The sequence below is a fragment of the Megalobrama amblycephala genome, linkage group LG8 (assembly GCF_018812025.1).
Source record: "Megalobrama amblycephala isolate DHTTF-2021 linkage group LG8, ASM1881202v1, whole genome shotgun sequence".
Classification (NCBI taxonomy): Eukaryota; Metazoa; Chordata; class Actinopteri; order Cypriniformes; family Xenocyprididae; genus Megalobrama; species Megalobrama amblycephala.
This window is the reverse complement of record NC_063051.1, coordinates 32,840,335-32,912,423: the sequence shown is the minus strand read 5'-3', so window position 1 is coordinate 32,912,423 and position 72,089 is coordinate 32,840,335. Positions and strand designations below refer to the sequence as shown.

General features: G+C 39.0%; 3 protein-coding genes across 7 annotated transcripts; 1 reads left to right on the top strand and 2 right to left on the bottom strand.

The window, feature by feature from the left end:
* The first annotated feature begins 16,315 nt into the window (after positions 1–16,315).
* On the top strand, positions 16,316–32,181 carry zswim2 (zinc finger, SWIM-type containing 2). Its single transcript, XM_048200678.1, has 10 exons — positions 16,316–16,644; positions 16,714–16,790; positions 19,426–19,466; positions 19,604–19,832; positions 20,154–20,292; positions 28,396–28,508; positions 29,097–29,181; positions 29,393–29,475; positions 29,617–29,782; positions 31,060–32,181. The coding sequence occupies exons 1-10, from the start codon at positions 16,495–16,497 to the stop codon at positions 31,708–31,710; spliced, it is 1,734 nt and encodes a 577-aa protein (XP_048056635.1). The 5' UTR covers positions 16,316–16,494; the 3' UTR covers positions 31,711–32,181.
* Positions 32,182–32,333: 152 nt separating this feature from the next.
* Positions 32,334–40,882, bottom strand: LOC125274352 (protein FAM171B). The gene is given in 9 exon segments (XM_048200677.1): positions 32,334–34,825; positions 35,463–35,586; positions 35,764–35,877; positions 35,991–36,161; positions 36,934–37,089; positions 38,410–38,502; positions 38,829–38,874; positions 38,876–39,063; positions 40,519–40,882. Coding segments are annotated over 9 exon segments (2,313 nt in total). The 5' UTR covers positions 40,706–40,882; the 3' UTR covers positions 32,334–33,591.
* A 1,475-nt stretch (positions 40,883–42,357) lies between these two features.
* Positions 42,358–70,304, bottom strand: marchf7 (membrane-associated ring finger (C3HC4) 7). 5 transcript variants are annotated; one of them, XM_048200674.1, is made up of 11 exons: positions 69,849–70,304; positions 56,007–56,203; positions 54,223–54,393; positions 52,766–52,922; positions 52,475–52,645; positions 49,694–50,783; positions 46,857–47,026; positions 46,152–46,255; positions 43,773–43,874; positions 43,542–43,590; positions 42,358–43,168 (listed from the first exon to the last, which is right to left on the bottom strand). In XM_048200674.1, the coding sequence occupies exons 2-11, from the start codon at positions 56,187–56,189 to the stop codon at positions 43,071–43,073; spliced, it is 2,295 nt and encodes a 764-aa protein (XP_048056631.1). In that variant the 5' UTR covers positions 56,190–56,203; positions 69,849–70,304; the 3' UTR covers positions 42,358–43,070. The 5 variants fall into 5 exon arrangements, with proteins under 5 accessions (XP_048056631.1, XP_048056630.1, XP_048056629.1 ...); XM_048200673.1 differs by lacking the exon at positions 69,849–70,304 and adding an exon at positions 61,902–62,056; XM_048200672.1 differs by lacking the exon at positions 69,849–70,304 and adding an exon at positions 61,824–61,946.
* Between the last annotated feature and the right edge of the window lie 1,785 nt (positions 70,305–72,089).

Here is a 72,089-nt window from a genome sequence, read left to right as displayed (position 1 = left end):
AGCTTGCTTATTTTGCTCAAGATAACGATTTATTAAGTTCACATGTCATAAAAACAACTATGCTTCTAACCACAGCTCGAGAGCTGTCGTTCCAACCACACAAGTTTGCGATGCAGTTTGCGAATGTTCGTTTGAACGATGGTTTCGGGAAACACCAAATCGTTGAACTATATAAGTAACGACGGAACTTGCGATGGCTAACGATGCTTTTGGGAAACGCACCCCAGAGCACGTACGCACATGCGCACTCTTCAAAAAATCTCTTCACAAACCAAAATATGTAAATTACATTTGTATTCAATATAAAATATACATTGTTAATGTCAGCCTTCTTATTTTGCTCAAGATAACGGTTTAGTAAATCCACGTGTCATAAAAACAAGAATGCTTCACAGCTGAGAGCTGTCGTTCCAATAACACAAGTCTGCGATGCAGTTTGCGAATGTTCGTTTGAACTACGGTTTCGGGAAACACCAAATCGTTTAACTAGGCCTATGTTAGACTGTCTGAAGCAAGGAGGTTTCTTCTTACTTCTAACAAAGAACGGTCTCTGCTTCTAATAAACCAGATGACTATATACTACTTTGTGCGTATTCAACGTAGTGGCAATGAGCTGCCTTTAAAAACCTGAACGATTTAGAAGAAGAACAACATAGTGATGAAACACGCTCTGTAGAGGAGTTTGTCCTTTTAGGGCTGCTGTAGAAACATGCCGGTGCATAATGGCGACTTGACAGAGATAGGTGTATGAGATAGAAATGGCTCATTCTAAGGTAATAAAAACATAACAGTCATTATACACCACTGAAAAAATAGTTATGTATGTATTGCATTTCTGTCAATAGAACCTCCCAAATTTTACACATTGCACCTTTAAATACTTGTAGCACATTTTTTAGATTGTAAAAATAAAAAAACTTTTTAAAAACTTTTTAAGTATACTCTCAGTAAACAACTAGTTTAGTACTTTTATACTGTAAGTAGTATACTTGTATACGTTTTTTTTTTTAAGTGAACTTAAAGGGTTAGTTCACCCAAAAATGAAAATTATGTCATAAATGACTCACCCTCATGTCGTTCCAAACCCGTAAGACCTCCGTTCGTCTTCGGAACACAGTTTAAGATATTTTAGATTTAGTCCGAGAGCTTTCTGTCCCTCCATTGAAAATGTATGTATGGTATACTGTCCATGTCCAGAAAGGTAATAAAAACATCATCAAAGTAGCCCATGTGACATCAGTGGGTCAGATAGAGTTTGTTGAAGCATCGAAAATATATTTTGGTCCAAAAATAACAAAAACTACGACTTTATTCAGCATTGTATTCTCTTCCGGAATCCTTTCCATTGAATTGATTCCATTGAATTGATCCATTGAATCCTTTCATCTGTCGGTGTTGGTAATGCACTTTTACTTCGCCGTGGTTGTTTTTGGCGATTAGGACATCCGCAACATGCACACTTATGCACCATTTTAAAAAATATAGTAATACCAAAATACAAACAATGTAGAATAGCTTGAATACAGCGTGCGTCTCCCTCAGACTGTAAACGAAACTCGGGTGCACCAGATAACACGTCAGCAGCGTCTTACGTCAGCAGTGTCACTGCGGAGTCGTGAACCACACTCCGGAGCAGAAGGGGGCGGTAATGCACCAATAAGCTGGATGCCAACCGCTGTAAAAGAAGAAGAAGAAGAAGAAGAAGCGGAGTCGTGAACGCAGATTGACAACAGCCCCGGAAGAGAATACATTGCTGAATAAAGTCGTAGTTTTTATTATTTTTGGACCAAAATGTATTTTCGATGCTTCAACAACTTCTAACTGACCCTCTGATGTCACATGGACTACTTTGATGATGTTTTTATTACCTTTCTGGACATGGACAGTATACCGTACATACATTTTCAATGGAGGGACAGAAAGCTCTCAGACTAAATCTAAAATATCTTAAACTGTGTTCTGAAGATGAACGGAGGTCTTACGGGTTTGGAACGACATGAGGGTGAGTCATTAATGACATAATTTTCATTTTTGGGTGAACTAACCCTTTAACATCAGAGTCTACTATTTATATTCTTGCACCTTAAATATACTACTATGTTCCTATTTAGGTATTAATTGTATAATTGAAATATACCTTTAACTGTATTTTAACGCTTCCCCCACCAGTGTTTTTATTGATTTATTTTTAAAGTTGCCAGCCAGCACCAGCATTTTTTATAATTTTCACAAAAATGTCATGCCCCAAGAACATTTTGTTGTATGAATGTCTGATCATGCAATAGGCCTATATCAAAAGAAACAAAACAACATTTTATTCTTCAAGCATTCTTTTTATCAACACTTGGATGTGGGTAGTTTCATTTTATTTTTATTTTTATTTTTTTTTAAAGCAACATTTTGAACAAAAAGCTGAGTAATAGATTGGATTGGTCAAAACAGAATAAAAAGATGAGCTGATAATCCACTCGCTTGTTCAAGGTTCAAGATGATTTCAGCTACAGTGTGAGCGGTGGGAATTTCCACCTTGATTTATTCTATAACCTATGGATACATTTCTGTCAAACCTCAAGTGTGGCAGGTATATTGATACAGCTGTTTTCTGTGATTCTATGGGCATGTCTACATTAGATCTTTGCTTCATTTGAAAGAGGCCAAAGAAAACCAAAACAGGCAATGAAAACTCCGAGCAGCACTGTAGGGCCGAGCTGCTTCCTTTGATTCAATGATACTATCCTCTTGTGTTTGCTCTGGGCGACATGGCACCTTGCAGCGGTCGTTTGTTCAAAAGGTTGTTCACACACTCCCCTGCTCTTAAGGGAGCATTCAGGAAGTAAGCATTCCAGATGGAAACCCACGACTCACGAGCACTTTAACGATCCATCAACGTGCGTCAAACATTAACACGAACAGCCATTTCTTTAAATCCCAGATAAAGATCTTGTGCCACTGGGATTTTGCCTATTTCTTTATAGTCATGAAACTGCAAGTGACATGCGCAGTGAAACAGTCAAGAACCTCTTTTCATAATCACTTTTTCTTACATTTACATTTTTTTTGCCTTTTCACATTATTTGACTAATTTATTTTGGAATGTTTTATTTCTCAATATTTATTTATTTTTTCTGCAACTGGCTAAAACTTTTTTTCAAAGCAACGAATATTTCAACCAAATAAATTAAAATGTTTAATACAACAACTACAACAAAGTAAAAATATATTTAAAACTGATTTTCACTAAATGAAAACAAAGAAGAATATAATTTTTGTTTATAGCACCAACATAACAACCATGTATAAGTATACTAAACATTTTAAGAAATGAAAAGGGTGGGGACTTCAGTGAATATTTTTGAGTGATGAATGAATCATTGAATCAGAGTTCATATGATTCAAGACACTTTGAACAGATTCACAGAAATTAATCAAACTTACCAACTCTAAAGGCAGCAAAATCATTGTTAAATATTAGGTGTTTTCAAACATTTTGATGCCAAGACCCTTGGAAAATGATAATATGATATTATATAATATATTATACAGCTATATATTTTAATATAAATAATATCTACATATTTTATTTAGTCTTTTAAAAAATAGCAGATTTAGTATGATATTATGATTATTTAAAAATGTTAACTAAATGTTTCTAAAATATTATCAATCATTCTAATTTATCTGTATGCATAATAATAAACATTTTGTTTGTATAGCACCAGTCATAATCCAGTTTCTTCTTCTTTCATTTTTTCTTTCTGAAATTTTCTATTGACCCCTAGTACCTTTTTGTGGACTCCTGACAGTCTTGGGACCCTATTTTTAAAACCTCGTAATATATCATCAATACAAAAAAACAAAACCAAGCATTATTGTCCTTAGCAATGCTATAATGTACAATTATTGGAGAGGCTCCCAGCATAGATGCATATGTATACATAGATGCCACATTAGATCAGCGTGTCATCACTCACAGTAATGGCTTGTTTCTACCGAGCGGTACAGTTCAGTACAGTATAGTACAGTACAGTACAGTACGGTACTCAATTTTTGCAGTTTCCAATGTCAGAAGTTGTGAATAGTCAGTCAACTTGCTCTCGAGTGTTCATGGAACGGCTATGAACATTCCAATATGGAGGAGGGCTTACGTATAATGGCCCATAGAAACAGCTGCTAATAAGGCATCTATGTATATACATTACATATATATATATATATATATATATATATATATATATATATATATATATATATGGTTACAACAATCTAGAAAATAATGTGTTGGCTCAAAAAAATACATTAAAGGTGCTACAGAGGATGTTTTGTTTTATACATTTTTGCAATATTACTTGAAACTGTCTTTACTAACTGATAAAAGACTATTTATTAGGTGCACTGAAAGGAATAATGTTAATATATCATCTGTGCACAAGGTAGGGCCTTAAAAACATCAGCCAATCGTTTACGCGATCATCGCGTAAACGATTGGCCCTCTGGCTTGTCAATCACTGCCACGACGTTCCTTGTGCGAGACGTGCGCGGCTGCGCGCTCCAGTAACTTTCCACACTCCACAGGCGCTGCATGCAATGTTTTTGTCAGGAGACAGGAGTAACAACTGCAGATTATGAGTTACCTGCGGTGAGTCCGACATAATGAATCCACTAACACGACACAGCGAATGCCGGTGGTAAACACTCATGTTCCAATACTCGTGCACGAGTTTTGGGAGGCGTTCCCTCGAAAGGAGGGGGGTTGTTCTTACGCATGCGCTCATTTAAAAAACTCAGTAACAGTCTTTGGTTTCTCAGTCGACGAAAAGATCCTCTGTAGCACCTTTAACACAACAGTTTGCAACTTTGTGTTTATGACAACTTTGAGTGACTCAACAAGCTACATTGACTTAGAGGAACTTAATAATTTGTAGCATAAACACAAATTTTAAAGTTGATTACTCAAAAAAATTAAGTCGCTCCAACTACCAGAGTTGTAGCACTGGAACCAATTTATCTTATCACTTCAAATCAACAGCTCTCATAGCACATGCTAACAATTTAACGTATATTTAATGAACAAGTAAGATATTACTTGTCACTCTCATTAGTGCAGTCATTGTTTATAGAGTCAATGTAGTGTTTACCTTCATGCATCTACACTTCATCACAATTGTAACCACAAAAACTTAACAGCATTTAAAAAAAGCCAGTTAATGCAGAAGTTTGAGTTTGAATTACAGACGATATTAAGTTGATATAATGATCAACATTATTATGTCAACAGAACTCTACAAAATAATGTTTGCACCTTAAAAGGTTTAATTAAATCAATAAATTAGAATTTTTAACTTGCAACTTTATTTAAGTTGTGGTAACAGGTCCCCTGAAATACTTTTTAGAGTGAAGGACAATGATCTGCTCTCATGTCTCCTCATGACAATAGTGCACTGACTCTCTGTGCACTTTTGCCAACATTTTAAATAGACCATGATTCTAAAAATGTGTGTGTGTGTGTTTCTATGTGTGTGTGTGTGTGTGTGTGTGTGCGCTACAGGAGAAAGCAAGCAGAAACTGACATTTTTGTTGGTGCTGAATGGGGTGGTGACCCTGCAACATGTGCTGAATGAACCCTTACCCCTTTCTCTTCCTGTGCTGGTCCTTCCTCTAAAAAAACAGAGATCACATCATATAAGAAATGAAAGGTGAGGAGAAGAAAAAGAAATAAACATAAAGCCCTCGAAAGGTCACTCTTCTGGGTGTAACCACCGGCTAGTCTAAACGGCGCTGTTTTATAGGATGAGCTATATCCCCTTTCGTGTTGGTTTCGCCAGACTGAATTTTTCAGAAGTATATCAATATTACGTTTGGATATATCAAAAAGTGAAGGATTTATTTGTGACAATTACTGGCGGTTGGGGGCTTCTTTCTCTGTCGCACATATTTTCCATTTCAGTCACTATTTTAAACACTTCTGTATACAAATCACTGCAAGCTCAGTGAGTGTGTGATGGGAGGGGGTGAAATGGCTGTGTTGGGAGGAAAGCTCCATTATGATCCGCATGATTTAGAGGCATTGATTTAGTGTTCACTTACAGCATGGCTGACACAAACAGGAATCAGGGATCACAGCTCTCTTCCTGACCCTCCTCCCTTAACTCTTTCAGTACTTTCTCTCTCTCTCTCTCTCTCTGCCACTTTTCTTTTCTCTTTCCTGCTAATACCCTCCCACCATTTTAATTTCAAAATTTATTGCATAAAAATATCTACATCAGTATTTTAAAGAAAATGTCATTCCGTTGTAGCATAATTTCTATCATAACTTAGAGTTGCCTCTAATAAAGTTTTCACAAAATTAGTGTATATTTTTTACAGTGTGAAGCTCATACTTCAAATGGAATATGAGCCATGTGATGTGTGAAGAAAACAAAAATCAAGGTAAAAATAGAGAATGTTAGCATAATATTTTTTAATCATTTCCAATCAAAGTGTAATTTTGTCAAATTCAGCAAAAAAAAAAAAAAAAAATGTGTTAAGGATACTTAAAATCCTAGTTGTGTTTAACAAGTTTGTTTGCCCATATAATCTTTAGGGTATTAGGTTAGCTAATTTGGCTTGCTGTTCACTGAGGAGGGGCGTGATGAAGCAGCTTCAACTCGAGCTCTGATACAACCCCTCCAGTGAATAAATATAGGATATGATTACATAGGGCAAGGTACCTGAGATGAAGGTGGAGTTTGGGGAGGTGGAGCTGCTTATATACTCTGGCTGTTGATTGGAAGATTAGATGGGCTCGCTCCTCCCTAAATTACGTTTAGGAACTTCACTAAATTAGCCTTATTAAAGCCAATAGGGTCATCCATTTTAAAGGGATAGTTCACCCAAAAATGAAAATAATCTCATGATTTACTCACCCTCAAGCTATCCTAGGAGTATATGACTTTCTTCTTTTAGACGAACACAATCAGAAATATATTTAAAAATATTAGTCCTCCAAGGTTTATAATGGTAGTGAATGGGGGGCCGCGTTTTGAAGCCAAAAGTAATGCATCCGTCCATAAAAAAAGTAATCCTTACGACTCCAGGGGGTTAACAAAGGCCTTCTGAAGCAAAGTAAGAAAAATATTCATATTTAAAACTTTATAAATTCAAATAACTAGCTTCTGTTGGACGACTGTCTGCAGAACGCGCAAGTCGATTTGTGGCGGAAGAGTATCCTTTGACCCAACGTAATGATGAAGAGGCTAGAGCAAAACAAATCACCAGTAATGCATTATAAGTCTAAAATGATCATTTTCAAAGAAAAATGTCAGAGGATTTCGACATTAGAGAAGAGGAGCTTAAATTTGTTGCACAGCCCTATTTGGTTGAACCGCGAGAGGAGTCTAGGCTTACGATACTCCTACATTGCGTCAGAGGATTACTCTTCCACCACAATCGACTTGCGCATTCTGCGTTTGGTCATCTGCTGGAAGCTAGTTATTTGAATTTATAAAGTTTTAAATATGGATTTTTTTCTTGCAAAAATGCATAGCTTCGCTTCAGAAGGCCTTTATTAACCCTCTGGAGTCGTATGGATTACTTTTTTTTTTTATGGATGGATGCATTCCTTTTGGCTTCTAAACGCGACTCCCCATTCACTACCATTATAAATCTTGGAAGAGCCAGGATATTTTTTAAATATATCTCTGATTGTATTCATCTGAAAGAAGCATAGATGCAAACTCCTCACCTTTCAGTGACAACTCACCTTTTTGAGATCAAAATAGGTCACTTATGGGATTTGCATAGATCCAATGAGAAAGTGTTTTTATGGGGTGAGGTCTGAGATGTGGGAACGGTGAAGAGAGAGAGGGCAAATAGTTGCAGTTTAGCTCAGTATTGCCATCTAATCAGCCAATATTGTCTTAAATAGCTATAGCACTTCATCTTTTTATAACATGAGGTTTTGACCAAATGTAGCCTATTCAATCTTGATTTTGGTGAAATGTTGCAACAATTTTTGTGTGTGTGTGTGTGTGATGTTTTTGTGAGAAAATAAAGGTGTGCACAGTTTCCTGTGATGGTTAGGTTTAGGGTTAGGGGTAGGGTAGGGGGATAGAAAGTACGGTTTGTACGGTATAAAATGCATTGCGGCCTATGGAAAGTCCCCACAATTCACAAAAACCTGTGTGAAAAATTACAGTTTTGGACATTCAAGGTAATAACAAATAAATTAAAAAATCCCTTAAAGTAACTACAAATGAGCATGTAAAGCAAATATCTTTAAAAAAATTCTGTTCGGAGCATGCCCCCGCCCCACGCAATGTTCTCACCTTTTTCCCCCCTTACCCGTTTGCATCCCTGAAGAAGATAGTCATATACACCTAGGATGGCTTGAGGGTGAGTAAATCATGGGATAATTCTTAAAACTATCCCTTTAAAATCCAAAATTTCATTTCCACCACAGAATGCTATTAACAATACTTAATGCTATTAACAATACTTAATGCAAGATGTGGTGAAAATGACAATGGAAAGTTTATGACTTTCAGAAAAAAATTCTTATCCACTGTTATAAACCAAACGTGATGCAGGGTCATAGAAAGCGATAGAGCTTAAAAAAAAGTGGAAGGCATCACTCTCACTATAAGCAGGTCGAACGTCAAGACATATGTTGTGTGTTATGAATCTTGGAGGGCTGTTAGTCAGATGACAATAGATAGGAGTGAGATTTTAACTCTATAAAGCCTATTGTTTCATATTTGATGTGCAAATTCTAAGGCCTCTGAATTATCAACATGATCAAAACCTTGCTGAAAAACCTGTTAGCTTCTGCTGCATGCCTTCTGTTGACTCATTGATAGTGTTTACTTTTTTTGCCAAGTAAAAGGCCTTTTAGTTTAATTCTAAAAATGTCTATCTTCAAGTTGTGACACATGTGTCTTTTTGCTGTGAAATCTTGATGATTTTGAGTAAATGCGAGAATAACTTATTATATTGTTAGTAATATTTCAAAATGAATATTTACTGGACTGAAGCAACTTAGCTTTACCTGATTAAACATTCATCAATATGTGTCAACCTAATTAACAAAAATATGTTCTAAAGAACCTTTTGCTAACATTTCCATTAAAGGGGACCTATAATGCCCCTTTTACAAGATGAAATATAAGTCTCTGGTGTCCCCAAAATGTGTGAAGTTTCAGCTCAAAATACCCCACAGATCATTTATTTTAGCTTGTCAGATTTCCCCCTATTTGGGTGTAAGCAAAAACACACAGTTTTTGTGTGTGTCCCTTTAAATGCAAATGAGCTGCCAGCCCCTTTCCAGCTCACGCTTCAGTTGCTCAACAACAACAAAGCTGGAGAATCTCACGCAGCCAAAATGAGGATTGTCAGTAACGGTGTTCAGCCTTACATTGTTCAAACCGGAGTCGACACTGATGGAGAGACTCAGGAAGAAGTTACAACTTTTAGAATGAAACTGGACGTTTCTGAATGGTTAGTGGATAAATTTATGTAGTTGCTGTGGAGATGATTCAACTCATCAACTAGCATGTGCCGTCATGTTAATCTTTTGTGCAAATCCAGCGTTGAATTGACCCTCGTTTGTGAAGCAGTCCGGCGTAAAATGACGGCATGACAACAACACTCTACTACAACAACTCTTCCTCTTCTCTAAAGCAGCCCAAAATGGCCTCACCCCCTTTGTTGTGTGTTCTCGGGGGCGGGGTTTATGTAAATTTTAGGGTTAGCAATGTCACTAACCCAGGAAGAAGCTTGTTGTAGTCCCTACCAGCCATTTGTTGTAGTCCTTAAACAGAGATTAGCAACACCACCCCCACTAATCAAGTCAACCATTATTGTCATACTAATGTCTGCAAGTAGAAAGTAGAAGTAGAAAGTTCTCAGATATATACCATTTCAATATATTTCAAATTTCTCAAGCGTGTCAGCAAAATAGACATTTCAACTCATATTTAAACAAGTCATCCAACCACAAAGTGTCAATGTGCTTGTGGGAACCAATGATGGGAAAGTTTATTAAAATCATCCCATGTCTGGCTCCTCAGAGGGAATAGTGTGATGTCAACACTTTATATGAAGGCAAGCTACGTCAGAGGTGATGAAAAGACTGTACTACAGTTTGGGAACAGGCAACTGATTGAAGGTTTAGCTAGTTAGCATGGCCAGACTGCTGACATGCAGCATCTTTCTCCAGTCACAGGCGTGCAGTAGGTTTTCATTATATTTTAGTAGATGTTTTGAAAGTGCAAAAATGACCTGTTTTTCCCTTTCTGCTGCTCTTCATGTCAAAGCTCAAGATACTAAAGGGTTTAGGACTGTGAGCATTCTTGATGTGCCATCAGCCAATCAACATTGTCATGATTTCAGAGTAATCACATGGCATTTGGTTGATTGGTTCAAAAACAAACATTGTCCATGAGCAAAGATGGCAGATTTCAAATTGCATAGGGGTCTTGTAAATGTGAGGTATCTAAAGGGCTGCTCATTGTCCCTAAAGACTATGTTCATATACTGTAATAAGATCGATTGACATACATGACCAACTCGTTTGAGCCGATAGTTCTAGGCTTAGTGGGGTCTGTTTTTTTCTGACAGACTCAGCGAGAACAGTCGGCTTTACCGTGCAGAAAGACCAAAGGAGATCCATTAACACATGCCAAAAACACTGTCCTGTAGCTGTTGGTTATTGACTGTACAGCACAAATACCAACTGTTGCCGTCTTTGTTTTCTGTCACACACAAATTCAAGCATCCCACGTCACATTTCATTTACAATATAATAAATCCCACGTCATATAAATGCAAACATATGAAATCAGTGGAGAGATGAAAGGACAAAAGGGTACATTGATTAAAATGGATGAGAATCTCACGGGCAATAAAAACAGGCGTTGTCACACTGAAATGCCTGAAGTGATATGTGAATTATGAAGCATGCATGGGTCAACAGATGTTTTGATGATGTAATCCATTACAAACTACTTCACGTAGGGGTGGAATCAGCAGAGTGATCAGACAGCAGTTTGTCATTCTCCAGCGCAATGATGCATCAGCACTGCACAGTTTGTTTTGCAGGATTTACTTTATTACAGTATACAGACACTGCAAAATATATCAGCTTGTGTGTAGTTTGAGTCCTGGAGGCACAATGTGTTCAAACATAATCACAATCCTTACAAAATCATATGCAATATCTGTTCTTGTATATGATTACTGGTAAATGGCATGGGAGGATAAAGTAGATCTCATTAGTGTGGCTTGCTATCTATGGCAGCTTGTTTCCACCACTGAATGAAAAAATAAAAAAGGTAATTGTAACTTTTTTAATTGTAACTTCTGGCTTTTTTCGCACAATTGCAAGTTTACATCTTGCAATTCTGACTTCTTTTCTCAAAATTGGAACATATAACTTGCATAATGTCAGAATTGTGAGATATAAACTCACAATTGCGGGAGATAAACTCACAATTGCGAGAAATAAACTTTTTGACTTTGTCTAAAGTAAAAAATTCTGAGAAAAAAATGTCAGAATTGTGAGACAAACTTTCAATTGCGAGTTTAAAGTCAAATTCTGAGGGAAAAAGTCAGAATTGAGAGCTTATATCACGCAATTCTGACTATAACTCACAATACTGACTTTATAATTCGCAATTCGGACTTTATAACTCACAATTGTGAGTTTATATCTTGCATTTCTGAGAAAAAAGTCAGCTTTTTTATTTACTATAAGTACCTGTGTGATGCAATTTCCCAGCTAACAAAAATATATTTTAAAAACATTTTGCTAATTCTCATTAGGTTATGAAAATGTTATTTCTGAATGTTCCCTGAACCCTTAAAACGTCCATTTTTTAAATGTTTTAAAAAATATTTGATGTTGTTGTTACAAACATTATGTTAACATTCCATTTAGCAAACATTATGGGAATGTTACTTATCAATTTTCTCGAAACATTCTGAAACAAGCAGTAACATTTAAAAGACATTAGACTAACGTCCAAATAAAATGTTACAGAAACAAAATGGTATGAACGATATATAAATAGCGTTTTTGTGCTATTTCCAGAACGTTAGCCAAAGTTCTGAGAACGTTCCCTGTTAACTGGTTTGTCTTATAATGGTTCATGATTGTGCAACAGAGCAACTACTTTTATGCAATATCAGAACTTTTGTACCATATCAACACATATTGCACACGCAGAAGCGCACATGACAGACAGAATGTTCTGCACACAAATCATGACCTCCCACTGCAAGAGTCTAATATAAACCAGTAGTGATGTAGGTTGCTGGGCCAAAAAAGTAATATGTCTTCAAAAATGTGGAAGGCATCACGCTCACTATAAGCAAGCCAAACCCCAAGGCACATGTTGTGTGTTATGTATCTCAGAGGGCCGTTAGATGACAGTAGATATGAGTGAGGTTTTAAAGTCCATCAAGAGCTTCATGTTCAGACTGTCACGTTTTGATAATTATTATCTGTGTGTCACACTGAAACTGAAATAATCTGTTTGCTGTTTAAGAAGGGAGTTCACTGTTTGATACAATTGATAACATGAGGCCAGTTCCCACAGATCAAATCTAGACCAATACAGAGAGAGATAATTACCATTATTACACAGATGTCTGGAATACTTGATTCTGATTGTTCAATCACAACATTCTGCTGTCTTGTATTGTACAGTCAACTGGTCATTATCACAAAATAATCAAGAGGTTTTTTTTTTTCTTAACTTTGTATAAATGAAAGTTGCAATTGTCTTTTCTTGCCTATTGTGAAGTATACAGAGGATCCAAAACATTATGACCACCTGCCTAATATGCTGTTAGTCCACTGCGTGCTGTCAAAACATTACCAACCCGCCAAAGCATGGGCTCTACAAGACCCCTGAAGGAGTCCTGTGGTATCTGGAACCAAAACGTTAGCAGAAAATCCTTTAAGTCCTGTAGGCTATGAGGTAGAGCTGCCATGGATAGAACTTGTTGGTCCAGGACATCCCACAGACGCTCAATTGAATTTGGAGGCCAGGGCAACACTTTCTTCCACTGCTCCAAGGTCCAGTTCTTACACTCGTGTGCCCATTGTAGGCACTTTTGACGGTGGGCAGGGGACATCATAGGCACTCTGACTGGTCTGCAGCTATGCAGCCCCATACGCAGCAGAGTGTGATGCATTCCTTCCATAACCATCATTAAAAGTTTGTATGACTTGTGCAACAGTACACCTTCTGTTGGCTCAGACAAGACGGGATGGCCTTCGTTGCCCTTGTGCATCAATGAGCTTTGGCCGCCCAACACCCTGTCTGCGGTTTGTCCCTCCTTGGACTATTTTTGGTAAATTCTCACCACTGCTGACCGGGAGAAACCCACAAGCCTTGTCATTCGAGAGATATTCTGACCTTGTCGCCTTGCCATAACAACTGAGAACTGATTGTTTGCATACCATCCAATCTACCAAGACCTTAAAGGATTAGTTCACTTTGGGGGGACAGCAGTTTACACTTTCTTCGTAACATGTATACGGAAGGTGGTCTGGTGGAAGCTAGATATTTGACTTCATAACTTGTTTAAATATGAATTTTTTTTTACACAATTTACACAAACGTTTATTAAAGCTTGGGCTAATTTTCATTTGAAAGTGAACTAAGCCTTTAACACATGGCCTTGGTAGGAGATTAATGATATTCACTTCACCTTTGATTGATCATAATGTTTTGGCTCATCAGTGTAAATACGATTGAAACAGCTTCTCAAACAAGAAAAAAATATTGGGCAGGACTTAATTTTGTCCAGTGGGAATTGATTGCAGGCACAAATAACTATGCATAAAATTGACTGAGTTATATATATATATATATATATATATATATATATATATATATAACTCAGTAAATTTTATGCATAGTTATTTGTATATATATATATCATGTGTTATCATTTGTTTCACTTTATAACACTGATCCAAGTAATTAATAATTCCTTATGAAGGATTTGGTAATACTCGAGTCATTACAAGTGGGTTACCATGACCTTCACTTTAGAATTAATTATACATTATTCACATTAATTATGAGCCTGTAGTAGTTCTTAGTAGTCCTCTGGGAGGCATGAAAAAAATAGTTATTGATTAGCTAATAGAGAACTACCACATTCAAATAAGAGCAATTAGCGTAGGATGGGGGAAGATGCCCCCCTTAAGAACAATGTGGATTTACTTTTAAATTGTAACATATTTAGATATAAAGGATTAGTTCACTTTGAAATGAAAATTAGCCCAAGCTTTACTCGCCCTCAAGCCATCCTAGGTGAATATGTTTTTCTTCTTTCTGATAAACATAATTAATATTAATAAATATCCTGATAAATCCGAGCTTTATAATGGCAGTGAATAGTGTTCAAGTATGAGCTGAAGAAAGTGTCTCCATCCACATCCATCCATCATAAACATACTCCACATGGCCTTCTGAAGCGAAGCGATGTGTTTGTGTAAAAAACAAAAAAATCCATATTTAACAAGTTATTAAGTAAAATATCTCTCTTCTGCTCGAGCCGCCTTCCGTATTCAACGTATGCAGAAAGTGTAAAACTCTTGCAGTTCACAAAGCTTATGCTACATTCTACGCCTTCCCTATTCAGCTTGCGGAAAAAGTGTAACTGATGCGACGCCAGTTTACACTTGCTTCGTAACTTGAATATGGAAGGTGGTCCAGCGGAAGCTACATATTTGACTTCATAACTTGTTTAAATATGGATATTTTTTTACACAAACGCTTCGCTTCAGAAGGCCTTTATTAACACTCCAGAGCTGTGTGGAACACATGTTTATGATGGATGGAAGCACTTTCTTCAGCTCATACTCATTGATCCCTACCACTTCCATTATAAAGCTCGGATGCGTCAGGATATTTATTAATATTTCTCCGATTATGTTAATCAGAAAATAGAAAGTCATGTAGGATGGCTTGAGGGTGAGTAAAGCTTGGGCTAATTTTCATTTCAAAGTGAACTAATCCTTTAAGTTTAGCATGTGCAGGATGATGATGCATCAGCCAGTGTGTTATTATAGGAAATATATAGAAACATTTGCTAATAGCACAAAATGTCAAATATTAAAAGAGGGGTAAGATGGCCCCTACTGGGGTAAGAAGCCCCCACCGGATAAACTTTTGCAGAATGTATAAATTACTTTTGATATAATTCTTATTAATATGTATATATTAATTATTATTTAAAGTGTCATTAATGTACAATTTAGTTGATAATAATTGATTAACCAAAGACAAACAAAGCAGAATCTCAGTAAAAGAGATTAATCTGAAAGGTAAAATTATTCTATTACTTTGTACAGGCATATGAATATTTACTTATTTAATTGCCCATATTTTAAATGAAGATATGTCATAAAAGAAACACTATTAATGCAAATTTAATGATTTCATTAGCTAACCTATAGGTTTTAATGAAAGCAAAGATGTCTGAAATGTACATGTAATTCATGAAAATATTAAACAGACACAAAATACTTTGAAATTCAATATAGTATAATGTCATAGATCACTATTTTCTAGAGACACAAAATTTGATCAGTTAACCTCAAAACTGTTTCAGCTGACTAAATCTTACAAATGTTGATATTCAGATGAATTGCTGAAATTAAAAATAGTGTAGGCATTCATTTTATTTTCATTATTTTTCATTAAAATTTTGTGTCATCTATGGTTAGGAGAAAAAATAAAGGTGGGAGGGTGCCCCAGGGGTCATCTTACCCCAACGGGTTACTAATTGGTTAATCAGAGTTTCTAGTTAGTTAGTAGTAGTTACTAGAATGTTAATATTGTGTTACTCATTTGTTCCTGTGTAATTATTTATTAATGATTGAACTATTCTAAAGTTTTACCGCAAAAGACACAAGCTAGCAGTTTTTCACTTGTCATGGGAGTAGCTTATATGACTAATCATTTGATGTGTTGTGTGTAGAGTTACTATACAAAAACAATTTTTAAAAGAGTTCAAATAGTTTTGAATAAAGTGTTTGCTTTTGCAAGAGATGTGTGATGTTTTGCATGTTGTGTGCATGTTTCTGTCGTGTTGTGTTCTATAGACTAGATATCTAAGGAAAAAGCCAGCCTTTTAACATTATGCTTTACAATAAGCTCCTAACTGTGTGCTTTTAACAGTGTCTCTGTCAACTAAAGAGGATTAAACAGCATATTGTTCTTTGTTTACTAAAGAGGAACTGATATGACCACAGAGACTTGTAGCGCCATCCAGCGGTGATACATAGTAGCAGCTACTGTTTATTCAGCGTAGCTTGTTGCTATAGAAACATCAGATACAAAGTGTAGCAACACCTGATTCAAGATCGCGCTAACAGAAAGTTTTAGAGTGTTTATGTTACGGATTATATATTTTTTATGAAACGTCTAGAGACGTAATCATTAATGGAGAAAGTTTATTAATAATATAAGTTCATTTTAGAACGAAATCTATTTAATAATGTTCAGGAAAACAATGTGGAGGAAAGCAGTGAGTGAAGCGGTCAGCTCACATCAACATCGAGCGCTGAATACCACCATTTTCATCCTCAAAGAGTTTGGACCGATTGGATTTCTCCTGAAAGAGGATGGGGATAGCAAAAATTATAAAGTAAGTTTGCACTGATTTTTGTTGTTTGATACATTTTGTGCAGTTTAATAATGCTATTTCATATTTAAGGTGTGTTTGGGAGATCCACACACGTGTACCTGCCCTACCTTCCAGAAAGAGAAGGATCTTTGCACACACATCTGCTGGTAATGCTTTAGGTTGGACTTTAGATGAGTGTTTCTTCAACAATGGGCACTTTTACCCTGTGGACATTTAGAAAACTCTGTAAAACACACTTTTCATTTTCTGTCAGATGCTAGTTTAATTTGTTATATAACAAGAAGAATTGACATTTTTTATCATTTTTCTTAGAGGATTAGTTCACATTCAAATGAAAATGACCCCAAGCTTTACTCACCCTCAAGCCATCATCCTAGGTGTATATGACTTTCTTCTTTCTGATGAACACAATCGATATTAATAAATATCCTGATGCATCTGAGCTGAAGAAAGTGTCTCCATCCACATCCATCCATCATAAACGTACTCCACACGGCTCCGGGGGGTTAATAAAGTCCTTCTGAAGTGAAGTGATGCGTTTGTGTAAACTGGCGTCACATCAGTTAAAGCCTTTGCACACTGAAGCCGCCTTTCCACTGCACACGACAAACGACAGCCGTTGGACCGGAAGTCATTCATTTCCAATGGAGAGTAGTAGGGGGCTGCGTGGAGTTCCGATCATATGCGAATGCGGAAATTTCGGATCCGATTTGAGCTTCGGATGCGTTGAAATATTTGAACTTCTGCGGCTAGACCGTATGCGACCGGCCGACCGGATATGATGTATTCTAGTCAAAACGATGAGCACGAAGTTAGAATTACCAATATGTTAACACTTTAACGTTATTATATAAACACTATTTCTTTAAAATGGTGGTTATCAATAATTATGTAAAACAAAAAAGATATTTTATGATTATTAAATATTTTTTTACGTTGAAACTCTATAAAATCTACTAGTTTGTTTTTATTTCAGATGTATTGAGGGTCGCTTTGTATGGATATATTCATACATGCATTAACGTTACATTCATTAAAATAGTTCAGTTTACCATGGTGGTTGCTGGGTTGGAATAAGCCGAGGGTAACGGTTGCTTCACTACCAATTTCAAAGTTCCGTGCGACTGCCGCTAGGGGGCGAAATGCGACAATCGGATGCGAATGTCGTGTGCAGTGGAAAGGCGGCTTGAGTCCGAAATTTTCGCATGCGTTTTTTCGTATTCGTAATCCCAAAAATTCGTCACGCACAGAGACCTTGCACACTGAGTCCGATGTGTATTAATGAGTGCGTTAATTGCGAAAAAAATCGCAAAACAGTACAAAATTAAGTCTTCAAGCAGTGAGCACGATTTTAGAGGAAAGATGAAATGAAAAGAAAGAGGAAATATTGGGTCCATCCAATTTTTTGGATGCATAGAGAGAAAGGAGAATTCACCTCATCAAGGAGCTGCGTGATTATCCCATAACATAACGTACGTAACATAACGTAAGGTCGATTTTTTTAACGTGCGAAAATTTCGCATGCGAATTTCGGACTCACAGTGTGCAAAGGCCTTCACACTTTTTCCGTAAGTTGAATAGGGAAGGTACAGGACGTAGTGTAACACCGTGTCCTAACCAGATGCAATGCGATAAGATTCCAGCAACAAGCAATTCGACTGTCCACAATAGACACAACGCAGTAATGAGAAGAAATTCATAAATATTACACAATTTAAACATTGTTTAAAGTACATACGGATTGACTGAACCAATCTTTGTCATAGAATACACTTGTTTGTTTGCATTGAGTTGACCGTTTGAACATTCTTGTGCACATGTATTTATTTTCAAGATTTCAAGAGGTGAATTAGCCAGTGTTGTTTTCATTACAGCTAAAAAGCTGGGAACACAGAATGATATTCAAACGGACATTAGACGCTTTTAACATTTAATAAAGCACATAAACAGTACCTGATATTATCATTGCCATACTTTGTGTTGTTGTTCCAGCCGCGACGTCGCGGAGAAATAGAAACCGTTTCTAAAATAGAATATTTGTGTGTCGCCGTCGCGGCTGGTTAGGACAAAAACTCTGATTATCATGGAAAAGATACCTTTTATCGCGTGTTGCTTTGCGTCTGGTTAGGACGTCTCATAAGCGCTTGAACTGCGATAGTTTTTCACTTTCTTTGTACGTTGAATACGGAAGGCAGTCTGGCGGAAGCTAGATATTTTACTTCATAACTTGTTAAATATGGATATTTAATGCATCGCTTTACTTCAGAAGGCCTTTATTAACCCCCCGGAGCCGTGTGGACTATGTTTATGATGGATGGATGTAGTTTCTTCAGCTCATACAAGTGACCCCTGTTCACTGCCATTATAAAGCTCGGATGCGCGAAGATATTTATTAATATTTCTCTGATTGTGTTCATCAGAAAGAATAAAGTCATATACACCTAGGATGGCTTGAGGGTGAGTAAAGCTTGGACTAATTTTCATTTGAAAGTGAACTAATCCTTTGAAGTCATGAACATTTCCACTACAGTGACAATGTAATTTCCACCACAACTGAAATGATAGTTTGCATTGTGCTGGAATCAGCAACTCCGTAGCAGAAATCTCTATAGGCATGGTATAACATTTCCAAGTTTTAATGTGACCCTCATATAAAATAAAATTTGTTAGTTTTTAATAAAAATCAGCCCCATGGACAGAAAAGTGCTCATAGTTGAAGAAACATGTACACAGTTTGCATGTTGAGACATAATCTTACCTTACATCAACATTTCATTTTAGGATTTTAATGCGTAAATTCCGACTGCCAAGAGATCACGAATGTAAGTAGACAATTTATTCCCCATAAAATGTCATCAGTCAATGCAATTCTTTCCACTAAGATCCTGCAAACAGTTGCACATAAAGGCACTTACTACCTGTACATTAATGTTTGAGCTGTCTGTCTGGTCTGTTTCAGACTGTTTTCAGTACGGTCTTGCGGAGAGACAGATCCTAGAGTTGTTGCAAGGGCTTCATGTGACCAAAACTACATCCCCTAATGACAGGGGGAGCTCAGAAATCCCTTCATGTCCTGAGCCTAGTGAGGAAGACGGAGGAATCAGACAGAAAGATATAGAGAAAGATGATATATGTCCAATCTGTCAAGAAGAACTTTTGCTGAAAAAATTGCCTATAACTTATTGCAAGTAAGAGAACTTGAGAGCTTTTTTCCCCCCAAGCTTATTCAGGAAATTAAATGGATACTTTCTAAATATATGTCTTAATTTCATGATAAATACTGTATTATTAACCATGAAGTGAATATATGTTTCATTGATGAAACTTTTGAAATTAATGAATTTTTTTAAAAATAGAAATGTATTAAAAATGTATTTTCTCCATCTTTAAAGCAAATGCATCACAATTTTCTATTTAAACTCAAAAAGCTAGTTGTGATTCTCATTGATATGCAATTTCTATGTTGCGGTTTGTGACTGGCTGCACTGTAATTATGCGTCATTGTTAAGGTTCAGCTGTGGAAACAACATCCACATTTCCTGTATGAAGGTATGGGCTGATCACCAAACAAAGAGAGACCCAAGTGCCCCGCTTAAGTGTCCACTCTGTAGGGAGGAGTTCGGCACTTTTAAGCAGCTGTTTGAACAGGTACATCATTACAAAACCCAGTCACTTAAATAACTAATTACTATCTATTGTTTAAAGCGATAGTTCACCCAAAAATTTATTACCCTTTAAGTCCCTTTAAGACAAGTCATTTCACTCGGCGGCCATCTTTGAAATGCCTCTCGGGCATCCAAGTGCAGCTCCTATCTCTTTGAATAGGGAAACATCAAATTCTCCAAAGCTGTTTACCAAGCTTTCGATTAAATTCAATATTTTAAATCACCAATGAAATATGACAACAACTGCCTCATAATTTTTTTTTCCAAACGCTCGAATCATGACAAAAAACCTGTACTTTTTAGGCTGGATCAAGCTAATGCGCATGCGCAGACCTAAATGCGCGTCTCTTGTGCCTCATTTCGGAGGCGCGCGTCTGACTGTTTCTATAGAAACCGGAGCTTCTAACGGCCGCTGCAGTGACGCGATGACTTTATCAGTCAGCGATTGGCTCTTATTTAGAAGGCAGGACTTATTCCGCCATATTGCGCGTTTTACTTTCTCCCATTCAAAACAATACGAGTGACACGTCTTGTGTTATTCTATAGACTTTGTTATTACTCACCCTCATGTCGTTCCACACCTGTAAGACTTTTGTTCATCTTTGAAACACAAATGAAGTTATTTTAAAGGTCCCGTTCTTCGTGATCCCATGTTTCAAACTTTAGTGTGTAATGTTGTTGTTAGAGTATAAATAAAATCTGTAAAATTTTAAAGCTCAAAGTTCAATGCCAAGCGAGATATTTTATTTAACAGAAGTCGCCTACATCGAACGGATAGTTTGGACTACATCCCTCTACTTCCTTCTTTAATGACGTCACTAAAACAGTTTTTTGACTAACCTCCGCCCACAGGAATACACAAGAATTGCGTTTGTAGAGTGTGTTTGTCGCCATGTCGTCGAAACGCTGTTATTTTTATCCCGCAGTCCAATCACCGGGTCTGATTCCGGCTCAAATTGATAGGGTAAAATTAAAGACATGTTTACAATAACACTGAGCGCGTGCATCTCCACGTTATGGTAAGAGGCGTGACCTTTCCGGGCAAGGTTCGCTCAGAGCTGTCGAATCACAACACAGGAACCGCTGGCACAATCAGAACTCGTTACGTATTTCTGAAGGAGGGACTTCATAGAACAAGGAAGTCATCAGCCCGTTTTTATGACAGTGGAAACAGCTGTATACAGATAAGTAAATTATGTGAAAAATACTGTGTTTTTTTACACTCGAAACATGGAACACATGTTATATTGCACACTATAAACATAATCAAAGCTTCAAAAAACCACGAAAAACGGGACCTTTAATGAATTTGAGTGATTTCTGTCCCTCCATTGACAGCTACATGACTACCATTTTGACACTTCAAAAAGTTCATAAAGAGATTGTAAAACTAATCCATATGAATTGAGTGGTTTAGTCCAAATTTTCTGAAGAGACTCAATCGCTTTATATGCTGAACAGATTGAATTTAGGCTTTTATTCACATATTTTAGTTTTACGATCTCTTTATGAACTTTTTGAAGCGACAGAGTTAGTTAAACTGTTAATGGAGGGACAGAAATCGTCTCGGTTACGTATGTAACCCTCGTTCCCTGAAGGAGGGAACGGAGACGTACGTCAGTAGTGACCGACGAATTGGGATATCGCTTAGAGAGCCCTATCATCTTCGTGTAAACTAAAACAAGCCAATGGAATTGGCGTGCGATATTTGCATAATGCGCACCGCCCCCGACAGGTGTATATAAATAGGAAGCGGATGCAATCGCACTCTGTTTTTCGCTGAGGAGACAACTGGTGTCCGCACTACAGCGAGGGTACAGAAACTGTGGCGACGGGACGTACGTCTCCGTTCCCTCCTTCAGGGAACGAGGGTTACATACGTAACCGAGACGTTCCCTTTCAGTCGGTCACGTTCGACGTACGTCAGTAGTGACCGACGAATTGGGATCCCAACTAAAACGCCACAGTTACGAAACCCCTTCCAGTGCCCAGCGCAAGCTCAGCCGCCCATAGCACCGGCTGACGGTGAAGGGGGCGAGCTTACACCGAGAGAGTCTACTGCTGTCTAACCAATACCCACTAAGTAAACTAGACTACACTGGGGAAGCGAACCCGTGAGGGACGCTGCGGAGACCACTACCTACCCAATGGGGGAGGAGTTTACGTGGGAATACACATATGGACTGGCCCGGGGGGCAGTACGCATATGGAGTCCCTGGGATGGCTCCACCTGGTTAGGGGGAGACTCATCTGACAGGTGACAGCAGAGCTGGCTCTGCTAAGGGAAAGACACGGACTCGGCCCGTAGGGAGTTTTAAACCGTGGAAAATACACATATGGGACCGCTCACGTAGAGGGGTCACGACATATGGGCCCCAGCCAACAGACAGCGTCAGCGACGGATGTAGGCCTGGCATCAGACACTCCGCAATGTCCGAGCCGAAGGGGGAGGCGGAGGAGCTCGACAGGGTTCGCCAAGCGGGGAACACGACTGGAGAGAAGTATGCACGTATCCGGCCAGTGGCGGGAATGGCATTGCAAGCCGACACTTAGAGTGGGTACAGCACGTCTACCGACTAGTGGATGCGAGTACACGTGAAGATACCGGCTCTACACGTAGGCTATAAAACCTAGCGAACGTGTTGGGTGTCGCCCAGCCCGCAGCTCTACAAATATCTGTCAGCGAGGCGCCATGAGCCAGCGCCCAGGAAGAGGCCACCCCTCTGGTGGAGTGGGCTCTCAACCCGAGCGGGCAAGGCACGCCCTGGGATTCATACGCCAAGGCGATGGCATCCACTATCCAGTGGGCCATCCTCTGCTTGGAGACAGCCTTTCCCTTCTGCTGGCCTCCGTAACAGATGAAGAGCTGATCTGAGGTCCTGAAGCTTCGCGTTCTATCCACGTAAACGCGCAGAGCGCGGACGGGACAGAGCAAAGCTAGGGCTGGGTCTGCCTCCTCCGAGGGCAGCGCTTGCAGGTTCACTACCTGATCTCTGAAGGGAGTGGTAGGAACCTTGGGCACGTATCCAGGCCGGGGTCTCAGAATAACGTGAGAATCACCGGGCCCGAATTCTAGGCACGTTTCGTCGACCGAAAATGCATGCAGATCCCCTACCCTCTTCAGGGAAGCCAATGCAACCAGAAGAACCGTCTTAAGAGACATTAGTTTCAGATCGACTGATTGCAAAGGCTCAAAGGGATGACCCTGGAGAGCTGTGAGAACCAGGGTCAAATCCCAAGAGGGTACGGAGGAAGGGCGAGGAGGATTTAACCGTCTCCTCGCCCCCTCAGGAATCTGACGATCAGATCGTGTCTTCCCCAGGGACTTACCCTCAACTGCGTGGTGATGTGCGGCGATAGCGGCAACATACACCTTCAGGGTGGAGGGAGACAGCCTTCGCTCCAACCCTTCTTGCAGAAAGGAAAGCACGGATCCGACCGAACATGATCGGGGGTCCTCTCGGCGAGAGGCGCACCATTCGACGAACAGGTTCCACTTCAACGCATAGAGACTCCTAGTGGAAGGAGCTCTAGCGGAAGTGATGGTGTCTACGACCGCTTGCGGGAGATCACTCAGAACCTCCGCATCCCGTCCAGGGACCACACGTGGAGGTTCCATAGATCGGGACGCGGGTGCCACAGGGTGCCCCGTCTCTGAGTCAGGAGGTCCTTCCTCAGAGGAATCGGCCAGGGAGGGGCTGTCGCGAGGAGAATGAGGTCTGAGAACCAGGTCCGAGTGGGCCAGTACGGAGCCACTAACAGAACCTGCTCCCCGTCCTCCCTGACCTTGCACAGGAGTTGTGCAAGAAGGCTCACTGGGGGAAACGCATATTTGCGCAGACCCGGGGGCCAGCTGTGTGCCAGGGCATCCGTGCCGAGCGTGCCGCCGGTCAGGGAATAAAACCACTGGCAGTGGGCAGTTTCCGGGGAGGCAAACAGGTCTACCTGGGCCTCGCCGAAACGCTGCCAAATCAGCTGGACCGCCTGGGGGTGGAGCCGCCACTCGCCCGCAAGTAGGAGCTGCCGTGACAGCTCGTCGGCTGCACGGTTGAGCACACCTGGGACATGAGTGGCCCGAAGGGACCTCAGATCCTTCTGACTCCACAACAAGAGATGGCGGGCGAGTTGCGACATGCGACGGGAGCGTAGACCACCTTGACGGTTGATGTACGCAACGGCCGCAGTGCTGTCCGTGAGCGGACTAGAACGTGCTTGCCTGACAACAGCTTCTTGAAGCGGGCCAGCGCAAGACGTAACCGCTAGCAACTCGAGGCAATTGATATGCCAATGCAGCTGAGGCCCCGTCCAAAGACCTGTCACTGCATGCCCGTTGTACGTGGCCCCCTATCCCGTGGCAGAGGCATCTGTGGAGACCACAGCGTGCCTGGACACTTGTTCGAGGGGTACTCCGGCCCGCAGGAACGAAGGGTCCGACCACCGGACAAGGGTGCGACGGCAGCTCGGTGTCACGGGGACACGGAGCGTGCCGCACTGCCACGCCCATCTCGGGACCCGGCCGCGGAGCCAGTGTTGAAGCGGTCTCATATGAAGCAATCCGAGCGGCGTTACCGCGGCTGCAGATGCCATATGCCCCAGGAGCCTCTGAAAATCTTTCAGTGGAGCCGCTGTCCTGCACTTGAGCGAGCTCAGGCAGTTCAACACCGACTGGACGCGCGCCTCTGTGAGACGCGCAGTCCGTGCGACCGAGTCTAGCTCGAGACCGAGACAAGAGATCCTCTGCCCGGGGGCGAGTTTGCTCTTGTCCCAGTTGACCTGAAGACCCAACCGGCTGAGGTGAGCTAAAACCATGTCCCTGTGTTCGCACAACTGCTCTCGCGAGCTGGCCAGGATCAGCCAGTCGTCGAGATAGTTGAGAATACGAACGCCCTGTTCCTTGAGGGGAACAATGGCCGCCTCCGCACTTCGTAAAGACGCGGGGTGACAGGGCCAGCCCGAAGGGTAGGACTTTGTACTGATATGCCCGACCCTCGAACGCAGAACCGACCTAGGAAGGGTCTGTGTCGAGGCAGAATCGAGGCATGAAAGTACGCGTCCTTCAGGTCCATTGCTGCAAACCAATCCCGGGGACGGACGCATTCGAAAATGCGTTTCTGCGTGAGCATCTTGAACGGCATCTTGTGAAGATACCGGTTCAGGACGCGCAGATCCAGGATTGGCCGTAGCCCACCGCCCTTTCTTGGTACAATGAAGTAGGGGCTGTAGAACCCCGACTTCATATCGGCTGGAGGGACCGGCTCGATTGCATCCTTCGCCAGGAGGACAGCAATCTCCGCCCGGAGAACAGGTGCACTGTCCAACGACACCTGAGTGAAGTGGACAGCCCCTGAAGACCGGGGGACGCCGGGCGAACTGAAATCGCATAGCCGAGTCTGATAGTACGAATGAGCCAGCTGGACAGGGCTGGGGAGCGTGATCCACGCTTCCAGACACCGAGCCAGCGGGACCAAAGGCACCACAGACGCACCGGGGGTGGGGCAGCAAGGCAGAGAGGGACCCGACCCGGACGGCTTGGGGGCGGCCCGGAGTGGGGTCGGACTCTGCGAGGCAGCAGTGTGCATGGGAGACAGCGCACGGGAGCACGGTCTGCACCACACACTGCCACCTGCTGGCGAATGGGGAGGGAGCTGTCAGCGGCGAGGCGGAGCCTGGCACACTGGCAGACACCCCTTGTTGTGACCTGGAGTTTGAGGAAACTGCTCTTTTTGTGAAAAAGTGGGTACCGCTGGACTCCGGAGAGCCAGCGGCGGTGGACAGACAAACACAAATTCCCCCCGGCCCTCCTCCGGGGGTGGGAGAGATGGTGGAAAACTCTCCCGAAGAGCAAGATCCTTCCCCTCCAGGTTGCCCGTCTCAGGGCCGTGTCTTGCTCTTACCGTTTACCACCGGGCTTAGCGGAGACGGGCTGGGCACCACGCCCGCGACCGGCACCCTGCTGTCTGGCTGGTGTAGGCTGCTGCTTTGCCGTCTTAGCAGGGGCGGAGGACGATGCAGGCGGGCGCCCTCGGCGACGAGCGGGCTGAGGCTGAGCCACGGGCGGCTGGGTGGAGGCAGCAGCGGACCGCCGTGGCATGACGTGACTGATAGCCTCAGCCTGCTTCTGTGCAGCGGAGAACTGTTGGGCGAAGCTCTCCACCGCGTCGCCGAATAGGCCGACCGGGGACACGGGGGAATTCAGGAACCGCTGCTTGTCGGTCATCCCGCATGTCCGCGAGGGTCAGCCAGAGGTGGCGCTTGCTGGACTACCAAGGTAGACATCGCGTGACCAACAGCGCGTGCTGTCACCTTCGTTGCCCGGAGGGCAAGGTCAGTGGCAGCGCGCAGCTCCCCCAGCAGCTGTTGGTCAGGACCTTCCTGGGGCATCTCCGACAGCGCCTTTGCTTGGTGAACCTGCAAGAGGGCCATCGCGTGCAGGGCGGAGGCAGCCTGCCCACAGGAACTGTAAGCTTTCTCAGTCAGACCGGCTGAGAATTTACAGGCCCGGGACGGGAGACGCGGCTCACCACGCCAGCCAGGTGGCTGTTGGACACAACTGCATCGCAACCGAGCCGCTCGACTGGCGGGATCCTCGCGTACCCCCTGGCTACCCCGCCGTCCAGGGAGGTGAAGGCGGACGGGGGGCCAGGCCTGGTACGGGCACTATACGGTGTCTGCCAAGACCTGGTCACCTCATCATGCACCTCCGGGAAGAAAGGCATTGGGGCGGGACGCTGGGGCTGCCCAGCGCGACCCCCCCCAAGTACCAATCATCCAGCCGAGATGGGCCGGGACAGGGTGGAGGGTTCCACTCGAGCCCGACGCACAAGGCTGGCCCGAGGAGAGCACAGCCGAGAGTTCGGGATCCGACTCGGCCACCGCTACCGTCCCGGAGGGCGGCAGCGCGTCCGGATCTTCCTCTCCCGAATTCTCAAACTCGCCTTCCGACGCAGCGACCGACATCTGATCCTCCGCCGGCGCACCGAAGGTAACGGCTGGACAGTCCGAAGAGGGCCCAGCGGAAACCAACGGGCGAAAGATGGGTTGCGGTGCTGGCGAGGGGGCAGGGGCCCGAGGAGCGTTTCCGCTCGGCGGGGGAGCCCTGACCGTTATCCTCAGGTCCGCCCTCCCTATACAGCGCCGTACCGTCCTTCCGGTTCCCACCGGAAAAAACGGTCGTACGCGGCATAGGAGAGGGGACTCCCGCTTCCTGAGACTTCAGGAAGGAGAGCCTCGACCTCAGCACCGCGATGGTCATGTTCCCGCAATGGGAACATGAACCATCCACAAAAGCTGCCTCAGCGTGCTGAACGCCCAAACACGAGATGCAGCGATTGTGCCCATCAGCAGGGACCAGGGAACGACCGCACCCAGTAACGCACAGACGAAATGACATACTGTCAGGGTTCGTCTGTAAAGCTCTTTTAGAAGGGGAAGTCAACTCACTCGTGCTGAAGCACCCAGGGAGCGACGCGATGTGTCAGGTACACCACTCCCTGACACACCGAGGAACCGGCCCAAATCGCTCACACACACACTCTTTGTGTTGCCGTGAAAACAGCAGTTTTAGAGCTTATAGCTCAGCTCCTCGGACACTCGCGCCCTCGCTGAACGTGCCCTCTTCACCAGCACTGAAGCTCGCTGTAATCCTCTTCTTGAGGCAATGTTTTAATTCAGAAAACAACGAAGAAGGAGTCTTCAAACAGGACACCAGTAAATGGCTCCGAAGCGAAAGACAGAGTGCGATTGCATCCGCTTCCTATTTATATACACCTGTCGGGGGCGGTGCGCATTATGCAAATATCGCACGCCAATTCCATTGGCTTGTTTTAGTTTACACGAAGATGATAGGGCTCTCTAAGCGATATCCCAATTCGTCGGTCACTACTGACGTACGTCGAACGTGACCGACTGAAAGGGAACTCTTAGATTTCATTTAAAATATTTTCATTTGTGTTCCGAAGATGAACGAAAATCTTAGGGGTTTGGAACAACATGAGGGCAAGTAACTGATGCTAATTTTTTTCATTTTTGGGTGAACTATCTCTTTAAGCTTAAATCAACTTGGGTTTAAATGTATTATTTTTGACAGGTGAAAAATGCAGGAGAACTGTTAACCTACTATGAGAGGGACTGTCTGGACAAACATCTGGGTGTTGCGTGTAACATCTGCAGGGTCTGTCCAATCATCGGCAAATGTTTCAAGTAGGCAACTATTACATATCAGACAAATCATTGCAGACAGTCAATACTGTTCAAAAGTTTGGGGTTGGTATGATTTTTTAAAGTTTTTGAAGTCTCTTTTGCTCACCAAGGTTGCATTTATTTGATCAAAAATACAATTGAAACAGTATTAATGTGAAATATTATTACCATTTAAATTAACTGTTTTAATATTTTAAAAAGTAATTTATTCCTGTGATGGCAAAGCTGAATTTTCAGCATCATTACTTTAGTCTTCAGTGTCACATGATCCTATTATTTATTATTATTATTTTATTATGATCAAAATAGTTGTGCTGAATGCTGATTAATATTCTTGTGCAAACCGTGATACATTTTTATATGATTCTTTGATAAAATTTTGTATTTCTATCAAATTTGCATCAATGTGAAAGTTTGTCACTTTTGATCAATTTAATGCATCCTTGATTAATAAAAGTATTGCTATTTATGGTACTTTTTAAAGTATTTATTTCTTTTTAAAAAACTTTTGAACAGCAATGTATTTATCCCGATTTTGACTAATGCTAGATTCTGTCATATGCTGTGTCTTACGTCTGATGTTCACAGGTGCACAGAGTGCAGTTATTTCCACCTGTGTGAGGATTGCTTTAAGAGAAGAGTCCATCCAAAACATTGCTTCATAGTTCGAATGGTGAGTTTTTGTGCAAGGTTTTTGTTTCACATGACATGATGATGCCATTCATAACTGCAAATGTGATCATTTGTAGCATAAATTAGAAAAAAGTTTACCATATGGCACTTTCAAACAGGTGCATCTCAATCTGCAGTCTAGTTTCCTATGTTTGTGAATCAGTATATCAGGTTAACAAAATATTCTTCCTTTTTTTGTTGTAATTGTGCAGAAAAGAGGTCAGCCATGGCAGACAGCAGGATCTCACACCTCTGAAGAAACACAGAAAATAGAAAACCACTCAGTGGGTAGTAGGTTCGTCTGCCCATTCATGGCTTCTCTGTAGTTATTTTATTTTTAATTCCTGACCCAATTTCTATGTATACACATATTAGAACACTTTAAGGAATGTTTGGGGAATTTATCCAGACTCATTGCTCTATTTTACTTTTACAGCTCAGGTATGACATGCGATATAGTCCCAAACTTTGTAATAAAGAGTTTGCCGACAATGAGGGTTCGGAAAGAGTCCAGATTGCTGTATCCAGGTGTTCAATGTAGAATCTGCCTCTCAAGATTTCAGCTGGGTCAGCATGTCAGAACCCTTCTCTGCAAACACAAGGTAACGCATTCTCAAGTTCAGCTCACTCAAAGTGAGTTGAATGCTGATAAAGCTTTTGAAAATTTGATGTTTATGTGCTTACCCCCAGCGCATCCAAGATGTAGGTGACTTTGTTTCTTCAGTAGATCACAAATTATGATTTTTATCTCCAACCGCTGCCGTCTGTAAGTCAAATAATACGAGTGAATGGGAACTACGTTCAGCATTCGCTTAGTGATGTCTCGCGCTTATACTTCAATGAGTGCCAGACATCACTTCTGTTGTCAGAACGCGATCAGACCTCACTAAACGAGTGCTGAACGCAGTTGGACATAGTGGTGTTTTAAAGGTAAAAAAATTATAGAAATACTGTTCGGTTTCTCACACAAACCAATCGCTTCGTGTCTTAGGACATCAATGTGTCATTAATTTGGATTTGTCTCTGCAAGATTTTTCGACTCTTATTGTTCAAGTTCCCATTCACTCCCATTATTAGACTGACAGACGGCAACGGTTGGAGTTAAAAATCATAATTTGTGTTCTACTGAAGAAACAAAGTCACCTACATCTTGGATGCGCTGGGAGTAAGCAGATTAACATAAAATTTTCATTTTTGGGTGAACTATCCCTTTAACATGTGCTTCAGTAAATCTGTTTTATGTCAGCCACTATTTAAGTGTTTAGGCCTATATGAAAAACTAGTAGAAACATAATTATGTAATTAAAAATATATTATAACGTTACTACAAAAACATACTTATGTGTTATTTAGATGTAAGTAGCTTACAAATCAATTAGTTTTAACCTTTAATATTATAACAATGTACCAACTGTGGTTCCCTGTATACTTTACAGCATTAGTTGAGAGATTTTTTTATTTTTTTTGAGGAAATTTGCCATGTACTGTTCCTGATAGGCCCCACAATTAATCAATTTTGAATCGAAGGTAATCAAATCGAAGTCAAATCACAAGATTCTGAATCAAATTAAAATCTAATTTGTGTCAATGTCCAGCCCTAGTGTCAATAAATGTTTGTTTTGTTTTTCTTTTTTTACTTTTTTTTTCCCCATTTATTTTCTTGTCAGAGTGCAAGAATGTTCGTTTACATGTTAAAGTCAAACATTTTCTCCAGGGTGAGGATGCCCCCACATCCCCCTACAAAAGTTTACTTCGTAAATATGTCACCTTTTTCACCTCTTGAGTTTGCAGGTGTGTATATATATAAGACCAGCTATTAGCTAAATAATCTTACATAGAATTATTGTCTATTTTTCTCTTTTTCTTGAACCTGAACCAGTTTCATACTGGCTGTATTGATCCAGTGATCCACAAGTCTAACTGCTGCCCACTGGACTGGCATGTCATCTACAATCCTCTGACATGGAATCCTCGAAGTAGCAGAGCAGAAAGATCTCTGGCTCCATCTAGTGAAGCTCAGAGCAAGCGTACCGATGAACAGATCTCTGAGTTCTTTCTACCAGGTATTGGTTTGCAGGTAAAGAAAGGTAGTGCTCCATCTCTGTTGAGAACAGTGACATCTGAACCGTCTGTGTCAGGGTATTCCAGTCCTTCCTCTGTGGATTTACTCACTCCGGGCTTTCTGGGCCTCTACATCAGTAGTTCCCACATAGAACCATATACCAGAATGAAACACAGTCATACAAATGAACAGAGGTCTCGTCATAGGAGCTTATCAGTGGGCCAGGCCATACCTGCGCCGGCTGAAAGGAGAGTATCCTTTCCAAATAGTCCCTCAACAGTCAGTCTAACTTTGAATGTCCAGTCAGCATTGGCCAGAACACAGAATGACCAGCAAAGACTCATTGCTGGCATTAATGGGCCATCCAGCATGACACCAGCTTACAGCAGGGTTAGACCACTGAGGAATGGTCACTTAAGACAGAGAACAAGGCCTGGCAGGCTGGATATGAAGGATCTTCATCTCTAGATGACAAACAGTCATGTCAAAGCTATACTTAAGAGAAAACAAGAGCAAAGTGAATTGGTATGCAATCAAAAAATAATGGTAGTATGTTGCTCCATGGGGGTTTGGAATACCTCTACTGGGTATCAGTGTATGAAGCAAGAAATCCAAAGTGTTAACGTGTAATATTAAAAAGCTTTTATTAAACTACGGCTATAATATTAAAAACCAGAGAAGCACCCCGAGGAAGGCTCAGGTGTCAGTTTTTAATGGTATATGCCTGTTTTAATATGAGCTTTTTAATATTATACTCCACATGAGTGCCTTAAACTTCTTGTTTAATAAAATCAAGAATGTTTTGATTAAGTATGTTAGCATCTCTTGTATTTAGCTGAGCAGTCGCTGAATTACAGAATCCTTCAACTCAAAATAAACAATGCTTGACCTCTGCTGAAAACAAAGGCAAAGATTTCAGATAAATCCTGACTTGAAAAACGGGCCCTTTTTGTCATTTGTACTTGCATAAGAAACAATCATTTTATTATTGCCTCTTATATTTATTTATTGTTTGAATGTTTATTTATATTATAAAGCTAAAATAAAAATTTATTATCATCAGTTCTTGGTACATAAAACTCATGAGAATGTTTGGTCAAGTACCTTTATTAAATGTGCACAAAAAGGCAGATTACAAGTTGTACTGAAAAGCATCCAGGACTGGCTCATGAGCCATTAAAACCAGTGTGTTGAAAAATCATTAAAACATATTACAGTTATTGAAATAATAAATGCTACAATACAACATAAATCACTTTAAAAACATTCAGCTGACACAATGCAATATTCTCTCCTCGGTCATACTTCATTTAAAATGTCATACTCAGTTCCCCTTCTCTCTGCCTGACAACAAGCTATTGTTTTATTGTAACTGTCGATGAGAATTAAACAGTTACAATTAATTGTCTAAAATAATAAAGCTACAAAAGCTCCAACACATTCAATACATGAGTTGATAATCATTTGTTGTCAATTTGTGAAGAAATATTTCATACACAAAACACATTAGCACAAGAAACATCTTAATATGCTAGGTTCATGACCTGTACAGCTGTGCTTCCAGCATTGGCCTGGGAAAGGTAAGCCATAACCTGAGACATATCTTCGATGTTTTTGGGTACTACATTCTTACACATGAAAACATTGAATGGAAAAAGCATCACAATGGACAGCATGCAGATGTGACTAGCAATAATACATTAAATAAGTACAGTGTGTCAAAACAGCATACGACCTTAGAGGCCTCAGTCGCTCCCTCAAAAAACTCTTTGCAACACACTGGTGCACTTTCTGAATTGTAGAATAAATATAGTGCTTAGCTTAACAGCTTACGATAACAGTGCTCCGTTTTTCCACAATTTATTTTATAACTGTTTATGACACTGTGTGGCAGTTCCTTGCGTTACATTTGTAGAACTGAACTGAAGAACAAAAATTGATTCCAAGCAAGCCAAGAGAGCCAAACTGATCGCATTTAAACAGTTTTGCAGACTCACTATAAGAGCATTGTGGGTACAAGCATTGTGCACACAGGGCAACAAATGTTTAAAAATACATAGATATATATGTTATATACATACTTTTACAATGTACTTTTGAAGGTAAACAAATATGTTCTTTCAAAGAAGTTTGTAAAAACATTGTACAGTGTGGTTGCGAAATTGTGTACAAATGAACCGCTGACAAAATGCTGGATACAGCATAGCCACAGGAATCGACTTTGAGCTACGGCAGGTAAGACAGGCATTTTTGTTTAATTCATTCTTCCTGATGTTTATATTATAAGGCAATTTGATCAAAACCATTTTTCAGACATCAAAAAGCTACAGCTACACACAGGTTATTCAGTTAGTGTTTCGTTTGCGGTCTCTCCTCCCTCACATGTCGATTTGTCTTCTTGTCTGGCTTCTTGTCTCGAACCTTCCGCAGTCTCCGTGGTGGAGGGGTAGATTTGGATTCACTGGACGTGTCCCCTGCATCCCTGTCCTCTGGGATGTTGGGAATGGCTGCACTACTGCCTTCCAGGGTGTTCCTCAGGGACGAGTCCTCAGGACTCCCAATTTCACTGCTGCTCAAGTCCTGCTCCTGATTTCCGCTTATTTTAGCCATGCTTGCGCTCGAGGGTTCCTCGCTTTTTCTCAGAGGTTGCTGCAGAAGCTCGTTCATGTCCACTCCAGAGTCCAAGCTTGTGTCGTTGCTGCTGCCCGGACGATGTCTTCCCTGAAGCTCAATCACAGAGTGACGAACCTGGGCTGCTGGTTTACCATCAAGAGACACAAACCAAGCACGGGGCGGGTGAATCGACGGCTTGCCCTTGGAGAGCTCCAGCAAGGTTTGCTCTGATATTCCCTGGAGTTCCCCCCGAAAAGGCCCTATTCCAGCCGCTTCGTTCAAAGTTCCTGGGACAGATACAGATTCCAGGAGATGACTGTAGCGGCCCCATAGCCCTGGGTTGGCGGCAGCAGCCTGCACTCCTTCCAGAGCCTGCTGCTCGTCACTGTCTTGCTGGGGAACTTTAGGCAACGTCTGAGTGAAACTGTCTTTCAAGTTGCGCTCAGTCTGAGCTCCATGTTCCATGCCATTCCGTGGAAAAGTAGCAGATCTGCTTCCAGAAGGGTCAGCTTGTCCCTGGGAATTAAACAGCTCTGGGGCCTGTACAATAGCCACAGGCTGGTTGTAGATGTGGAACAGCTTGTCTTTGAAAACTAAATTTTCTGCACCACCTTGGCGTGAGCCATTCTGTTCCGATTTTTCCCGAAGCTTTGCCACTTCATCACTATTAATGTAGAGATTAGACACTGGGGCTCTTAGGCTTTCTAATCCCACAGCTCCAATGTTCTCATACAGATTGCCCACCGGCCTTCCAACATTCTCCACATAAATGTTGTAGTTGGCTTGGTGTCGTGGAGAGTCTGATGCATCATGGCCAATGCCTCTTGCAGCCAGTGAATAGGACCGGTCCCCATTATGAAAGAAAAGTTCTTGAGCCTCATCAGAGCTGGTGGAAGTGGTCTGGTCTTTCTTCAATACAGTGAGCCTGGTGGAATTCCATCGCCTTCTTCCGACCTCATGGTTTAAATCTCTGTAAAATGAGATAGAGAAGGATTGCTACATATTTTGATATTTGCCCTTCAATAATAATGAGTTGGAAAATGCCTTTAGTTCACTGGAATTTATCATTCGCAAAGACCCGCCCCCTTTAGTTACTGTTGCTACGTCTGACAAGCCATGCCGCTCTCACGCCACACATCATGTTCTCACGCAGTTACTTTTGATATGAAACAAAGTCTCAAATTTTTTCATTTTTAAAGAAATTTAGACAATAAATACCGTTTTGTGGCTCTTTAATGCGTCGTGACAGATCGCTGTAGCACCTCAGTTCAAGCAGCTCTTGAACTAATCATCTCTTCCTACTAGTTAATTTATAGCATCAAATAAACATGAATGAACATCAGAAGGAATGTTGTTTCAACTGCAGAAATACGTCAGTACACACCATTTTTCAAGTTCAAGTCCACCGATGTTAATCTACTAACTCCCCTAACTGCTTTGTCGGACAAAACGACAGATTTGGTGTTATGATTGGTTAGATCGCCTGTCAATCAAACTCCCGGCGAAGGGTCAATTAACATGAAAAACAGTTTAAGATGAAATAAGTCATGCACTGTTGTATTTATAAGAAAGTGATACAATATTTGCATGGCTTAATAAACTCTTACCTGCAGTGAAATACAATCACAGATAAAAATCCAATGACTATCACAAGAGTTCCTCCCAAGATACCCACAAGAAGGTATGTGTGGTAGGAAATGAAATCCATTGAGCTTGCAAACCCCATATAACCTAGATTTACACAACAGAAATCTGTTTAGAGGGCTGCATATTAACAGAAGTCTGGAAGATTTTGATTTGATGAAACTGAAATGCTTCTTCATTCATAAATAGTAATAGTTTAGGCTGATGAATAAAACTTGAGAATAATTATTTTAAATCCAAATCTTAAATTTGACCGAGTCTTACCTGATGATGGTGGTAGTGCAGCAATCCAGTTACCAAGTTGAGGTGCTACATAAGTCCAGACTAGGCCGTTTTTCTCCATCTGTATAGTGCCTATACCTTTATTTACCCAGGTACCTGTGATAACATATGTAATTATGTGCTTCTTTTGGACACAACCCCAATCTCCCTTAACATATTAAGTTTGCATTTTTTCTTTCAAATGCGTGAGTTCGCAGTTTTTCATTCACCTATTGTCATGTCGAAGGTCCACGCAGGAAGTGAGTCGGAGGGTCGTAGGTGGGTGTGGTAGGGAAGTGGTACTGTTAGCTGAATGGGTCCTTTGACATCAACCTCCTTTCCATTAGACACTAACTGGGCACTGATCATAGCCAAGGGGCTTAACTTGACATTCCTATAACCTTTAATTGGTAATACAAAGATAACATTGATTAATTTTAGAATGTGCAGAAAATAAATTGGAAAATTGTTTTCAGGGTGTCTGGTCTAGAGCAGTGTTTCTCAGCTCCATTCCTCGGGTCCTAGGGTTTTTCCCAAAGCTTTGCCACTTCATAGACAATGAGGCTCTGAGGCATTTTAATCCCACAGCTCCAGTGTTCTTGTATAGATAGCGGATCAGCCATCCAACATTTTCCACTTAAATGTTGTAGTTTGGAAAGTCTGATGCATCATGTCCAATGCCTCTTACAGCCAGTGAATAAGACGTCCCCATTGGTTCTACCAGAATGTTTTAGATGTCTCACTACTTAAAACACCTGATTCAACTCAAGCTTCTAAATATTGAATTAGACATCTAAAAGCATCTAGAAACATTCTGGTAGTTGCGTCCTGAGGACTGGAATTGAGAAACACTGGACTAGGCGATCAATAATATGTGTAAAAGGTGCCATCATATTTGCTTTTGTTTAAATCTGGGTAACCAAGCAGTCTGATATTGCCTAATCAATAATAGGTTGTAATCAATAGCATTAACAAATCAATACAGTATTGAGTCTAAACAATAATGGAGGTTGTAGACTTCATTGACTTAAACTGCCCTACAATACACTCCCCTCACATCTCAGTGAAACATACAGGGTTAGCATTCACTCAAGAGATGTGACAAGACAACTGGTTAATTTATTTAACGAGATGCAATAGGTATTTTATCTTTTTTTCCCAAATTGATCTTACCTCCTTTACCGTTGATGTTTAGAGTAAAGAAATTTGAGTCTTTTTCTGTAGGCAGGGCTGGAGCTGTCAGATAGGCTGACAACATGGAGATGGTAGTGTTCTCTGACAGTTTGAGGAGACTTTTGGGAAACTGGACACTCGGTTGAAATGACAGATCTGTAATACATGTGAAGATAAATACATAAATAGTACAACAGTAGAAATTTATTGTGTCACAATATCACATGCAGTGATAGTAGTTGGTCTACAGTGGGTACGGAAAGTATTCAGACCCCCTTAAATTTGTCACATTTTCTTATATTGCAGCCATTTGCTAAAATCATTTAAGTTCATTTTTTTTTCCTCATTAATGTACACACAGCACCCCATATTGACAGAAAAACACAGAATTGTTGACATTTTTGCAGATTTATTAAAAAAGAAAAACTGAAATATCACATGGTCCTAAGTATTCAGACCCTTTGCTCAGTATTTAGTAGAAGCACCCTTTTGATCTAATACAGCCATGAGTCTTTTTGGGAAAGATGCAAGAAGTCTTGGAGTCCTTCAGGTGTTTTTTGCAAACTCCATGCAGGCTTTCATGTGTCTTGCACTGAGTAGAGGCTTCCGTCGGGCCACTCTACTATAAAGCCCCGACTGGTGGAGGGCTGCAGTGATGGTTGACTTTTCTACAACTTTCTCCCATCTCCCGACTGCATCTCTGGAGCTCAGCCACAGTGATCTTTGGGTTCTTCTTTACCTCTCTCACCAAGGCTCTTCTCCCCCGATAGCTCAGTTTGGCCGGACGGCCAGCTCTAGGAAGGGTTCTGGTCATCCCAAACGTCTTCCATTTAAGGATTATGGAGCCCACTGTGCTCTTAGGAACCTTAAGTGCAGCAGAAATTTTTTGTAACCTTGGCCAGATCTGTGCCTTGCCACAATTCTGTCTCTGAGCTCTTCAGGCAGTTCCTTTGACCTCATGATTCTCATTTGCTCTGACATGCACTGTGAGCTGTAAGGTCTTATATAGACAGGTGTGTGGCTTTCCTAATCAAGTCCAATCAGTATAATCAAACACAGCTGGACTCAAATGAAGGTGTAGAACCATCTCAAGGATGATCAGAAGAAATGGACAGCACCTGAGTTAAATATATGAGTGTCACAGCAAAGGGTCTGAATACTTAGGACCATGTGATATTTCAGTTTTTCTTTTTAATAAATCTGCAAAAATGTCATCAATTCTGTGTTTTTCTGTCAATATGGGGTGCTGTGTGTACATTAATGAGGAAAAAAATGAACTTAAATGATTTTAGCAAATGGCTGCAATATAACAAAGATTGAAAAATTTAAGGGGGTCTGAATACTTTCCGTACCCACTGTATATTCAGTAAATATATGGAGGTACTAAATTAAATTATGGATTATAACAATTAAAACAGCTCTCAATTTCAAAATAGTGGAATGGATAGTAGGAAAAAAATGTTTTAACTGACATACCAGATGTTTTTCGAGTTATCAGCACAGTATCCTCAAAGAGCCAGATGTTCCCTTGTGTTTGAGGGCGTAGGGACATCGTAATGACAGAAAAAACTAGGGAAAAAACAAACACTCAGACCTCATTTTAGTAGCCAAGTTTTTCCACATTAAAATGACATTAGTTGAATTTCTCCATATGTTTGAAGGTCATTTCTTTAGGGCTCTAGCTGGGTGTTATGCAACAAGCCAGGGTGAGGTCACACTGATTCACTGCTTTCTTGCTGCAGCAGCATCATCTTTTTCTCGCTGTTTATTATTCATCTCTCTGAGGTATTTATTCAGCACATCTTGCAAAAATGTCCATGAATTAAGATGAAACAAATACACAATAACCTATTAAAATAGTAAATAACACTGCATCTTAGAGGTTATGAACTTACTGGGCATCTTGGTGGTTTTCCAAGGCAGCTGGGTGAGCACATAACCCCTCCATGCTGGCCACCAGAGTGAGGGTCAGGCCAAGGTGGTATGGGATAGTGACCGTGACCTCTCCATTCTCCAGAGTCTGGCTGGAGTGAATCTGGGATCCATTCAAGAACACACCCACCACAGCTCCTTTCAGAAACCTCTGGCTAGACGCATCTTTAACCCAAATCTTTAGCGTCAGGAGCGACTCTAGAGACAGAGATAAGGTCAGGTTCAGTGGGAATGAATAACAAATGTGCATGAAAATGTATATGGTATCGCTTGAATTGTAAATTTTGCCTATAATATGAGTCAAAGATAACAATTATTTTAAAAATGAAGCAAATTTAAAGGAGTTTAAGGTTAACCATATACACCAATGTTTATAAGTTCATTCAGGTAGATGCATTAAAACAGATTTCAGCCAAAACCAATAAAATTGGTTGGTGACAGTAAAATCTGGTGGCAACTGCCTAGCTTTGAAATAGTAATGATCACTGGACCCAAGGCTCAGTCAGAGTGACTTAAAAATAGATCAAAGTGCCAAATGTCGGATGAGCACACCAAAAGCTGAGACTTTAAAAACCTTTTTAAAATCTCTCAATACTGAGAAAAAAAAAGAAGTGAATCTCTCGTTCTTTGCATAGAGCCGGTTTAGATGCCCAAAACACAACATGACCAGGATGAAATAATGGCAGACACTGAAACTGTTCATCCCATACCAACTTATAACAGCTGATATTCATGTAAATGTTAGTCAAATAAGGCAATGTAGCATTAATAATATGTTTAATAACAGGAAATACCTTTGGATCATATAAGTCTTAATTTCAGTCCCTGCTATTTAATAATGTTAAATCAAATTCAGAATGGATTTTACACTGTTAAATAACTATTACAACCATGATCTGGTACTGAACAATACATATGACAAAACATATGGTAAAATAAGGTGTACTAGACCCATCTGCGAATAGTTAAAAGACACGTGGAGGGGCTTTCAAACTGGAGTCTGCAGACATTTTTGAGGGAAAAAAAACATGAATTATTAATAATTGTTTTGAATTAATAATAACATTTTGGCTTTAGTACAATAAAAATGTATAATATAACCTACAAAAATTTACATCACATACTATTTTACTCAAATGAGCCTTAAAATATATAGCTGCCTTTATATTTAAGTGATCAAAAAGTCCCATCAAGAAGTTAAAAAAAAAAAAAAAAAAAAACTGATATTAAACACCTAATGAATTTTATTTTAGGCCTACTATCTCAAAGGTCTTGGATGATTCTGGCACTGAAATAATCTCCCCTTAAATCTTAAATTCAAAAGTGTCTCAGTATATTCAGGATAAGCAGTGTAATGTAGCCCATCCATATCAGCTATTCAGCTCTTAAAAATGTGCACATGGCTGTCCTATATAAAGCCTGAAATAGATGTTTTTACTTCGAATGGCCCCGTAGAAGAGCTCCGCAGGCTTACAAATAATAGACACATAATGCATGTTATGAGAGAGCAAGCACAGCGGTCAACAGCGCACCCGTGTCCTTTGTTGTGATGTACCCCATCATGAAAACATCCCTATTATGTGCACGCGCACCGCATGCGGAGCTGATGCTGTGGATGTTGAGGATGAACCCAGCTGATGCCGTGACAGTTACCTGATGGCGGCACCGTCGCATCCCCCTGTCCCTTGAGCGGGGATGTCTGTGTGTCGCTGGCATTGTCCTCCTCCGAAAGCGAGGCGAGGCCGTGGGAGAGCACCCCACCCTCCGCTCTCCTCACGTACCCATCCTCGCAGAAAATCAGCAGCGCGGCGAGGAGCAGACACCCCGAAAGATCTGGCATGGCGTCTCAGACATAACTGCACTCAGTGACACGGAGAAGGAGAATGTTGTTGTTTTTCTGTCCTCGGGTGGATGTGCATGTTACGGTCACATCATGCTTCTCGGGTGGACCGATGAGTATCTGAGGGAGCTGGTGCTGGAGTCAGACGGGTGCGCGTGTTGCGTCATTGCTCACGCGATGCCATCTGCTGGCTCAGTGTTTTTTTTTTTTTTTTTTTTTTGTCTTTGTTAAAGCTTATGCAATGTTCTTTTCATGCGTAGGGTAATATTTTACAGAGATATTTTAATTGATTTGCATAGCGTAATTAATACATAGTAAACTACATGTTTACCTATTTTATATTTTAGTATAAGCAGTAACGCATTACAAGTAACTTGAGTTATGTAATCAGATTACTTTTTCAATTTACAACTAAATATCAAAGTTATTTTTTCACATTTATTGACTGACAGCTCTCATGTCCTCATGTTGAGAGAAGTAAAGTGCAGAGGTGTTGTGTGCGCTGTGTGAATGTGTTATTGTAGTTCTACACTAAATGTGAACATGCATTTACTCAACTCACTTGCACAAAAACATTAAGTATTCCTCAAAATGAATAAAAAAAGTGAAATGCAATCTCAGAATTTTACGCAAACTTGTAATAATTAAATATATTAAATTACACAATACTTTATGTATTTAATCTCACTTTATTAACCAATGTCTTTGCTGCTGACCTTCAATGAACCAATGCAACCATATTAACAAGCAAACATTACTTTAGATTTAGAAATAAGTTCCTTCTTCCTATTCTTCTTTAATCCAGAATGGCAGCACATCTGAAAGGTTTGTTTGAGCTGCGCCCTCTACTGTACAGGTGTAAATATGCATTTCCGTCAGCCTGAGGCTTAATTTAAATTTTTTTTTTTTTTTTTTTTTGTGTGAGAGGGCCTTTACATTTGTCTAAAAAAAATGATGAACTTTTGTTATTTAAAAAACAAACAAGCAAGCCCAGCCCATCTGAGAAAAAGTAATGCAAAAGTAATGTAACATTACTTTTAATAAGAAGTAATGCAATATTGTAATAAGTTACTTTTAAAAGTGACTTTCCCCAACACTGAGTATAAGTAGTGTATAAATGTTATATATTTATATTTTATACACATATGCTATATGCTTGTCATTATACTATCCACGTTTTACAACATTAAAGCAGAGGTATAAGGTATTTGAGTTAATGTAATTAGTTACTGTACTTAAGTATCTTTTTGGCTACTTTGTAATTGTACTGAGTATCAAAGATATTAGCAACTTTTACTCTACTTGACTACATTTTTGAACAAGTAAATGTACTTTTTACTCTACTACATTTATAATGAGTGTTGAAGGTACACATTACATTTTTCATGCCACCTAACTTTTTCTGCAGCAGTTTGTTTCTGATATAAAGCAATATTGCCATCTAAGGTACTATATCATGTGCATTTACCACATATGGAAATTTAATGAATTTTTTTAGGGACCAAAAAAAAACAAAAAAAACAATCCCACTTATCTCATTAGAAGACAAACCTGTGCTGTGTGGTACCATGCAGTCATGAAAACATTCATAATATCACAAAGAAGTTAACAGAATTATTGTTCATTAGCTGCAAGACATCTGAAAGAGCAGATTTTTGTGAGGCATCACAATACCTCCATTTTATTGTAATAATTCAAGCGAATTACATTGTTTTAATGTACAACATACAAACAGACTGTGGAAAAGGTCCTTTGTAAAGAAATTCTTGAAAGAAAAGTGACCACATTTTCTCACTCACCCATTCTCAAATAAGTAAACAAGTGTATTAATAACATAAAAACAAAAAAAAAAAAAAAAAAAAAAAAAAAACAGGAAATTAAGGGTCTTATTTATTTTTTTAAAAATCAAGATATTGAAACCAAACATCATGTCCTTTTCAAGCAGCCCTACTGTATAAATGAGCAGATGAACGTTCAACACCAGTTTAAGAGCACGAATCTTCCAAGATCCTCTCTTTCCCCAAACCAGCTTCTAAGCATAGTCATTTAAAGCACTCATGGTGGTCAACAGTTCACCGGACATTTTTTTTTTTTTTTTAACTTAATAAAACTTTAGAGTGCTCACCAACCTGATGCAAAACAGAAAAAAAAAAAAAAAAAATCATAAAAGAATCCATACAGCTCCCATAAACTTGATTTATCTGCATATTATGAAAGCCTTGTGATAGGCTAGGGACAGTGGTTATGCTGCCAATCAGACGTTGGCTAAAGTCACTTCAAACAGGAGGAGACGGGTCGAAAACATCAAGTGGGAGAAGACTGAGACGAACTGCTAAGCCACGCCTCCTTCCTCCCTGCCAACCGATTAAACCTCCTCCTCTTCCTCATCATCCTCCAAGTCACAGAAGTCGATGGATGGTCTGCTGTCCTCCACCTCATCTTCATCAGATTCTGCATATGAACCTGCGAGTCCGAACATAAACAAGCAGAAACATTAAAAACCTGAAAGGGAGGAAGGAGGCGTGGAAGCAACAGATGCAGAATTAAACGTAGACGAGCATTTTTAGCACCAAGGCATTCAACAGCCAATTATGACTCACTATATGTTAGTGGAATAAATAAATGTAGTAAAATGCCATGCAAACAAATCTGCTTACACTTTAAACTACATCCATGTAAAATATAATTAATACCAGCACTAGAACCGACAATGGTTTTATAATCTATACTTACCAGTGCATTTAAAAAGAAGTTATGTAAAGTTGTATATAAATGAACTAACAAGATTGAGAGGTTTTATTGTGCAGTACCAAAATAAACAGAAGTCATAACGTACTTTCAAGATTGTCCATGTGTTCATGTAGAGTTCTCGCCAAGTTGAAAAACTGAGCGAGAGAGGGGAGAACGTTTTGGTTTTCAAATCACAACATTGGCTTACACTGAACACTTTTACATAGTGTGGAGCTGCTGACGCATCACACGAGCCAAAGTACTGTACTGTACTTGGACATGAACTAACAGATAAGAAAATGAACAAAGTAATACGAGAAAGATGTGGAAGGCTTACCCCGGCATCATTGACTGCACCCAGGACATCAGAAAACCTCTGCTCACACAGGTGCAGGAGCACCACCAGGTACAGCCCACAGCTGATGAACTCATACTCCGACTGAGGAATCCAACACAAACAAAATTAAAAATATGAGTCATATAGCAGATAGACGTGAACATTACTTGCTTAAAGTCTTTTAACCGAAGGCTCTGTAATAAGGAACATGTTCAGAGTCTGATCAAAAGTGATGGGAATTTTTTAGCAAATTCTAGTTCTGATTCTAAGGGTGATGTAAACATGCTAGATGGACGTGTTTGACCACTGTGCTTGCATCTCACACCTTTTATAGCATCTTACACAACACTGCGTTAAAGCTAAAAGTACTGAGGAGAGAGAAAAAAAAAAAGAAAAAAAAAAAGTGTTGTGTGAATGGTCCCTAAAGGTCTATTCACACTAAGAAAAGCGTTTGGTGTAAAAATTTGCTGCAATAAAAATTTTTATTAATATGCCTGTTGCACTGATGGCATGCAACTCTTCTTCAGGGCTTTTCACACTGCATTTAACCTCAGGTTATCGTCACTGAATCTCTGCCTCTAAAGGGCTAGCTCACCCAAAAATTTAAATTCTGTTATTAATTACTCACCCTCATGTCATTCCAAACCTAAGACCAAATTAAGATATTTTTGATGAAATCTGTGAGCTTTCTGGCCTCCGATAGATTGCAACATAACTACTACTTTTAAGGCCCAGAATGGTAGTAAAGACATGGTTAAAATAGTCAAAGTGTCTACAGTGGCTTAACCTTAAATGTTATGAAGCGACGAGAATACTTTTTGTGCGCAAAACCAAAACAAAAATAATGACTTTATTCAACAATTTCTTCATTACATTAAGGTTGAACCACTGTAGTCACATGGACTACTTTAACAATGTCTTTACTACCTTTCTGGACTTTGAATGTGGTAATTGTTTTGCTTTCTATGGGAGATAAAAAAAATAAATAAATAAAAAAAAACCCTCTCAGATTTAATAAAAAATATCTTAATTTGTGTTCCGAAGATGAATGAAGGTCTTGTGGGTGAGTAATTAATGACAAATTTCATTTTTGGGTGAATTAACCCTTTAATGTTATGAAGCAATGAAAATATTTTTGTGCGCAAAAAAAAAAAAAAAAAAAAAAAAAAAAAAAAAAAAAAAAAAAAAAAAGAGTTTATTCTACAATTTCTTCTCTTCCCCGTCAGTCTCTTATGCTGTACATGCATGCGTCGTGCTGCTCACATGTACAGTGTCAACCAATAATGAGCCGGTGTTCTGACGTAGAACCTGGAAGTGCTGCACTGTGTTTACTACATGAACAGCAAAGGAGACTGACAGGGAAGAGAAGAAATTGTTGAAGTTGTTATTTTTGTTCATTTTTTTGCACACAAAAAGTATTCTCATCGCTTCATAACATTAAGGTTGAACCACTGTAGACAGACTATTTTAACAATGTATTTACTACCTTTCTGGGCCTTGAAAGTGGTAATAACGTTGCAGTCCATCAAAGGCCAGAAAGGTCATGGATTTCATCAAATTTGAATTTGTGTTCTGAAGATGAACAAAGGTCTTACGGGTTTGGAACGACATGAGGGTGAGAAATTAATGACAGAATTTGAATTTTTGGGTGAACTAACCTGAATGTTACCCACTTGTAATTTAGAAGTGGGGTTAGCACCGCGTTTTAAGGGTTAGGACCACTTTTGTGGTGTTAAGCCCTCATTGCGGTGCCAATCATGTGCAGTGTGAAACAATTCTGTATTATTTAGAACGTTACAATTAGATGCCCACAACCAATCGCATGCATCAGTCCTCGCGTGCAGAGTCACAGAAACACTGTGCACTGTATAAAGTGTTGTTTCAGCGTTTGATATGGAAAAAGATCCAATGGCAATGCAAAATCCGTCAATTGGAGTAAAGAAGAGACCATTTCATTCATACCTTTATAGTCTGAAAAGTCCATTCAGAAAAACACTAGATAGTACAGTCTGCAAAGTGTAATATGAGAAGGAGCACTGCTAGAGCCTTTATGTAAATGGGTCGCGTGCAGCGTTAGTCCAATCAATGACACTGACACCGGGGGTTTAGAAATGTACAGTGTGAAAAGACAGCATATGAATATCCAGGACAAATTGTTAACACCGGGAAGTATGAGCAGTGTCAAAATGAATCAAATTCATGTTGGTGTGAACAGGCCTTAATTCCATGTAATAATTCTTGTTCATCAGAAAAAACCATAACTAACTTTGCAAATGCACTGGTAGATCACTCTTATATGCATGCACAATATCACATAAGTATGTTTCTTATAAGTAGTAAGCTAAACAATGTGCTTGTATCTTGTTTTGATGCACTTACCCTTTCATGAGATCTGTAGAGCTCATTGATGTCAAAGTTCTCAATGTTTAGGTGCAGTTTTTCCTTACAAAGTTCACAGGTAGTAATGGCCTCCAAGTTAGAACCTGTGTATCAAAGCAGATATATGGGGTGAATACCAATATATATATATATATATATATATATATATATATATATATATATATATATATAAAAAATTATATTATTATATTATATTATATTATATTATATATAGCAGCCTACTTTCACTTCTTATTAACAAATTAAGCCCTCAATGAGTTTTGAACCAGTTTATTTGTACATTTTCCAAAAGCAACATGGTAGAACCACAGTAATCTACGCCTTTAAGTATATACTTGACCATATTCATGCACCAAACATTCAGGACTGAACCATGGTACCACCACAGTATTTGTCTGCAAGGGCTAGAAACCACCTCAATCTCAAATGTTCTTCAAAAGTTTGAAAATACGGGCAGTAAATAAGTATGAAAATTACAAGACAGGAAGAATCTCATTTGTGTATTTGATCAGTCTGCTTTCACACTGTGTTATGCATTAGTAGTCTTCCACAGGAAATGAACCCCAAATCCCCCTTGTCAGACTGAATTTGAAAGCAGTTCCTTTCTCAGTGCACATCAAACAAATGAAAATACACTATATAAACAGCTACTTTATATCTGCCCTCAGGAAAAGACAACCATACCAGAGCTGATTTTGGAGCGGAGCCATTTCTTAATGCAGTCCTGGTGCACATACTGCAGGCTGCCGGTGCACTTGCAGGGCTCGATCAGAGGGTTGGAACTCGACTGATCCCCCATCTGACAGATTCGGCACAGATCACCCTCGTCCTCATCAGAATCCTCCAACAGAAGGCTAAAAGTAAGAAGGGGGTGTGGTTACAATCAGCAAACTAAAACTTGTGCTAAAACTAAAACTTCTGCTACACCAAGTGTGCCCAATCCTGCAGAGTTTAGATCCAAGCCAATCATATATGATTCAAAAGATTAGTGTTGAGATATTATATTAATGTTGAGATATATTATATTAGTTAGATTATATATTCATGCAGGTTTCGTTTATGTACTGTAAACGCTATCAAATTTGGTAAATTCTACCGATTTATGTTAAGGTGATCTAGATGGCATTTGCAAAGAGGATTTGTGAGAGTGATGGAAGCATCTATGCCTATTGATGAATTAATGTAGCGGTAGCTATTATTTATCACTTCTTTACAGTATAATTTATAGTATTTTCCTTTATTTTTTAATTTTAAAACCAAGTGTCCATCATTTTCTTGGTAAAGAAAAATTTATGTTAAATGAAAAATATACATTTCTTTATGACCATAATAGTAAAAAGGTAAAGTGTATTATATTTATAGTGGGGCATGTAAAATGTTAACAGGGCAAGTTCAAATCTGACTGGACCAGCAGGGGGAAAAAAAGCCTTATTATTGAATCCTCTCTTTGAATCATTATGTTGATATGTATATATATATATATATATATATATATATATATATATATATATATATATATATATATATATATATATATATATATCAAAATTAAACACTAGAACATTTCATACCACTGGTTTTCAGCTAACCCAATTTTTTGTTATGAAAGATGCACTCAGTAATAGTTTTGAAATTTAATTTTAAACAAAAAATGTTTAAAAGTACGTACGTACACACACACATACAGAAATTTAAAGCTGCGTCCCAATTCACGTACATATGCACTATTCAATGATGTTTTTAACTATAGTGCAAATAGTATGTTCACACAGAAAATTCCAAAAAGAAAAAAAGTGCACTTTAAATACTCGGATGATGCACTAAATTAATGGAAACATCACAAGTGTGGAATGTTGAACACTTCATGCACTCAACTGTCGCTACTTAAATACGTTGCAAAGAGGGGGGGATCAGACTCCGATGTTGAATGACAAAAATTTATACACTACATGTATGAGTACATAGTGCATAAATACATAGTGTATAGTGCGTCATTTAGGATGCAACCTAAGACAACTGCCATGTCGGCCATCTTGAATTACTGAGTGCAACTACCGTACACAAAAGAATAAGGAGTCAAGTCAGTTATAAAGATAACTATAACAGCGTCCACACCAGTGCACAATATCATTGTCTATTCTAAGCGTGCTGCAGGTTTGTCACCTGCCACTTTAAATGCTCAAGCTCATTAAAGCGGAATGGATTCTGATTGGCTATCATTGTTTTTAATCAATTATCAGCTGAAAAATATCATTCTGAAAGTGATTCCAACGATACAGTTCCTCTGTGCCTTTATCGTTACAGTTGTGGTGTGAACCCTGCTGTACTTTTATATTTACACCGCGTTCCAAATTATTATGCAAGTGACAAGTGATATCAGTAAGATTTCAGTACAATAAACATTCAGATTTTAGTTTTTCTAAGAAAACGTATGTTTGTTTATTTATCCATGTCTTTTTTAGATAACTGGTATCAATCTCAGACAAAATAATTTGCCAGATCTATAGAAACTCTACTTAGAGGTTGTTCTACATTATTAAGCAAGTCACAGTTTTCATGCAATATGGAGAGGAAGAAAGATCTTTCTGAAGATGAAAAGCATGAAATGGTGCAATGTTGTGCAAAAGGCATGAAAACAACTAATATTGGAGTGGCTGAAATGCATCTTTATGCACAACTGCCAGCCAGCATGGAGAGCTTCTTGAGACTCCAGAGACACCAGCAGCTTCAAATACCTGTTTGCTGCTCAACACTGGCTTTTTTTATAGCTTCCCTTTTAATACAATTAATTTTTTTGACAGGAACTTTCATTAATAAGCCTTTATCTGACCGAGTTCTGCTGTGCTCTAAATCACTCACAGATCTTATGATAATTTGATAATCTCCATCCATTTTTTTTCCCCCACACACAATATTAGTTGTTTTCATGCCTTTTGCACAACATTGCACCATTTCATGCTTTTCATCTTCAGAAAGATCTTTCTTCCTCTCCATATTGCATGAGAACTGTGACTTGCTTAATAATGTGGAACAACCTCTAAGTAGGGTTTCCATAGATCTGCCAAATTATTTTGTCTGAGATTGATACCAGTTATCCAAAAAGACATGGATAAATAAACAAACAAACAAACAAACAAACAAACAAACAAACATTTTAGAAAAACTAAAATCTGAATGTTTATTGTACTGAAAACTTACTGATGCGTCACTTGCATAATAATTTGGAATGCAGTGTAGAATGATTTTTAGAACTATATCTTTATCGTTATTGTCCTTGGTGTGAACAGCTCTTTAATGTGCGTTCAGATTTCCCATAGTTCTGAGAATTTCCTCTGGTGAAAAACAGTTATTTCAATAGTAATCTACGCAATCTGTTGCATCACTACGCTTTTGACAATGGTAATTTTTTCTTGAAAAGTTTCGCAAATATATGACCACGCATTTACAGTAATGTTTTTTTAAACTCACGCACACAGAACATTCTACACAATAACTAGACATCATTAAGATTGCCCTCTGACCTCTCCTGAATCTTTCGGAGTCTCTCTGGGTCTCTGGAGGGGGCGGGCTTGTCTTTTGCCTGCTCCTCAGTTTGACTCCTCCCCTCGGCTCCTACCCCCACACCAATTATTACATTCTCAGGCATACGGAAGAGCGGGCTGGTCATCACCCTGCCGATGCCATGGCTCCGTCCCGCCAGACGGGCTCCGTCCTGCAGTATCGACGCAGAAAGACCCGAGGCCCCAGCAGAGGGTGCTGCTGTAGCGCCCTCTGAGGACTCATCTTCATCATCGTCATCATCTTCACAACGCGTGCCCTGGTCAGGCGTTTTGCGGCCATCTCGGTCAGGGAATTGGGGTGAACGATGAGGGCCCATGCGGGCGCTTTCGTCACGCCCTTCCCTCCTGCGGCGAGAGAACAGTGGGGTACAGCGGTTCCAGTTCAGCCAGGACAGACCTGCTTGAGGCCTGAGTGATTCCTGTTCCGGCTCTACATCAGCACTCTCCTGGACGGGAGCGAGAGATGGTCCACGTCTGCGCAAGAACGAAAATGCCTGAACGGGATCCGAATTCCTCAGCTCCGCTTCCAAATTTTCTCTACTGACTGGAGGAGGGGCTTCAGAGGGCAGGGCTTCATCTGGGCTTGAGTCAAATGACCTTGAATCAGAGGCAGAGCTGGCGGTGGAGTTTGACTCCTGACTGGAGCGTCGGGAGAAAAGTCGTGATAGCAGGCGCCTGGTTGTTCGCCTGCCATCCGAGTCGCCGCCATTCTGAGCAGGAGGTGGAGTGGGGGCGGGGCTAGATGAAGGTGGGCTGGAGCTACAGCCAGTAAGGGGTGTGTAAGGGGTGGAGCTCCAGGATGAGAGGTGGGATGGGTCCGACACAGAGGTGGAGGTTCTGGTGGAGCTAGAGCTGGAGCGGGGTGTATCGCGAGAGAACGGACCGGACTGGTAATCTGTGGTCGGCCTGTGGGAGCTGCGCTCCAGAGGAGAGGGGAGGTACTCGGTTGGGATACGGCGACTAGATGAACTGTTCTCTCTGTGGGATGAGTACTGGCTCTCTTTGGGTCGAGCACCTTGTGCATAGGTGGATGTAACACGCTCTGAACGGTCTAAAGCACAAAAAGAAATGTATAGTTATGATGGGCTACAAACTTACACCCTGTACTAATGAGGGTGTAAGATGTTGGAAGAAATGGCAAGATATTAGAGATATCAAAAATACAAAATCTGCAAAAAAAAAAATATTTGCAAATAAAGCTGTTTCAATCCCACATGTTCAAAAAAAAAAATAAAATAAAAAATACTGTCACCTGTGGTGCAAACTGGAGCAAAACAGAAATGGTCAGATGACCAGAGCAACATTTGAGATGCTTCGAAACTATATTATTCTTGCCTGAGCACAAGTCAGTTTTTTTTTCCAGGTCTACTCACTGAATAAAATATAATATAAAATTAAAACAAGCATTTTGAAAATTTTATCTGCATTTGAGGTTTTCAACCAGCATTTTTAGGCAATATCCAAAAACGTGTATAAAAGATACATGGATGAAAACTCAAATGAGTTAAATTCATCCAATTATGCCTAGAACCAGTTAGAGAAAGAAACAACCATAGAAAAAGGAGTGGACAGGGGCCCGTTTCAATAAGGACGTTCAACCAACTCAGAGTTGAAACTTGAACTCTGAGTTGACTTACGCTGAGATGGGAAACTCTGAGTTTTGTGTTTCAGAACAGCTGAATTCAGTTAGTTCAATCGAATCGGAGTAGGTTGACTCAGAGTTAAGCGCGTGCACCACGACTATAAAAAGCCATCATCAATGGAGCTCCGATATTATGATTCACCATGGCAACAGCACATGACAAAATGACGTCCGCATACTTGAGTCAATGCAAGTTCATTTTCATGGTATCCCACATGCAAAAAAAGAATAATTTAATATTTTTTATTTTAATTAAAAAAAAAAAAAAAAAAAAAAAAAAAAAAAAAGGTAATGTGTAAAAATTTAACAGGATGCAAAAATAAGCAATAATCATTATTAAACACTCGTTAGGCAATTTACTTCCACTTTTAGAACATTTTCTTAATTTTTATTGAAAATAAATGCCTTCCAATCCTGATGTGATGGGAAAAGGAAGAATAGTGAGCTCACCAGAAGGCGGATTCGAACCCGGTCAATCGCATCACAAGTTAATTTTTAACATGCTACTGCCTACACCACTGCAGCCATTATTCATAAGCAATGTTTTTAACAGTGTGTGACATTGGTGGGCAGGGCTACTGTAAATTTGAATTATGATTTTTTTTTATTACCACACTGGCAGATACTGATAATTTTACTTAAGTAAAAAGCACTTAATTTAGATCCCCCACCCCCCTGGACTAAATATCTTATAGCCTATCATTTTCTTATATAGAAATTCCATCATGATTTAAGAATTTTTAGATATTTGTACTTGAAATGAAAAAAAAAAAAAAAAAAAAAAAAAAAGTAAGCAAAGCAATTTTGCAGCATGAACGAATGAATGAACTACTTAAACATCACTTGCACTTTAAAAAGGGGTTACCATAGTAACTGACTCTGAGTATAAGTTACCTCTCTTTCAGAAACAGGCTTGACTTACCCTGCTTTCTCGGGTTTGACATACCTCCCATTCTGAAACAGAAAACCCAGAGTTTCCCTCATTTCAGGGTTAACATACTCAGAGTTCTCACTTAACCTTCTTTCTGAAAAGGGCCCCTGGAGTGGTAGTGGATGAATGTGTCTGTATAAAATGTAAGCAAGTATGTGAGTGCACATACACAGTGAAGATGTCAGTCCACTAGACCGGTAACTAGACTCCCCCAGTGAGGTCAGTCCTGAATCCCCCCTCTTATCCAAATCCCTGCGGGCCCAAGGACCCTCTGATGGAGTGGACGAGGATGAGGAGGATGATCTAGACAAAGGACTAATGGTTGTTTTCCATGAAGAATCTAAAACAAGATCAATGTGTTAATCCACCATATATCCATACATTGAATGCTTAAAATTAACTATAGTTACAGTATTTGGACACTTAAGCCACATTGTTTTTACTTTTTACGGTCACATACTTCCTAAAGAAGAGTAGGAGTTGGCAGGTTTAGATGTGGATGGGGATCTGGAATATCCTGCTCTATTTGTGTAAGAAAGTTTTGCTCTTTTAGACTCGCTGTCTTGGGATGTGCCAAGAAGTCCACAGTAGGTTCCCAGTCTTCTCTCAGAGTCTGTCTGAAATGCAAATGCACAAACACAGGCAGTCAGATGTCATAGATGTCAGGGTTTTCTGCTAAACGGCTTCCGAGATTCTTGGGCTGCGTTCAGGTTGCATTGAAGAGCCAAATTCTGCTTAAATCAGATTTTGTAATGTAATGCTCCATGACTTGTTCATTATAATAGCAACAAATTTCATATTTAATGCACATATTTTGCCACTTTAGGAAACTAAAAGAACTTCAGACATACAGTCTTGTAGATATGCACAAGCATTAGACACTTTCTCATGGTTCAAAACTCCACAACCATTAAAATGCAGGAGGGAGACAAAAAGAATGGAGAAAAAAAGAGAAAAAAAAAAAAACAATTTGTAAAGGAAAACTTTACAAAATGTGCTTTCATAGCCATCTTAAACCCTTTTTAAATAATAATAAAAAAAATGCTAATGCTACTAATAGTAATAATAACCAGTCTATAAAAACTGTCAGTTTATTTTATCTACATTTAGTTAATGGGTTTATTAAAGGTCCCGTTTTTCGTGTTTTTTTGAAGCTTTGATTGTGTTTATAGTGTGCAATATAACATGTGTTCATGTTTCGCGTGTAAAAAAACACAGTATTTTTCACATAATTTACTTATCTGTATACCGCTGTTTCCACTGTCATAAAAACGGGCTGATGACTTCCTTGTTCTATGAAGTCCCTCCTTCAGAAATACGTAACGAGTTCTGATTGTGCCAGCGGTTCCTGTGTTGTAATTCGACAGCTCTGAGCGCACCGTGCCCGGAAAAGTCACGCCTCTTACCATAACGTGGAGATGCATGCGCTCAGTGTTATTGTAAACATGTCTTTAATTTTACCCTATCAATTTGAGCCGGAATCAGACCCGGTGATTGGACTGCGGGATGAAAATAACAGCGTTTCGACGACATGGCGACAAACACACTCTACAAGCGCAACTCTTGTGTATTCCTGTGGGCGGAGGTTAGTCAAAAAACTGTTTTAGTGACGTCATTAAAGAAGGAAGTAGAGGGATGTAGTCCAAACTGGCCGTTCGATGTAGGCGACTTCTGTTAAATAAAATATCTCGCTTGGCATTGAACTTTGAGCTTTAAAATTTTACAGATTTTATTTATACTCTAACAACATTACACACTAACTAAAGTTTGAAACATGGGATCACGAAGAACGGGACCTTTAATAAATTGCAGTTATTATTATTTTTTTAAAACATTATGTAAAATAGATAAAATATAATTACATATGTATGTGTACATACATTACACCATCACTTTTACAATAATATATAAACACACAATATTTACAAGTCTGCCTCTTTCCCCACTGGTGGATTCTGTCCATGATCGATCACAGGAAGATGATGAAGAGGAAGAAGAGGAAAGGGAGACAGGAGTAGAGAGCTTCCAGTTGGAGTGACGGCTTTCAGTTGAACTGTAACCTCTTGGCGAGCTCAGCAGACGGGAGCTCTGGAACACACAACACATGGGCGTCAGAACTTAACCGTGACAGGAAGAGACTAAACAATTATTGACTCATTCAACTACTGTTTATTCTACATCAGAATGGGCCAAGATTCAGACTAAATCAGCCAACCACAAAGCCTCTGCAAATAGTTTCCTTCCTAAAAGCATATGGGTGGTTTGCTGCTTTGTTATGATGAGAAATCCCCTGTGGCAAACTATATATGGATGAGCTGATGGTGGCCAACATTGTTTAATGTCCACTTCAACACTGGCTAATGCAGTGATGTAGCCAAGTTCTCAGATGTGATCTTCAAAAAACACTCTGGAGAGTCAAAAACATCTCTGGGAGCTTCAGTAACTTTATCTAGCGAGACAGACTTTGACAGGTTGACGAGATGCACCAGGGCCAGGAATCTAGTGTGCACTATAAAAAGCCCAGTGAACCAAGGCAGTGTAACACGAAGATCTTTCCACAGCCCCAGCAGCATGAGGAAAATTAGATGCTAATAAAGCTAGCGCACCGATCTCCATAGTGCCTCTCTCATGCTTCTAGAACCTTCATGAAGGTTTACTGACTGAAAGGGTGGAGAAAACAAAGTAAAGAGGGAGTAAGAGACGGTGAGAGAAAGAGTCACAGTCCCTTTGGTTAATATTTTGCTATATATTGTGTGAAGCAATTACCTAATTTTCATAAACACTACAAATAACAGTATCTGACACTCTGAAATGTATCACAACAGCAGTTTTATCAAACAATTCGGAACATTTTTGGAACATTTTTGGAACATTTTTGGAACAAATGTATCCATTTACAAATATTAGATTAAATTTAAGTATTTTTAAAATGTTATTTGTATACATATAGTTATGTTAAGGCTTAGATCCCTCGAAACTTTGAATGTATGGAAATCTGAGACCATTTTTCTTAGCGTAGCAAAAATGCAATGCTGGGCATTAAGGGTCAAACTTTTTTTCTATTGTTCTCACACAATGGATCTTAATCAATAAATTGTATATTATATTAATTGTATATTATATTATATATATTTTTTCAAATATATTTGTGTGAAACTAATCGTTAATATAAAATGTTGACATACTATACCAAACTAATGTGGTGAAATTTTGCAAACCTACTGCCCAGTGTTGAATTTTGCAGCGTTTTTCCAAATTATATGTACATTTTGCCTAAAAAAAAAAAAAAAAAAACAACTAATTACTTACAAAAGACACGTTTAGGAGTAAAATAATAAATAAAAAAACCCATCATGAATAACATTGTTTGGATCACTGAGGGATAATCAACATAATATTGGAACATAATATTGCCCCCATAGACTTTCATTCAATCTAAAAGGAAGAGTCAAAGTTATTTTCTGTGGCAATCAAGCTCACAGATGCTGTCAACAGAACTACAAAACCTGTATTGAACCTGAAACACACTTTTAACTACACTGGGTGATACAGGAATAAAATATGGATTTGTGGGAGATTGGATCAGCAGGAGGGGCTGATGAATCAGAGGTGACGTTAGTGATCTAGAGAAAGAGACTTAAGCTACACTACCTGTGGGAGTGAAAATAAATATTATGGAAATGAATATGTCACTGTAATACCTGATAGTCCGAGTCTAGCTTGACAGAAGAGTCCCTGCTATAGCGATCCCTTCCCAAGACGCTCCCTCTGCCATAGAGCCGGCTCGCGCTGAGCGCCGAAGATGAGGAGGACAGGGAGGAGGGCGATGACAGCGAGGAAGAGCTGGAGACAGCAAACGGAAACCGACGAGACTTCGAATCCATCTCTGAATTGTACCCTGAGAGACAGAGTGAGACAAAACGTTACAGCCGCATACCCATGATAGCAGTCACCACTAAATTCCATTTAAAAACAGGATTGGTAAAGAGATGTTTCAGGCATGTCTTTTGTCATGTACTTTCATTACCTGTCAAGCATTACAAGTTGCCTCCAGCAGTATCATGGTTTTAGAGGTATAGGTTCACACAAAAATGAGAAGAACGTACTCAACATGTACTCAACATGCTAAAGCTCTAAACTTGTATGACTTGCTTTCTTGACTGCTTCAGACTCAATTACATGGTAAAGAACAATAAGCAAATTGGTAAAGTGTGTCCAAAACCCTTTAGACTTAGTTCATCTTTGGAACACGAAGATATTTTTAATAGGGACGCACCGATAGGAGTTTTTTTTTTTTGGCCGATATGATACCGATTTTAACAAACAACTATTGACCAATTCTGATACTGACATTTGCTCTCTTATTTGAACTTCTGGCATTAAAATAGATTACCGTTTTGATCAGGTTTTAACTTTGCATGCATGCATTAAAGGGTTAGTTCACCCAAAATTGAAAATTCTGCCATTATTTACTCACCCTTGTGTCGTTCCTACCCCATAAGACTTTTGATCATCTTTAGAACACAAATGAAGGTTTTTTTTAATAAAACCTAAGCCAGTTCTGTACTCTCTATTGATAGCTACCACTTTTATGCTTCAAAAAGTTCATAAAGAGATCGAAAAACTAATCCATATGATTTGAGTGGTTTAGTCCAAATTTCCTGAAGAGACATGATTGCTTTGATCAGCGAACATAAACAGAAGCTCAACCGAACCTGCTTGACGAACGAGAACAAACTGCGTAACACACGAGAATGAACCTCATTGGTTCTCGCACATCAAGCAAGCATGACCTTCCGTATATCAAAACTGACGTGTACGTTAATGAATGTTTATGTGTGAATAAAAGCCTCAATTAAATCTGTTCATCATAAAAAGCGATTGTGTGTCTTCAGAAACTTTGGACTAAACCGCTCGATTCATTTGGATTAGTTTTAAGATCTCTTTATGAACTTTTGGAAGCTTCAAAGTGGTAGTTGAGTAGCTGTCTATGGAGGGACAAAAATCTCTCAGATTTTATTACAAATATTTTCATGTTCCAAATATTGAACAAAAGTCTTATTTGGAACAACATGAGGGTGATTAAAGAATGACAGGATTTTCATTTTGGGTGAATTATCCCTTTAAGGTATACTAGCAAGTTTCTTGCTGCATCATGAAAAAAATTATATTGAACATGGCTTGGATCCATTTAACATTCAACAGGCCAAAGATACATATGAAATGAACAGTGCTTTTCAGCTAGGTCTAACAATTGTTCAGGTAAAGAAAAGTAATCAAAAAAAAAAAAGAAAAAGATATATATATAAAATTACATTAATCCTTACAAAAGTTTAGTCAAGAGTAGTGAGTGAATCGTTTTGGCTTTTGTTGTTTGAGTAGCATTAAACAGACAGCAGCACAGCAGGAATATTAGGCTGCTGTCACTTTAAGAGCTGCATGAATCCAATATACTGATACACAAGGTTTATTTCTAAACTATTTACGTTCATTTAAGACCAGTGTTGCCAAGTTTGCGGTTTTCCTGCGGAATTGGTCTACTTTTACACTGTTTACACAAACCTGGCAACCCTATTTAAGACATAACCAACTGTTTAAAGGTGCCCTAGAATTAAAAATTGAATTTACCCTGGCATAGTTGAATAACAAGAGTTCAGTACATGGAAATGACATACAGTGAGTCTCAAACACCATTGTTTCCTCCTTCTTGTGTAAATTTGATTTGTTTAAAAGACCTCTGAAGAACAGGCAAATCTCAACATAACACCGCCTGTTATGTAACAGTCGGGATCATTAATAGGCACGCCCACAATATTGGCACATGCCAGCTCATGTTCAAGCCAGACAAGGGCAGGACGTCTGGATCTGTGCACAGGTGAATCATCAGACTAGGTAAGCAAGCAAGGACAACAGCGAAAAATGGCAGATGGAGTGATAATAACTGACATGATCCATGATATAATGATATTTTTAGTGATATTTGTAAATTTCCTTTCTAAATATTTCGTTAGCATGCCGCTAATGTACTGTTAAAGTTACCATCGTTTCTTACTGTATTCACGGAGACAAGACTGGCGTTATTTTCATTTTTTAAACACTTGCAGTCTGTATAATTCATAAACAACTTCATTCTTTATAAATCTCTGCAACAGTGTGTAATGTTAGCTTTAGCCACGGAGCACCATCAAACTCATTCAGAATCAAATGTAAACATCTAAATAAACACTGTACTTACGCGATTAGACATGTTGCATGACGAACACTTTGTAAAGATCCATTTTGAGGGTTATATTAGCTGTGTGAACTTTATGCCGTTTAAGGCAAGCACGAGCTCCGGGGGCGGTGGAGCATGAGAATTAAAGGGGCCACAGCCTAAATCGGCTCATTTAATGATGCCCCAAAATAGGCAGTTAAAAAATTGAATAATAAAAAAAAAAAAATCTATGGGGTATTTTGAGCTGAAACTTCACAGACACATTCAGGGGAAACCTTAGACTTATAATACATCTTTTGAAAAGACATTCTACGGCACCTTTAAAAGGATACTTGCAAGATGGGTATTTTAATATAATTTTGTGTGAATTAGTAGCAAAGAACTTCATTCAGTATTTCTGGCAGCAAGCTTTGTGTGCGCACAAATCTTCTCACACAGCGAGTAGAATTATGTTCGCTTTCACATCTTGCACTTGAATATTTAAAGTTGCAATGCTTAAAAGGATAAACTTTAATGAAGATGCAGCATTGGCCTGGGCAGGGCAGTGATAGTTCAGTCAACTGTCCCAAGTGTTGTTCACGCTGGCCCCGGGCAGTCCTTATTGTTGAGCCCTGCTGTATTTTGTACAGATTTCATCTTGTTTTGGCAAGCATTTAATTATTTTACCCAGAAAAAATGTTGGATTATGCAACAGACATTATACAACTCCGTGCCTTCACGCAGTTATATTTAATACTCTTTCATTACTCCCCACCCCCCCAAACCCATTTAATCCATTCATTGAAAGTCCATGCAAGCAAAATTTGCATGTTTCAAAGAGTAAAATATATTATAATATATTATTTTATTATACATGTATATTAATTGCATATACAGAATCAACGCACATTCATAGAGGACTAGAGCACATCAAAAATGGCAAATGTGAGCTCAAACATGTTTGACACGTGAGGACCAATGAGGTTTGTTTTCAAGAGTAAAGTATAGTTGAGCTTCTGTTTACCATATTTGACGTCCTCTACATAGGTGCAATGATCAAAGAGGCAGAATTTAATCTGTACATCATATGAATCAATCGTGATCTGTCCTTTCAAAGAATTAGATAAAACCAATTTATTATTAAATGGAATGGAATATTTCCATGTCTTTTTAAAGCATGCAAATTCTGATTATTGATTTTTTTTAATATATATATATATATATATATATATATATATATATATATATATATATATATATATATATATATATATATATATATATATATATATATATATATATATATATATATATATATATATATATATTTGGGACGACATGAGGGTGCGTCAATGACAGAACTTTAATTTTTAGGTGAAGAAAAAAAATGTTTATCCTTTCATGTGTCATCAGTCACATGGGTTTATAACATCATGAGGGGGAGTCAATTTAGTACTTGAGGGTTTATTTCTTTCTAAAGTCATTAAGTATGAGTGAAAATAGCAAAAATGTGAACCTGATAATTGTTTTTACTGTCATCAAGTGTAGAGAAGCTGAACTGTATAAAAACACATTGGTAATAATCAGTTTACTGGCTCAGAGCGCAATCACACATACCTGATATTACCAATAATCAATAAGCCTGGGGAGAAAAGCCACTGGCACCGCTTTCTTCCTTAAATACACAGGTAGTATGGACTACATCTACCAGTCATTTTATATCATAACACACTTTTCCCCCCCTCTGTAAACCTCCATCTTCCTACTGCACCCTTCATCAAGCCATCTATAAATACCCTCCTCTCTACTGTAGAGTATCAAAATAGCACCTTCATGCAATGAAAGCTCTCTGCTGTATGTCAAGCTTTTTCCAAATCACATTTGCCAAGTGAGAACACAGCTAAACTTAACCTGAAGGCAAGGCACGAAAGCACTGCTTCAGTCAGGTGTCAGGCAGAAAAAGAGCAAGCGAGACAGGGAATGTTGCAGGCCGAAGCGCGATCTTGAAACGTATACCGATTTAGATCCAGAATGTTGTTGTGAACATATACAGTGGGCCTCAAAGTATTTGGACACTTACTGTATGAATTTTGTTGCACCAAGCCATTCAGTTTGATATGATGCATTTACTGCATTTATTGCATCATTTAAAAATGTCCTCTGAACGTCTGTGCTGCATTCTTGCAACAAAAGGGACAAAACAAGAACTTTAATCTGCACTATACTGAAAGTATTCTGAAGCAATATGACAGCTTGGTTCAAGAAACATAGTGAAATTTGCTGTGGTCTTCTTCATTTACTTTCATTGTGCGGAAATTAGAAGTTCAGACGGTCTGGTTAACTTCTCCTTTTGTGTTTGAACTAAAAATGCCCATTTAACTTTTTTAACATTTACTTTTGGGGTACATTTTCATAGATTATCACAACTTCACATATGCAAAAGCCATCTTAGTGTTAAAAGTGAATAAAAAGATCAAGAAAAACATTAACATGAGGGCGTGTATGTAACAGAAGGCACCACAAAAGTTAAACACCCCTGTGAAACCCTGTGGCTTTGTTTGCTGATTATGCAACCGGTGCAAGAACATTTTGTTAAACTAAACCAGGCTTGTACACTCAACAAAATCACACTAAACAGTACACATAATAAAATTAGGAGACATTTAAATTACTGCCTGCATGCATTTCTTTCTTTGAGATTCCTAAATGTAGTTTAGTATCACTTATATGCTTTTTCCTGTTTTCATGGCTGTGCATCAGTTTGTACTTCAAATATTTTAAGTTTCAACTAATGTAAATTTGACACATGAATGATATTTTAGCTCAAAATGGTGGTTTATAACATTGACCTCTCAAAATGTCTTTCTGGCCTCCAAGTCCAATTTAGTGCTCTTGTCTGAACTTGACAGGACAAACAGCATGATTATGATTGTAAACCACAGCTGATGCATATCAAACTGTTGAGATGTCAGTGATTTGCATTAGCTCAGCACAGCTCTCGGGTTACATGTATACAAAAAAACAAATGGCTCAGAGGTGGTAAACACGGAGTATTTATCCTGTACAAAAGCTTTTGCTCCAATAAAGCAGACTGATTGAACCCAGCGCGTTTAAAAAAGGACATGTTCGTGACATGCACCGCTGACCCGTTAAACTAGACGCGAGTTGCATGTGATCCCAGGAGTCAGTCGCATTAATAAACCAGCACTCTGCCAATGTCTAGGCCTTGTTTTTGTTTGCCAGAACACTTCAAAAATACAACAAGAATAAAACTCGTTGAGTAAACGAATGCAATTAATCCGCAAACGTTTATATTACCACTTACCAAACGCGACCCGTTAAAGTGCACCAAATCTCATCGTGTAAAAATGCTCCGATTGGCATCACTTCCGTATGAACTCACCTCTGATTTTCCGTCTCTCTGCCTTTAATATTAATGGCGTCCGTGTGTTGATATAGGGAGGGTCACGTGGTTTAAAGTGTAAGCGGACACCCGCAGGAAACGCGTAACGTCGCTCACTGAGGCTGATTGACAGCCGCTTTAGCCAGTGAATGGCAGCGTATCGAAATAAGCCCCGCCCTCTTTCTCCCTTCACAGACTGAAATGACCATAGACTGGAAATGAGTCATCAGTATCGTAAATCCTGCAAAGTATTTTATGCAAAGTTTTTTATATTTTAATTTTTTTAAATAATGTAAATTTATAACACTATACTTTGTATTATACTACCTTTGTATCAAATTACAAAGTACTAGTTAACGCTTTTTTCCTCCCTCTTTTTGAAAGTTACATATATACATATACATATATATACATATACACATACATTATATATATATATACATATATATAAATATATATATTATATATATATATATATATATATATATATATATATATATATATATATATATACACACATATATATATATATATATATATATATATATATATATATATATATATATATATATATATATATATATATATATACACACATACATATATATACAGTACAGTCCAAAAGTTTGGAACCTATATATATATATATATATATATATATATATATACACACATATATACACACATATATATATATATATATATATATATATATATATATATATATACATACACACACATACATATATATACAGTACAGTCCAAAAGTTTGGAACCACTAAGATTTTTAATGTTTTTAAAAGAAGTTTCGTCTGCTCACCAAGGCTACATTTATTTAATTAAAAATACAGTAAAAAACAGTAATATTGTGAAATATTATTACAATTTAAAATAACTGTTTTCTATTTGAATATATTTGACAAAGTAATTTATTCCTGTGATGCAAAGCTGAATTTTCAGCATCATTACTCCAGTCTTCAGTGTCACATGATCCTTCAGAAATCATTCTAATATGCTGATTTGCTGCTCAAGAAACATTTATGATTATTTTCAATGTTGAAAACAGTTGTGTACTTTTTTTTTTCAGGACTCCTTGATGAATAGAAAGTTCAAAAGAACAGCATTTATCTGAAATACAAAGCTTCTGTAGCATTATACACTACCGTTCAAAAGTTTGGGGTCAGTAAGAACTTTTATTTTTATTTTTTTGAAAAGAAATTAAAGAAATGAATACTTTTATTCAGCAAGGATGCATTAAATCAATCAAAAGTGGCAGTAAAGACATTTATAATGTTACAAAAGATTAGATTTCAGATAAACACTGTTCTTTTGAACTTTCTATTCATCAAATAATCCTGAAAAAAAAATATTGTACACAAATATTTTGTACAATTGTACACATTAAATGTTTCTTGAGCAGCAGATCATCATATTAGAATGATTTCTGAAGGATCATGTGACACTGAAGACTGGAGTAATGATGCTGAAAATTCAGCTTTGCATCACAGGAATAAATTACTTTGTGAAATATATTCAAATAGAAAACAGTTATTTTAAATTGTAATAATATTTCACAATATTACTGTTTTTTACTGTATTTTTAATTAAATAAATGTAGCCTTGGTGAGCAGACGAAACTTCTTTTAAAAACATTAAAAATCTTAGTGGTTCCAAACTTTTGGACTGTACTGTATATACACACATATATATATATATATATATATATATATATATATATATATATATATATATATATATATATATATATATATATATATATATATATATATATATACACAAACCTAATTCCAAAAAAGTTGGGACACTGTACAGATTGTGAATAAAAACAGAATGCAATGATGTGGAAGTTTCAAATTTCAATATTTTATTCAGAATACAACATAGATGACATATCAAATGTTTAAACTGAGAAAATGTATCATTTTAAGGGAAAAATAAGTTGATTTTAAATTTCATGGCATCAACACATCTCAAAAAAGTTGGAACAAGGCCATGTTTACCACTGTGTGGCATCCCCTCTTCTTTTTATAACAGTCTGCAAACGTCTGGGGACTGAGGAGACAAGTTGCTCAAGTTTAGGAATAGGAATGTTGTCCCATTCTTGTCTAATACAGGCTTCTAGTTGCTCAACTGTCTTAGGTCTTCTTTGTCTCATCTTCATCTTTATGATGCGCCAAATGTTTTCTAGGGGTGAAAGATCTGGACTGCAGGCTGGCCATTTCAGTACCCGGATCCTCCTTCTACGCAGCCATGATGTTGTAATTGATGCAGTATGTGGTCTGGCATTGTCATGTTGGAAAATGCAAGGTCTTCCCTGAAAGAGACGACGTCTGGATGGGAGCATATGTTGTTGTAGAACTTGGATATACCTTATAGCATTGATGGTGCCTTTCCAGATGTGTAAGCTGCCCATGCCACACGCACTCATGCAACCCCATACCATCAGAGATGCAGGCTTCTGAACGGAGCGCTGATAACAACTTGGGTTGTCCTTGTCCTCTTTAGTCCGGATGACATGGCGTCCCAGTTTTCAAAAAAAGAACTTCAAATTTTGATTCGTCTGACCACAGAACAGTTTTCCACTTTGTCAGAGTCCATTTTAAATGAGCCTTGGTCCAGAGAAAACGCCTGCGCTTCTGGATCATGTTTAGGCTTCTTTTTTGACCTACAGAGTTTTAGCCGGCAACGGCGAATGGCACGGTGGATTGTGTTCACCGACAATGTTTTCTGGAAGTGTTCCTGAGCCCATGTTGTGATTTCCATTACAGTAGCATTCCTGTATGTGATGCAGTGCCGTCTAAGGGCTCGAAGATCACGGTTATCCAGTATGGTTTTCCGGCCTTGACCCTTACGCACAGCGATTGTTCCAGATTCTTTGAATTTTTGGATGATATTATGCACTGTCGATGATGATAACTTCAAACTCTTTGCAATTTTTCTCTGCGAAACTCCTTTATGATATTGCTCCTCTATTTTTCGCCGCAGCATTAGGGGAATTGGTGATCCTCTGCCCATCTTGACTTCTGAGAGACACTCCTTCTCCTTCTCTTTCTCCTTCTTCGTTGGAGTTTTACGGCAGTTGGCATCCATAGTGTTGCATTACTGCCATCTGCTGTCTCACTTTAACTCACTATGTTAATTAAATTCGTCCTTCCAGTCCAGTCCTCCTTAGAAAGTTAAATAAATATCTCCGTCCTTGGTCATTATTTCCATATATTACTGTATTTTTAACATTATACTCTACTATACCCATTTCCCGTAGTTGACTCTTGAATTCTTGCATGATATAAGTATGTGCTCAATTGATTCCTCCTCCTGACATTCATCACATAGTCCTGTCGGGTGTTTCCCTATAACACGACGAGTTTTATTAAGCTTGCAATGTCCAATCCTCAGCCTATTTATTATGACTTGTTCCTTCCTTTTATTTCCCATTCTTACTTTCCATACCTACCCTATTTTGTATCATGTACAGATGTCTCCCTTTAATTTCATTGTCCCACTGCAGCTGCCATTTTTGCATGATCTTTTTCCATGCTAAACTCTTCCCTTCTGATTTTGATCATTTAATTTTGACATCACCATGTTCTTTTTTGTTGCTTCTTTTGCCAGTCTGTCTCATTTCCCTGGATGCCCACATGTGCTGGCACCCACGTATGTAATGTTTTTCCTCTGCCTGCTTATTCTTGAGTTAGTAAATAAAATCTCATAAAGTAATTCCTGATGATTTCTAGCTACACCAGACTTTATGCTCATAAGGGCAGATACAGAATCACTACATATTACAATGTTGTCCCATCCATTCTAATGCTATTAATATAGCATATAACTTAACTGTGTACACTAAAATTTTCCGATGTTCTTTTGTTTACTCCCACATGATGTCTAGGAATATACACAGCAGATCCCGTTGCCTCTGTTTGTAAATCCACACCACAGTACTAGCAAATTCTTTATCATATATGTCCATTTCTTTTGCTATTAAATCTCCTGTCCAGCCAAAACTTTCCTTTGTCCTTGTGTCAAAATATACTCCCAGGAATCTAAGACACTCTACTTTCTCTAAAGTGTTTCCATTCATTTTCACCTGGCATTCTTTACTTTTGTTTTTTCCACTGAGAACTTAAATTCCAATTTTGTTCCCCACTCTTCAACTTGATTAATTCCCTTTAGTAATTTCTTATTAATAAAATCTTAATTTCTTCCTCTCTTCCATATAGCTCCATCATCCGCAAATATGGATCTCCCCATATCCATCGGAAGCTCTGAGCATATATCATTAATCATGATGGAAAATAAAATTGGGCTGATTATTTCAATTCTTATACTTTATTCAGACTTTTGTCTACCTGTATACTCGTGTATTTCCTCTTGGGATATATTGTCTTTTTTCCTGTTAAAACTGCAGGTAGCATACAAAGCCAGTAATGTGTAATGTAAATACTGGTATTTTGTCAAATGTCATTCAGTGTAAATAAAAGTAAAATATCAATCCAGTAAATGAAACAAAAGGGCATTTGTAAAGGATTTATTGTGGATTTTATGTGCAGTTATTTGTTTCCCTGTCCAGTAGAGGGCGGTACAATGCACTCTTTCACATGTGTTTGCTCACAGCTTTAACTGTGGTAATTAAAAATATAGTGCAGTGTGATAATAAGACAATAATGAACAATGCAAGCAAAATTTTTGCTTTGCAAGTTACAAGGTCTTAAAATACACTAGCTGTATTCAAATATTTGATTAACGGAGGCAAACAATTTGTCATCATGCAAGCAAGCTTAGAAAGAAAAAAAAAGAAAAAATCAATTTCTTAGTCTAGGAAGACTGATAGCTGATACCAAATGCATTTTCAATTGCATACATTTTTTGATTGAACAGCTAAATTAATTAAACAGCAGGCTTTTGCCTTTATTTCTTGAGAATATTAAATTAATTCTTTATAATTGGGTCATTGATCATGGCTAGAGATAAGTTACTTAAGAACTACTTCATTTAATAACCGGTTTACTTTCCAGAAGTCCACCGCTGCTTGCTTAAATCTGTTTTTAAAGAGCAGGATGAGCTTTGAAATCTTTAAAACAAATGTTCTAGATCACTGCCATATGGAAGAGCATTTTATTAGGAGGCAGATTTGAACCCCGACTAGCAGAGGAAGAGCTCTCTTTCACTCCTAATCCTTACATGGTGACAAAGGCCCTATAATGAAGAGGTCACCGGCAGAACAAAGAGGGAACACAAGCACCACCCCCACCGGTGTTTGCCTTGTCCGTCTGCTGTCATGTTCGGCCTCCCACCAGTGGATGACTGGATTAAGGAAGGTTTCTGAGGTTTATGTTTGCAAAAGAGGAAGGAAGTGCTGAACATGAGTGAAATCTCACATCTCATTGTAAGAACAAGGAGTTTTTTGACTTGAAATGCAAAGTACAAAAGTCGATTCAGAGAGCGTCGAGCTTCTGTATTAGGAAACGCAGTCAGTCAGTCAGTCAGTCAGTCACCAAAGCCGAGTTTCTTTTTTACAGATAGAGCAGGGATCGAGGGTAGAAGTCAGCAGCTTCAGACATTGGCTGAAAGAATGTCTGGCCTCCTTCTCCACAGATGTGTAATCACAAAGGAATGCCTGCAGCAGACCGCTCTGCTTTTCCACCGTCCGCTCGTTCTCCGGTCGCTTTCCCACGCCTGCCCCTGGTCTCCAGCCTCCTGCTTTTTTCCTGGCCGAGGTTCACAGCGCATGAACGCACCTCAGAGGGTCATGCTTTCACAAAGGACACAATGCCACTTCAGTCAGCAAAGCAGCGCACAGACCCCAAAATAGAAGCGAAGAAGTTTGTCTGCCCTCCCATTCATGTGACTGCCGTTACTCACATCTCACACGCACTTCCCCAACATCTGACGAGAGAGCTGCTCTCTTCTTCTGAGCATCTGTTTGGCGAATTTTCCATCTGAAATGAAATTAGCACGAGCTTTCAGCCACTTTTGTTTGCTCTACGTGATTGCGATTGTGGTAATCAAGAAGTGTCGCAATCCAAAACGAGCAAAAACACATGGTGTAGTTTACTTTCGTTTTGAAGATCACGGACGCTAATCCCTTACAAGAGCATAATGTGGTGTATTTGAGCTAATTTTGTCTTGATTAATGTAATATTGCTGTGTAAACATTGCTGCTTTTCCTTCCCTCTCTCTCTCTCTCTCTGGGAAAGTATAGAGAGCTGACGGGGGGGGGGGGAAACTACCTGTTAGTTGTTTACTGTTTTCCAGTCCTCCAGGTGTACAGTGACTGCTGTGATTACCCGAGCTCCACCCAAAACCACCCCGCTGAGTGGAGATGGACGGCTCACGGGGGATAAAAACACACTCGAGCACACACTCTCGCGTGCTGCTGTGGTGTTGAGACATGGCTATTATCACGGTGTTGCTGATGGCCTAGTTTTGATCATACAAAAAGGAGGTTCCTCCGAATGTCTGACCCCGCTCAGCGCCTAGAGCACAGGCAGCGCTGAGGCGAAATGACTAATTAAAGCAGACGTTGTTTTTGCATAAATCAAGGTTTGATGCGGACTGACAGTTGGCGTGAACATTTAAATAGATTTCCTGAGAAGGGAAAGGGAGAACAAATGCGAGCGTTCAGTTGGCATTATGCAATTTAACGTTAGCCAGACAGGAAAGGGGAGGTCCGCAGGAAGGTGTTTTGAAATGAGATCATTAAAAAGAAGTTGAAAGCGAATAAGACTGAGGAATGCTTATAGCTTTGTCTCTGCATCTTCAGATGTCTGTCTTTGAAAGCGCACGACAAAAGCCAAGCTGTCGTTTTTCAGGTGTGTGGGCTTTACCTGATCTACGGTTGCTCTTTTGCACATTCTGAATTGATTCAATAACATGCCTGTTTTCAATGCCCTTGGCACCGATGCTAGTGGCCATAAATAGCTTCCACATGACATTCGTAACAGCGCATATATATATGCGCGATAAAGCGGCACGCTAGCATCGTTCCATTGTTCCAGTTGAGCAGAATGTAATTGAGAACAGCACGTCAAGGCCAGGGAGAATCATTTATGCACACTCCTTTAATTTCAGAATCATTCTTACAACTGTTGTTTAAGGCGTCATTTTTTAAAGGGAATTTATGTTAAATATTTCCATTAGCGCTTTGCACTGTAGGCAGTATGATAATTTAAATAGTCACCCAAAAGGGTTATTAAATAATATTATCTTTACAAATGGAAGCAGGCACAGCCGCTGAAAGCTAATCTCGGGAAATTGATCAGCCGCACAGGCTGGCCTCTGTTTTTCCTTCCTTCCATCCATGAAAATGTACCTCTGTTTTTTTTTTGTTTTTTTTTCCTTCCACAGGATGGATGTTGCAGGGTTGCTTGACAGATCCTATTTTACTGATCTTGGTGAACGCTCAATCTATTTTCCTCCCCCCCTTTATTAATCCTCCTAATGTTTTCTCTCCTCCTCCGGCGGCTGATGCACTCTTTGATATATCATTGCTGAAGGGAGCGAGGGAAAATGTCAATTACGACTGTTAAATGCGAACATTTAACTACTGTACGGATGTAGTTTTATAAGAGGGCTGGTGTTTTGTAGAGAACGAATCATTTTATCAGTTTATCGGTCAGGTTAAGATGAACTCTGCTACCACTTAAGGGAGCTACTCTCAAATAAAATCTAAAAATGTCCTCCCTCCAAACTATGATGTATTTTGTCTCTTAAATGGAGGAATTAAAAACTTCATTCTCCTGTGAGACTGACTCAGACCCGTAAGGAATGACTGCATCTCCAGGAGAAGATACTCCATTTTAAAGCCATGATTAGATTCGTTTTTTCCCCCTCACATTAATGACCCCTTCCTGGAAACGAGTGTGTGTGCGGGAGAGAAAGCGAGCGAGCAAGAGAACAAGGGCTGATGTCAGTGGTCTGTCACACCTCATGTGGTTATCCCCCGTGGGTCTGCCACTCCATCACTTCCTATCTGTTTACCTCATCGCCGCCATATTAACGAGACTTTCTCCACATAGAGATGATGCACCTACAGTAAAGAGAAGAAAAAATTAGGTAAGCATCTGTTCTCATGCCTTTGCAGAAACATTACATCCATAGGTCAAAGGTCAGCTTATGTGCAGCCGTTATGATAATGATCGCTATACACACTGAACAGGGCGCGAAATTAATTTATTGCCATATGAGAAAATATTCTTGGCTGACCTTGAAACTGTATTTTGCATACTTTTTATTTAAAAAAAAAATGAATTTGCTTGCTTTTTTCTTATACAACACAGGCTATTGTGTTGCAGCTGTCAACTGCACCTGTCACAAAACTGATTTTCTTATCATATGTATTGTTTTGGTGGATTAATGCAGGGAATATTTCACATGTAAACCAAAGTACCAAAGTAAAGACAGTCATTATGAGAGTTTTTTTTTTTTTTTAGTAGACAGTTTGTATGCATTTGATTTGAATCACTTACATCAGCAAGGTCAGACTATCATTCAATCAGTCAGTCAAATATAATGTTGTAGTTTCTGATAAATTTACAAGCTAACTGTCATGTAATTCTGTTTTATTTGAGTTTAATTTTATATTCTGGTAATGAATGATGTAATAATCTGTCACCTGCTGAGCTGCACTGTAATATGAATAATGTTAATTTAAAGCCAAAATGACAGTTTCTTTTATATCTATATATATATACTGTTAGACTTTGCTGTAATTTTACAGTTACTTACCACAAAAAATCCCAGTAAAATACCATACATTATTTACGGTTAACTACTGTAATATGCAATGCATTATGGGTATTTTTTTATGATATTTACAGTAACTTACTGGCAATAGTGCTGCCAGTAAGTTACCGCAAAAATACAATAAAAAGTCTAACAGTGAGATATATATATATATAAAATAAAAAACAAAGATATTACATCCAAAGTATGTAAGGTAGTACAACTAGATCTCTTTTATTTAATCCAAAAGGTTTTAATTATATTTCTGTACATATAAAGGTATTTTAAAGATTTTGAAGTGTCAAAATGTCATTTGGTTTAACTGTCCAAAGGCCAATACAGCCATTTCATTTGAGATTAAAATATCTTAAAATGTAATAAATGTATATATATTTTTTTTTATTCTGGCATGATTTTATAACATCATATATCAACATAGTGCAAAATGCTATTAAAATTATGTGTAGAAGTCGTTGCTTTGTTATAAGAAAGAATATCCAGAAAAATGAATTTCACTGATGTCATTCGGAGTAACCAATATAAAGTGACCATTTTGGATCAAGTCATGCGGTCAATATCATGTGACAGGATGTGACATCATTCAGAAACCTGCAAAGGTAACTAATAGGGATGGGCGATACCACTTATTTTGTTTTCGATACGATACCGATACTTTCAAGGCCAAAATCACCGATATCGATACGGATACGATACCTCTAGTCTGAATTTAAGTTATTAAATTATTAATAATTTAAGTCCTTAAATTATTGAATTACTATGAGTAAAATTGGTAATGGTACCCACTTAACATTATATTTGAAAGGTATTTTAACATTCAATATGCCTTAATTGCTATTTATTAGATTATATTTTTGTTTACACATGGTTCAAATGTTTGTAGTGGTAACCATGGAAATCTACAAATACTATAGGCTTAGCTGAACTATGGTCACTGTAGTAATGGTTCAGTTTCATAAGGGACTGCCAGTGACAGGCTGTTGCACCCATAAAATGCAAACTTTGTATTCTGACAGTGTAGTTACAGAACAGAACATCAATACGAACTTTTAATGTTCAATTTAAATAAATGTAATTGCAAAAACTATGTAGGCTACTATTTAATTTTGTTTGTTGTGAAATAACTCAAACATATTATGTTGTTCTGTCTGCTGTTAAGCATTGTTATGGGCTGCGTTTCCCAAAAGCAACAATGGTTTCTAACAATATTAAATGCATGCAGCCATTTGAATGTAGTGTCGGCAGTGAGCGAACGCTTTCTGTGATTGATTGGTTCTGACTTGCAGCATTTGCGTGTTCAGATGAGCTGGAAAATAGTTCTACAACACATTTATTCGCTAACATAGGTTATTTGTCCAATTCAATGCATATTGTATGCATTACATTTATTGTTAATTAAACAAAACCACTAGTAAAAAACAAACA

Excerpts from the sequence above, each read along its gene's own strand:
- zswim2 (XM_048200678.1), top strand. The coding sequence starts at position 16,495 with ATGTTCAGGAAAACAATGTGGAGGAAAGCAGTGAGTGAAGCGGTCAGC. Across the intron at positions 28,509-29,096 it reads ATCATCGGCAAATGTTTCAA|GTGCACAGAGTGCAGTTATT; the intron begins GTAGGCAACTAT and ends TGATGTTCACAG. Across the intron at positions 29,182-29,392 it reads ATTGCTTCATAGTTCGAATG|AAAAGAGGTCAGCCATGGCA; the intron begins GTGAGTTTTTGT and ends GTAATTGTGCAG.
- marchf7 (XM_048200674.1), bottom strand. The coding sequence starts at position 56,189 with ATGGATTCGAAGTCTCGTCGGTTTCCGTTTGCTGTCTCCAGCTCTTCC. Across the intron at positions 46,256-46,856 it reads CCGCTCCAAAATCAGCTCTG|GTTCTAACTTGGAGGCCATT; the intron begins GTATGGTTGTCT and ends TTTGATACACAG. Across the intron at positions 43,169-43,541 it reads ACACATGGACAATCTTGAAA|GTTCATATGCAGAATCTGAT; the intron begins GTACGTTATGAC and ends TCGGACTCGCAG.